Genomic DNA, 72,089 nt, shown 5'->3' on the forward strand with positions numbered 1-72,089 from the left:
CCCAAAAAATACATGGAACAGACTCACGGGCAGATGCGGAACATGGATCCACTCGTGCATCCATCCAAACCCTGAGATTTTCCTGAGAATGACCTGAGCTACGGGTGGATTCACCCAAGTGGGTCCGCTCGTGGCTCTGCCCAAAATAAATAGCCAGGTTAGGCTGAACGGACTAACGGGCGGATACACGACAGTGAGTGTAGTTGTTTGTCCGTCGCCATTCCTTTAAAAGCTACGAAGTTCATCACCTCCAGCCCTTCATTCGTGGACCCATAAAGGTCCCGGTGTTGGAGATGTGAGTCCAAACCTTCGTTGGAGGTCTAATATACATAGCCCTTTAATTAATTTAGGGGATGCAAGGGATTGGATCCATCTCCAAGGTTTTCCCCCAAACCTAAGCTAGGTTTCAAATGCTTGAATAACATTTAGGTTAATGAATCCATGGAGGCATTCAGGGAAGGGGATAAAGATCTCAAAGGGAGCATTCAATGAGGTTTAATGGGTTTCTAAGAGAACCCCCAAGCTTGGAATCGATCCCAAGGGATTCTCCAAACTCAAAAATGGAAAAGAGAGGGAGGAAGGTGAGGTCCCTTACCCCAAGGTTGGATTTATGGGTGATTCTCCACCTCCACAGTCCACTTCCACGCTCTCCTCCACAAGCCTTCAATGCTCCACTGCTCTCACGTTTTAGGTTGGTATAGAAAGTAATGAGGCTTGAAGACTAAGCCTTAGTCTTAAATCATATCCCACTTAGGGCCTGTTTGGCATGGGCATTATGAGTCAAAACTCATTTAAGAGGTCTATTAAGCAAATGGGTCCTCCTTTATAGCAACCCACAAGCCAAAGAGATCAAGGATGAGGCCAACCTCGTCCAAGTGTCCAAATAAGATGTCTGGGGCACGAGGTGTGGGTCCCACCCGAGAAAACACACAAAAGCCATAAACAGCACGGGTGGATTCAGTCTTGGTGAGTCCGCTCATGGGTTCGTTGCTACTATAAAGGCAGAAACTTAAGAAAATTGGTCGGGCTTTGGCCCACACTTCAAGGTTAACTAGGAGGAGAGTACAGTAACATCCAAAAGGTAGTATCTTATCCCTCAACCGTCATGACATGTCCTTTGTGAACCCGAAGAGTTTCCCGATCGTGATGCTAAGCTCATCATCGAAGGAGGTGTCTAGGTGTAGGGACACGGGAAACGCCTTTCGTTACTCTTTACTCCAAGGACTTGTGCTAGGAAGATGATCGACGAAGTCATCATCGATAAATCTTTCCCACTGTCAGTTAAGGAACCTCTCCTCCACAGGCAGGCCCATGAACTGGTCAATGATCTTGTGGTTAGGTTTGACCACAAGTGAAAATAGCTCACCAGCATACACGATAGCAGAATCTACATATCTTAGGAGAGAGAAATTATGCCTCTAAGTTAGTTAAAAGTTCATTTCAAGTTGTTGTCAAAATTGAATCCTTCTGTTTTGACAGATTGACCTTTGTTTTATAAAAATAACATAACTCCGTAATCCAGACCTCATTTTCTTTGATTCCAATTTTACTAGAAACTAGACTCATAGAGCTGCACTTTCTTAGAAGGAACCATAATCCAATTATGCCTCTAACTAAACTGAAATTTCATTTCAATCCAAGCAAATTCTACAAATGAAATCTCTGGGCGATGCACTGGGCGATATACCCAGACGCCCAGTGCAAGGCCCAGAGTTGCTGAAGCATGTGTTTTTCATTTCAAGACTTTGGGAACCAGTTCCTTGGTGTGTAACCATTTCATACATGTGCGTTGGGATTTTAGAAACCATTCCCTACCTTTGGAACCATTTGGACCCCACCTATGTAGATAAAATGGTGAAGAATCAAGTTAAAAATGCATTTTAGATATGGGATAGGTTGGGCCAAACAAACCCTAATACTTTAAAGTCTATAAATAGGAGAGCCCAGCCCTTATTTTTTTTTCCCTACTATTCCTAGCATTAGAGAATAAAAGAGAAAGAGAGGAAGAGAGGAAGAAGAAGGAGAAAGAAGAGAAGGAAGGAGAAGAGAAGAGGGATTGAGTTGGGAAGCTTGGCCAAATTCTTTATAGGCTGAAGGTATATCATCCAAACCCTGGGTTACCCATCCCTTCTATCCTCTATGTTTGAACCCAAAAACCACAGCCATATGGCCATGTCTTGGTATGCTTGACATAGAATCATCACTTAGAACACTAGGAAAGGCATGGATCATCCATGCATGTTCAATCCCATGTGTTTGTTTACTATTTACACTATTTGTAATCTGTTAACATCCAGACTTGAAGCTCCAACCATGTCTATAGCTTAATTATATGATAACATATGTGTATAGCCCACAAACATTAGATTAGAGCTAAGGATCTTGCATGCGTGCTATCTTCTTGACCTTAGAGCTTGGATTGGCTACTGATATGGGTGAATGCAACAAATATTCATGTTGTTATGTGGTTTAATGATGCCTAAAAGTCTGGTTTCAGCCTTGCAACCTTGATTCTTTGATACAAGAACCCAATCCAATACGTGTTAAGTCAGGAAATCGTTCAGCAGTCCTTCGAGTGTCGTAACCTGCAAAAGGACCTAGGTGGGGCCTAGGACTCTCCAATGCCTAATTTAGATCTCTTTGAGCAAACAGATGAATAATAGAATTCAAGATGAGTGTATGGGGTCGCATACCTTCCCTTTTATAGTAGCGCATGGCGGTGTGGAGAGTCCTAGTTCAATGGTGAGTGATCGTGTAGTTGACAGATTCCCTGGGTAGCAGGGCTCTTCCTTAGTTGGTGGCCTCCTCAAGGGAGGTAGTGCCCCAGTGGTGTTGGGGTCTTTAGTATATAGACATCTGCAGGTGGTGATAAGATCTTTGGTGTTTGAGTCCGCCAGGGTGACGTGACTCATGGGCGGTGGCCTGGAGTCCCTAAGACAGTGCATGTTTTGCCGATGGCAGCGATGGCTTGGTCCTAGATTAGGAGTTTGATGGCGTCCATAGGCCATGCCCGGTGAGGTCGCACCCGCCCTGAGGTCGTGCCTGGAGAGGTCGTGCCCATGAAGACGACCGAGCCCACGGGGGTCGATCTCATGGGAGGACGCACCCATGGGAGGCCGTGTTTGTGGGAGACCACGCCTGTGGGAGACTGTGCCTGTGTGAGGCCGTCCCCGTTAGTGAGGCCTCGCCCGTGGGGTGTCGCTCCTATGAGGAGGACACGCCCATAGAGCGGTCGTGCCTATGATTGTCCTTGAGGCTTATGTCTGAGTTGGTTCTCCTTTGGGTCTGGGACAGCTCACCTCTTGGACTGGGACACGTGGCAGCTTCTGATTGTTTCGTATAATCTTGGGTTTATCATTTGCCCCCCACTCTCTTGGAACGGAGTGTTCAAGAGAGTAATGTCTTCATACAGCGAGGGGCTTATCGTGAATGTACTTCTCATGGTGTACCTGTGAATCCTTGGTGAAGTGGGAAGGTCATGGGTTCAAACCCTTCTTTTTACACCTTTTTGTTTGTTTTTCTTTCTCTTTTTTTTTTTTTTTTTTTTTTTTTGTAGGTATATATCTTCTTTCCTCTCTCTTCCTTTTTTAATTTTCACTCTCACTTTTTCTCTCTTTCTTGCTTTTGCTCTTCACCTCTTTTGAAACCTTTTCTTCTCTTTGCATTGAGCACTTACTTTTTTGAGCCCCCCAAGTGTTTGCTTTTTGGTGGCTAAGGATAGTGTGCCTTCTTGTTGGCCTTCTTGTACTCTCTTGGCCATTCGGTCTTGCTTGGCTTGGTGGCTTGCCCACCGTTGCCCTTGGTACTTGTGTTCATTGCTTGTGTCTTGACGTAACACCCGTCGTGGTCATGCTCATAGGTCACGCTTGTTTGAGATTTCACTCGAGGCCGCGCCCCATCTGAGTCTGCGTCTACCCTACCCATCCAAGTCTGCGCTCGGGGTCAAACTCATCCGTGTCCGTGCCTGAGGCCGTGCCCGTGGTCACGCCCGAGGCCGCGCCAGTCTCTATGCTTGATTCCACCTGCTTGGGGCCGCGCCCGGGGTTGCGCCCATGGTGTGCTTGCCTACTTGAGGTCGAGCCTGCCTTCGGCTGATCCCGAGGTTGCTTGTTCGCCTGAGGTCTCGCCCGTCTGTACCTACGCTTTCAGCCGCGCCCGAGGTCACGCCCATCTGTGTTTGCGTGCTTGAGGTCGTGCCTGAGGCCGCGTTTGCTTTCGACCGCACCCGAGGTCATGCTAGTGGTCCGCGCTTGAGGTCGCACCCAAGGTCGCGCCCGTGATCTACTTGAGGCCATGCCCGACCAAGACCATGCCTTCTTGAGTGGAAGCCTTCTTCTCTGTCATGATTTTTTTTTTTTTTTTTTTTTGTTATGCTTCTCATGGACTTGTTGGTTGATCGTTGCAGCTAGTCTTCTCTCTTCCAGCGCTAGCCACTCATCTTTGGGAGATCACTCTTTGTAAGTAACCTATTCCATTGTTGTTCATGTCATCTTCTAGCGATTCTGATCCTGCCACGGTCGTGGTTGGGTCTTCTGAGGAGCCTTCCTCGAGGTCACCTTCCCCTGTGGGTACCCCGCTAATGAGGACATTTATGTGTGAAATCTTAGGGCATAAAGCATACATTTTACCACATTGGACAGAGTTACTTCGGTGCTTTCTTGTGCTTTTCAAGTTTTAGGTGAATTCTTGTGAAAATGGAGCAAAAGATGCTAAGAATAGCCAGAAGCGCCCAGGAGTCGAGAAAATAAAATTTGGATTGAGCACTGAAAGAATTACGCCAATCAATCAAATTTGAATGTGATTACAGTGGGTCCCTTAGCATAATTTTGAGGTGTTAATAGTATGGATGCGTAGCCCGTCGAGTCAGCTTCGTAATGGTTCAAACGGCACTTGATTCCGAGTTGAAACGAAGAAGTTACAGCTGTTTTCGTGGATAGGGGTTTATTTGTAATTATTGATAGGTTGCTGGGGACAAAGTAAAGCAGAAGTTCGAATTCCAGGCGCCTTAGCACAATTATCAGAAGTTATCTTTCTGTCAGCCGAAAGATTCCATTTGGAAGGCTCTGGAGCAGTCCAACTTCAACTTGAGATATCTTGGGCTCCCGAACTCCAAATTGGACGAAATTTGGGTCTATTTTGGGTGATTTTTCATAAGGAATACAACAGCAAGGCCCATATAAGCATCCCATGCTCCACTTTTTTTGAAGGACATATTTGACATTTCATTAATTGTGAGTGGAATCCTAGTCATCACCCTTGCTCTCTCTCTCCTCCAACTTTTCAAGGGCACTTTTAGAATTCTACTTGAGATAGATTTCTTTTGAAATATATTCTCTCATCTATGGAAGGTTGAAAAGTCAAAGATGCCTTGATCTCATTGCTTGGAGAAGATATCTACAAAGAAAAGGAAGCACAAGAATAGAATAGGAAAGTTACTTTTTAAAAAATAGAAGGTTTATGTAGCTAGGATTTTTATCTCTCTTAGTTTCTATTTTTCTCTTTTTTCTTGGGATTCAAGTAATGTAAAGGAGGAAGGAGAAGAGAATATTCTCTTTTCTTAGGGAATATTTCTCCTACCACTTCCCTCTTCTCTCTTCTCCCTTCTCCCTATTACCCCTTGCCCTTTGGGTTGTAACAAGTTAATTCTAGTTCAGTTTTTAAGTTAGTTTTATTTTAGTTTTAATTCAGTTTTTAGCTCATTAATTAGTGAAATATCTTCTCTTCTTTTCCTTCTAAATTGTGATTTTTGGCTTTCTAGTTTTTAGTTTTGATTTCATAGGATTAGTTCTTTCAAGTTCTTAGTTTTGATTTCAAGAGTTTGGATTTCATAAGTCTAGTTTAATGGTTGTAATAGTTTTAGTTTAAAGCTTCCAAGTCTAAGTTCCTATGTTGATGATGAGACTTGGAGATTTAGAAGAGGAAGCCATGGTAAGTTTATTCAAGCACATCAAGGTATCTCATTCTCCCTCTCCTCTATCTCTCTCTATCTTCTTCTTCTCCCTCTATTTCTTTTATTTTTTTTATATGGTTTTGGTTTGTGGATGCACTTTTATTCCCTTATTTCTTTTTATGTGGTTATTATGTATGGCTGTAATTTTATTCCTTTCAATTCGCTTTAGTTTGATAGGTTAGATGCTCATGTATTAGGACGCCAATTTAATCCCTTAATTTTGTTAGATACTTATGAGTTAGGATGCGTTAATTTTTATTAGTTTAATTTAACACTTTAACTTGGTTCACTTTGCATTACTTTTAAGTTAGTTAAATAGAGTGGCATATATCTCCTCGTGTTTGACCCGCAGCTACGATTAACCCTTATGCTTGCGATAATTTTTAAACTCAAACACCTGCCTTCACTGCCTTCCCCTGCTGCTAGTGATGGGGAAGTGGGACTTTCCAGTGACCCTGGCATTAGCAGAGGTCCTAGTACTTCTAGGGCGGCGCCTACTACCGCTGGTCCTACTAGTAAGTTGGGTCATATCACCAGTTTCATGACCCCTTCGGATTTGGTCTCCCTTCGTCAGGAGTTCCATATTCCTTCTGAGATCGTGCTTCGTGTTCCCGGGCCCGATGATCGTGCCTTCTCCCATCAGACGAACGAGATCTGTCTCTACCGCATTTTCTTCTCCCATGGCCTTCGCTTTTCTATTTCCCATTTTGTCGAGTTAGTGTTAGACCATTGGCATCTCACCCCCGGGCAGGTATTTCCCAACTCCTGGAGGGTTATTTTGGGCTTTTATGTATTCTTTGCCTGAATGGGACGTGCCGTCACCGTTCACCTGTTCTCGCATTTCTACTTGTTGAAGAAGGGGGATGGTGGATGTTATCACTTTGCTCGTCGCGTCCTCAAGGGACCCTATGTTGATTTGGAGCTCCTCAAGGGGATCACTAGTTCGGCGAAGTATTGGAGGGACCGCTTCTTTTTCACTACGGTCCCCTGATGTTCACTGCGGACTACCTGGGAGGTTATTGACCTCAAGAGGATCAATCGAGGTCTTGAGTTGAGTGATTTCGAGGGTGACTCCCTCAAGCGATGTCTGGGACATGATCCATTCAATGTCCAAGAGCTGAACTTGGAGGCCTTCCTGTATCTTTGGAAGCTGAGTCCTAGTAAAATTATTATCCTTTATACTTGGTCTTTATGCTTGTATCTTTCTTTTAGTGTGTTCACTGTTGACTTTGTCTGTTGTCTTCATTGGGTATTACTATGCAATGGACCTTCGACCGGATATCAATGTCTTCTGTGCCAACCTGCGGAAGAAGGCGGCTCAGGGTGGCTCATCTTCGGGTGGTGACATTCCCGCGGTCTCTAGACCTTCTTCTGCTGTAGCTGCTAGTGTCAAGCGAAAAGGCAATCCTGATCCACCCAGTACTACGAGGAGTGGTCTGCGAGTTATCCTTCCGAGACCAAGGTCTACTGCTGAGGCCTCGAGGCCTTCCATTCCCCCTTCTGCTGCAGCGCAGGGGGTAGCTTCTTCTTCTGCTGATACTTCTGCTGATCCACTGCCTCCATCTACTGTCGACCCGCCGACTCCTAAGTACTTCCTTAGGAGCTTCAGGAGGGTGCGGCCTTAACCTTTTATGGGTGTACCCCGGGAGTGGTTGGACTGGGGGAGGCTTCCAACTAAGCGTTTGGCCCTGCAGGGGATGAGTGACTCAGTTCTAATGCATGCTCTTTATCAGGACATGGCTTCGGTGAGTCATACCTCTTCCCTTTTTTATTTTCAATGTCATTATGTAATGGGTTTCTGATGCTCTTGGTGTTCACAGGTCCAGCATCGCACTTCTAAGGCGGTACTTCGTCTCGAGCAAAGGCGTTCCAAGAGATTCAGTAGACTCGCAGGTTGCGTAGCATGGAGAGGGAGCTCCAAGTGCATCGGGTCTCCCGAGAGGAGGCCATCGTTCGGGTGAGGAGGATGGCTGATGAGCTCAGGGTTGTCTTCCCGGAGCATGGCTAGGGTAGCTGAGAGTTAGATTAGGATCCGTACCTTGGAGGAGGAGCTCCGTGATTTGAGGTAGAGTCACGAGGCAGAGTTAACCGAGGCTGGCAGGCAAGCTGTAGCGGAGTACCAGCAGTCTTCGGAGCTCATGGATTGGTTCTACAAGGAGAACCAGGGGATATACGATGCAGGGATCCAGGACTTGGCCGCCTACGTTCTTGAGGAGACTCCCGATTATGACTTCTCGTGGTTCGCAGGTGTTGCAGCACTGACCTCAGTCGCTGCTGTGACCACTAATGCCCTTGCGGGGGAGAGCACTATGGTTCCCGAGGAGGGCATCACCCAGCCTGATGAGGGTAATGGTCCTATGGAGGAGGGAGTGGCGCCCCCTCCTTAGGTAGAGATGGCTTCTCCTCTAGAGGAGGATGTGACTCCCCCAGCGGAGGTTTCTTGACTTTTTGTGCATATGGCATGTTGAATTTGTGAATTCTGAACTATGTGATTACTGCGACCTTCTTCTCTTATTATGAGTAGTTAACTTCTTATCTTCTTCGCGTACTGTTCCTTATGGTTGATGTGTGTGGTCTATCGTCTTTAGTAGTTGTTTAATCTTGGTGACCTATTGCTTTAATGGTTCTCGAACCTCGGAGGTCTACAGACCTTGGTGGCATTACACCTTGGTGGTCTATCGACCTTGGTAGCATTATGCCTTGGTTGTCTATGGACCTTGGTGTAATTGCGCCTTGGTGGTCTACGGACCTTGATGGCCTTACACCTTGGTGGCATTACATCTTGGTGGTCTATGGACCTTGGTGGCATTGCACCTTGGTGGTGTACGGACCTTAGTGGCATTGCACCTTGGTGGTCTACAGACCATGGTAGCATTATGCCTTGGTGGTCTATGGACCTTGGTGGCATTGTGCCTTGGTGGTCTACGGACCTTGGTGGCCTTATGCCTTGGTGGCATTACGCCTTGGTGGTCTACGGACCTTGGTGTGGTGGAAGCGATTCGATTGATGAGCAGTAAGAGTAGACGACGAGTATATCTATAGTCAACTATATATTTTAAATAAAATTTCAAATTATCCTTGAAAATGGTAATGCAATCTACTATGTACCATGGTGACATTTGACTACGCTACATCGCTCTGGCATGCATTCTTGCTACTACTACTACTTGTTACTCTTGGTGACTTTGCAACTTCTTGGTAGTACTTCTTCAAGTGTTCGAGTTCAGTACGACCTACCTTCTTACCCCAGGAGTTTTCAAGCGTTATGTCCCACTGGGACGGATCTGCTTGGAAACTATGTAGGGTCCTTCCCGATTGGCGGACAACTTCCCTTCCTTTCGGGTCGCTGTGATGCACTCGCCCATAGTAGAACTAGGTCTCCCTATTGGAATAGCCTTTCTCTTACTCACGGCGTTATAGTAATTAGCCGGTTAAGCTCGATATGCCACGTTCCTTTGGAGTGCCTTCTCACTAACCTCATCTAAGAAATCCAGATTTGCTCGTATTCCATCGTCGTAGGTGCGTTCATTGAAGTGGGTACCCTTTGGGACATGGCGAGGACCTCTGCGGTGCCCGAGTGCCCTGTGCCGTATGCTAGGCGGATTAGGTTTTCTCTTGTGGGCGTCCTACGTGGGCTTACCGTGGTTCGGTATGCCCCAGAACACTTAGTAGTTCCTCGACCCACTTCCCTTTGGCTCCTTCTCGGCCTTTTCTTGATTCCATCAAGCAATGTTACATTTGTTACCTCCACGACCATTAGCTTTGTGGGTAGGCTACCGTACTGAGGGCCGATAGTCAATGTTGTAGCTCGATAGAAGGCTCTGAATTTGGGGTTGTTGAACGCACTCCCATTGTATCGACACTAGTATTCTTGGTACCTCGAAACTCTGTAGATGACATCGTCTCAAACAAACTTCTCCATTTCATTCTCTATTATTTTGGCCAATGGCTTTGCTTCAACCCATTTTGTGAAGTAGTCTATGAGGGCGACCACCAAGTACTTGCGGTTCCACTTGGATGCTTTGCTATGAAGTCGCTTTCTAAGATGTCCAGCCCCCACATGGCAAAGGAATGGGGTTCGGGGATCGATGTCGGCTTGGTGACGGGGTTGGACGGTACGTACACCTCCAGTTCGCCCGACTATTCCTCGAACACTTATTGACCATCCTTTGTAGGTGGCCCCCCTTCGACCAAAGCACAAAGAGTTCTCTTACCGTTTGAAATGCGAAGCCACCTCTTGCATAGGATCGGTTGTATCCGAGAGCACCCACCGCATCTCATGCCGGCTATATAGCGATCAACAAGTCGATCCTCGGGAGTGGGTGTACCATCCTTCGTGCATGCCTTGTTCAAGTTGGTGTAGTCAACGCACATTCTCCACTTCCCATTGGGCTTGGGTACCATGACCACGCTTACTTGAGCCAACTTCTCTTCTCCTCGATGAACCCCGGCCTACCAACTTGTCAACTTGTTCTTTGATAGCGTCTAACCAGGTCGAGGGTAAAATTTCACCACTTCGTTGGATGGGCTTCCGGTTGGGTCTATATGTAGCGGCTGCTTATGGATCCGGTATGCCATGCATGTCGGCAATGACTCATGTGAAGACGCCCATTGCTTTTGGAGGAGTGTGTCTCAATTTTTCTTTCTGTTCATTGTTCAAGAACGAGCCGATGTGTACAACCTTGGAGGACTTTGTAGGCTAGAGCTCTTCCTCCCATGTGGCTTCCGCATATCCCCTCATGGAGTGGTGATATGACTCCTCTAAGGGCTATCAAAGATGGTCGCCCTAAGAGGCCGTTGAAAGACACCATGGACCGACAACCATGAAGTTCACCATGATGGTCACTTGCCGAGGATGTTCTCCAAAGGTGACCGGGCAGCTCTATAGTGCCTCTAATGGAGGCAAGTGGCGCCGAGAACCCATGGAGGTAGGTGGGCTCTAGCTTGAGTTGGTCATCCCCAAACCCGAATTGGCGGTAGGCTTCCAATGAGAGCACATCCACCCGATGTCACAAGATCTATCAAGTACTCAATGCACTAGTTGATTGGCTATCTCTACCTGCACTACTAAGGCGTCCTCATGTGGAAAGCTCATGCCTTCCAGGTCTGCATCCGAGAAGGAGATCACCATCTCGGTCTTTGCTACCTTGCTTGGCTTCTCTGCTACTCCCACGAACCTGGCATGGGCTTTGGCCTTTCAGGTAGACTCTTGCCCTGGTCCTCCAAATATGGTGAGGATGGGGGCTCCCTTGGTGCGACTTGGCTCTGGTACATCTCTCCTTTCTTTCGTGCAGTCTCTTTCTCTATCTCAATCCACCCTCCTTTCTTCCCTTCTTGGTTCTTCTCTTTCTTGGTCACGACCTCGGTCTCCCTAGCCTTAACGGCTGTCACGCCTTCCTTTTATGTATTTATTCAAATTCCCTGCTCTTACAGGTTGCCCTATCTCCTTCTTTAGTTGATAACACTCTTCTGTGTCATGTCCGTTGTCCCTGTGGAAGAGATAGTACTTGTTGGGATTACGCTTCTCAAACCCTGATAGCATGGGTTGTGGCCATTGGAGTAGGTCACAATCTTGGATCTGCATAAGGATCTGGGACCTAGTGGTGTTTAGGGGTGTGAACTCCGGACTGCTTGCCCGTTCACTTCTCTCTGGGCGATGGTCTCTCCTTTCTGATGGGTGATTACCCTTCTCCTGTCGATGCTCGGTCCTTGACCTCTTACTTTCTTTATGGTCCTCCGACGCCGACCTCTTGTTATCTTGGGGCTTGGCTTTGATCACCTTTTTTCGAGCTTGTAGTACCTTGACCATGTTGGCGAACTCGTTACACCGCTCTAGGAGCTCCTTCATGGTCTTGGTCTCATGATGTGCCAGGTCTTTGATCAATTCAAGGTCCCTGATGCCCCCAGCCAAGGCTGCATGCTAGGTCTGGTCGTCTAAGTCTTTAACCTCCAGGGACTCCTTGGTAAACCTGCTGACATACTCCCTGAGGGACTCCCCAAGGTTTTGTACCACGTTCAATAGATTAACTGTGGTCTTCTTTTGTTTGACAATGCTCTGGAAGCGGGTGACTAACTGCTCGCACAGTTCTACGAACAAACCAATAGACCTCGGGCGTAGTCTGGAGAACCATGAGGTCACTGCACCCTTGAGGGATGCAGAGAACGCTCGACAGGAGACCACGTCCAATCCACCGTATAGGGTCATCATCCCGTTGAAGTAGTTGATGTGGTCATTAGGATCCGTGGTACCGCTGTAGAGTTCGAAGGTAGGTAACCTGAACCTGGAGGGGAGTGAGGCCAACATGATTTCTTCTGAGAATGGATGCTGTCCATGGATTGAGTGTGTCTCGCCCTTGGTCTACTTCTTCAATCCTTCCAGTTTCTCATCCAACTCTCGGAGTTTCTTGTCCAGTTCTTCATCCCGTGACTGTCCCTCACGTCTGGCTGGTTACTCACAGCGACCTCGTTCTCGCCTTCTCCATGATGTCTCCTCTCGTCTCATATGTTGGCATGATGGTGTAAGGTCACGTCGCGAGGAACCTTGATGTGAATGCGAGGGGCTTTCCTCTCTATAGGACTGAATCTGCCCTGGTACGTAGCTTCCCCCAAGTCGATCTTGGAACACCGATCTCCTTATTGAGCCTTTAGGACTGGGTACTATGGATCGGTGTGATGGTGTTCTCCCACGGTTCGACCGTACTGGGAGGTCCACTATTCTTCTATGTTGTTGGAAGGGGTCTCCCCACCTCTGGGAGGTAACCTCCTAGGGCTCTGCTCCTATCGGGGATCCGTCCTACGATGGTGGTATGTTGCACGCTGCCTCAGGTAGCCGCGGAAGAGTTGTTGGTCATGGAGGATCTGTTGCTGCAAGTCATTGATCTGACCTATAGTCGCTGGTGCATTCGGATCAGGCACTAGCTCCGCGATGGCTGCTTCGATGGCTACTTCAGGGTTGAGGTTGACTACCTCAACCTGTTGGTTCTCTGGGACCCCCCCTGTCACACCCCAAACCACCCCCTGGGAGGATTAGGTAGGTGACCCGAATTGCGTAACGGCAATCCGCCAAATCCCACGGATCTAAAAGCAGTTATTACATTCACGGATCCACATTCATCACTTTACCATAAGCAAGATCAGAGTGCGGCAGATAAACTACAATTACAATAATAAAGAGAAGCATAGCGATACGGGAAATGATGATAATATATACATACATATGTTTGTCCAGATACATTTCCCAAACTACTCACAAACTGAAAAGTAAAGCTAACAAGAACAAAAGCCAACGAAAATACATACATATATATATAGGGTGAGCTGGCTCAACCCCAAAAAGAAAGTGAGCTAAACCACAGGAAAGACAGGGATAAACTCCTAACAAAAACATAATGGAGTTCCCAAGATAAAAAGCATCAAGTGCACTCCTCAATGGTCGTCATCAATGACCACCAAGAATGCACGCATCATCGACATGACCTCCGTCGTGGTCCACACCAATACCATCATAATAACCAGGGCTCTCCTCCTCGTAATGAGCCTCCATGCCACAGTGGCATCAATCTACATAATCATCTAAAGAAAAACATATATAACAGAGTGTGAGCCCCACCGAGCTCGTGAGCAAAACATATCATCATGCATTCACGTGCAACCTCAATCCACATGATCCTGCATGATATGCAAGTCCAGATTAGTTATTAGCCACCTAGCAATACAACTAAGTCAGGTCAGTGCTACTACAATCCCCAATACATGTATCCCTGGTGCGGGCTTGGTTACCCCTTCCCGTGATACACCCATTGAGTTATCGGAGGGGACTAGTCAGCTCCCACATTCATTCACCAAGGTCAGCCCGATCAGCCCTCTATGATTAACCTGTAGGGCAATCCATCACTTTTCTCTTTTCTTTTCTTTCCTAGCTTATAGCCCATAATCACCATTCCGGTGCAAACACATTTCTTTCTTTTCATTTCATTTCTTTTCTCATATACACATATGGTCACCCTCATAGGCATCCAACACCTTAACCATTGTTGGCAAGGGGGTGCATAGCACGGTGATGAAACTCTAACTCCATGTCTATATGGCATCGTATGAGTCAGGTGGTGTCAACCGCATCCCATACTACGGGCTACCACAGGCCTCATTTCCAAGCCGACTACGGCATCTAGTCTAACATTCACAATCATCAGATAATATTCACAATGTTGATCAACAGACAATTATTGTGCAATAATTTGAGTAAATGAATAGAGTTAAATAACATAACATTTAAGATTTAAGAATTATTTGCCGGCATACCGTTACACATGCATATATGATAATACTTCACTCACCTGGGTCTATTTCTAAAAACTCGGTCACTATTTCAGTTCCAACAGCAGTCTGGTTGTAGGCCTCGAGCGTGGGATCAAATCCTAGATATAAATCAGAAACTGTTATTTTAATATTTCAATCTATCTCTGGTGATCCTAGGGTTAACCTAAGCTCACTGGGTTGACCCGGTGCTCAGTTAGTTTTCACTTGGAATTCTCTGGGCCTTGCACTGGGCCTTAGGCCTATGTCCTGGTGCATCATCCAGAGATGGTGGTCTAGGGGTAATATAGTCATTTACAGTATCAGTACCTGACCCTAGGTTAAAATAGGCTTACATTGTTGTCCTCAACTTGGCAGTGCTGCAGGGCTAAGCACAGGCAGGGTTTCCAAGTCTTGCGGGGTTCACTTGGGTTCCTAAGCCAATCCTTCATAAGGACAGATGTGGAGAGTGGCTTTTAGGTCATTTTCCATCTTCCCATACTGTACTATGGCCAATGGGTGAGGTCCCCTAAGTTAGAATGCCAAAACAGCAGTGTTTCACTCATTGGGCGATGGCTCTGGGCATTGGGTGCATTGCCCAGTGCATCGCCCAGAGTCTTCACATCGACATCTGGCTGAGATTCCTAGGTTGTTGATTATGGGTAGTGCCCAAATCATCTCCCCTTGCATGTTAGGGTACTAGGTGACCCCTGGGGTGATCCTCAATACGGTCCATGTGGATTTTCCACTGGGCCCACCACTTGGCTGTCAGAGGCTGCCCAGACAGCCTAGTGAATTGTGTCACAGGGTTTTTTTCAGGTATGAAACTCAGTTTTAGCTATATGTTAAGTTGGAAACAGGTGTAAAATTGTGATTCAAGGCTGCTACCATATAGGGCTTGGTCCCATGCAGCCAAGGCTTGCATCCAGGGTTCCAAACAGCTAGCCAACGATGAATCAGGGTAGTGCAGCCATGCACAGCCAGTATCGATTCCAGATTTGTGTTATAGATGTATAATACATCATAAAACACTCAAATCTTCCATGCATCAGGTTTGCATGGCAGATCTGAGGCCATCCATAGCATTTTCCAGCTATTCTGGGCTGCCAGAGGGCAAGAACACATCAACACAAGCATCAACAAAGAAACCAGTAGGTGTGAGCAGGGATTATATACCTGTGCAGATGTTTGGATGCTCGGTTCCAGCCTTGGATGGGTGGCAGCTCCTCCTTCCCTTCCTTCTTCTTCTTTCTTCTTCTTCCTCTTCTTTCTCTCTTTTCTCTCTTCTTTTCTCTCCCACGAAATGAATAGTAGCCAAGGGTTTAAAATGAACCCAAGGCACTGGTATTTATAGCCCAACCTTGACTAAGGTCTGTTTTCAAAATGCATTTTTAACTGCATTTACAGCCACTCTGGGCTCTCAGGTGGGGTCCACAGTGAACCATGGGTATGAGGTGGTCCCTCAGACTCCCCTCTATCTATGGAGGGTGCCCATGTCCATTATGGGTGGTCCCCATAATTTAAAATCAATTTAATATGCTATTTTGCACACTGGGCGATGTCTCTGGGCCTTGTCTGCATCACCCAGTGCCATCGCCCAGAGATTTCAGCAAGGCTAAATCTCAATGGGGCTTGTACAGGGGTTTGACCCTTGGTTAGGGCATTGTCCCCACATGCCATTTAGAGGTTTTTACACACTTTTCTAGAGGTGGGTCCCATAGTTATGGGGAGGAGAGAGATTACCTAGGGTCCAGGCCATACATAATGCTGTGAGCTGTGCAGCTGCAAGGGCCAGTGATCCATCTACTGACAGGCATGTAGGATGATCCACACAGGGTTTCTTCATCAATCCAAATCACTGGAGTAATACTCCACAGTGTTCTTGGTTGCCTGGTCAGGGGTTCCTGTTCTTCAATCAAAATTTCAGTCAGTCAGGAGCAGGGTTTGACATTTCTCCCCACCTTACAAAAATTTTGTCCTCAAAATTTGCTTAACTTGCAATTCAAAGAGTTGAGGGTATTTCTCCTTCATTTCTTCTTCACGTTCCCATGAAGCTTCTTCCATCGGGTTGTTTCCCCATCAAACCTTTACAAAGACAACTGTGCGGTTACGGAGGTTATGCTCCTTTCTGTCCAATATTTTCGTAGGTTGCTCTTCGTAAGTCATATCCACATCCAACTGTTCAAGTTCAGTTGATAGTACATATGTCGGGTTGTTAATGTACTTCCTCAGCATTGACACATAGAAAACATCGTGGACGCCTGACAAAGATGGTGGTAGTGCCAGTCGGTATGCTATAAGTCCCACTTTATTAAGAATTTCCTAAGGACCAATAAATCTTGGGCTCAACTTGCGTTCTTGCTGAAACGTAGCAATCCTTTAGTTGGAGACACTCGAAGAAATACTTTTTCTCTGATTTCAAATTCAATGTCCTTCCTTCGATTATCCGCATAACTTTTCTGTCTTGACTGGGCTGCCCTGATCATTTTCTCTTATAACATCCACCTTGTCGCAGGTCGCTTGTATCATCTCAGGTCCGAGATATTTTCGTTCACCAACTTCATCCCAATATAGCGGAGTTCAACATTGCCGTCCATAAAGAGCTTCAAATAGTGCCATTCCAATGGTGGAGTGATAGCTATTATTGTATGCAAATTCCACCAGAGGAATGTGAGCATCCCAACTATTGTTCATTTCCAAATCGCAGGCCCAGAGCATATCCTCCAGAGTTTGAATAGTCCTTTTCGACTATCCGTCTGTCTGCGGATGGAAAGCTGTACTAAAATTCAGTTGAGATCCCAATGCCTTTTGTAAACTCCTCCAAAACCTTAAGGTAAACCGAGGATCTCTGTCAGACACAATACTAACAGGCACGTCGTGTAAGCGGACTATATTTTCTATATATAATTGGCCAGCTTCTACATTGAATAACTTATCTTGATTGGTACGCAGTGAGCTGCCTTTATCAGTCTGTCTACGATCACCCAAATCGCATTCATGCCCTTCTTAGTGTTGGGCAGATTTGTCACGAAATCTATAGTGATCCTTTCCCACTTCCATTCAAGTATAGGAAGTGGCTACAATAATCCATACGGTCAGTGTCTCTCTGCTTTTATCTATTGATAGGTGAGGCACTTGGACACGTATATAGCTATGGTCTCTTTCATTCCCATCCACCAGTAATACTTCTTTAAAGCCTTGTACATCTTCGTACTTCCTGGGTAGATTGTATAGGGTGAGTTGTACGCCTCTTTAAGGATTTGGTCTTGGACATCAAAATCATCAGGCACGCACAATCTGTCTTGAAACTTCAATGCGCCGTCTAGGGCCAAAGAAAAATATGGGTCCTTATGGACACCTTGTTGTACTTCCCAAATGATCTTGGCTAACTTGGGGTCTAATGGTTGCTTCACAATTACCTTTTCTCGTATCGACGACTGTAGATCCATGGCTGCTAACTGTATAGCCATTCCTTCGATCACGAGTTCTAGATCAAACTTCTGAGTTTCTTCTACCAGCTGTTCGCTTACAACTAAGGAAGCAAGCAATGCAGTCTGAGATTTTCTGCTTAATGCATCAGCAACAACGTTGGCTTTACCAGGGTGGTACTGGATTTCACAATCATAATCTTTTACCAGTTCTAACCACCACCTCTGCCTCATGTTCAGCTCTTTCTGGGTGAAGAAATACTTTAGACTTTTATGATCGCTGAAAATCTCACTCTTTTCACCATATAGGTAATGACGCTATATCTTCAGCGCGAAAACTACCGCTGCCAACTCTAAGTCATGAGTGGGGTAGTTCTTTTCGTGTTCCTTTAATTGTCTGGAGGCATAGGCGACTACTTTACCCTTCTGCATTAGGACGCCACCCAATCCTGTCCTAGATGCGTCAGTATATACTACCATTCCTTCGGTGCCATCCGAAATGGTCAAGACTGGAGCTGTCACCAATCGGTTTCTCAATTCCTGAAAACTTTTCTCGCAGGCTTCGTTCCATTCAAATTTGGCTCCCTTCTTGGTAAGTTTGTCATGGGTGCTGAAATGCGCGAGAAATTCTTGATAAACCATCGGTAGTCTCCAGCCAATCCTAAGAAACTTTGGATCTCAGTGGCACTCTTCGGAGTCTCCCACTTGAGAACTGCTTTCACCTTGCCTGGGTCTACTTTAATGCCATCCTCAGTGATGTGTCCCAGGAATTCAATTTGGTGAAGCCAGAATTCACATTTACTAAACTTGACATAAAGTTGGTGCTCTCTCAACCGCAGCAACATGAAAGTAAGGTGTCGAGCGTGTTCTTCCTCATTCTTGGAGTACACCAGAATGTCGTCAATAAACACAATGATGAATTTATCCAACACGTCATGGAAGACTCTATTCATCATGTCCATGAACGCTGCCAGGGTATTGATTAATCCGAATGATAAAACCAGGAATTCATAATGTTCGTATCAAGTTTGGAATGCCATTTTGAGAATATCACCGCTCTTGATCTTCAATTGATGATATCCCAACCTAAGATCGATTTTGGAGAAAACTCTTGCTCCTTGTAACTAATCAAATAGGTCGTCGATGCGTGGCAACGGATATCGATTCTTGATAGTCAGCTTATTCAACTCGCGGCAGTCGATACACAGTCGCATACTACCATCCTTCTTCTTAACAAATAGCACGGGTGCTCCCCAGGGTGATACGCTGGGTCGTATGAATCCCTTCTTCAGCAGGTCTTGAAGTTGAACCTGCAACTCCTTTAGTTCGATTGGCGCCATCCGATATAGTGCCTTGGATACCGGTGCTGTACTAGGAATTAGATCAATCGCAAACTCTATATCGCGGTCAGGCGGTAGCTACGTCAGATCTTCTGGAAAAACATCAGGAAATTCTCTGACAACTTCAAGTTCCTCTAAGGGTTTTATCTTTGCCTCCGTGTCTATCACAGTGGCCAAAAAGCCTTAACATCCTTCATCTAACAATCTTCGCGCCTGGAGGGCTGATAAGGTTATCCTCTTGGGTTTCCTTCTTTGTTCACTTTGATAGGTGAGGATTTGCCCATCATCCATTTTAAACACTATCTTCTTCTCTGCACACAAGACGTTTGCACCATAGGCAGATAACCAATCCATGCCTAGTATCACGTCAAAATCCTTTATATTCATCTTTATCAACCGTGCGGTTAGATTCTTCCCACAGATCTCAATCTGGCAAGGGTCGTAGACCTCCTTCAAACTTACGACACTACTCGTCGGTGTGCTGACTACTAGCTCATGCTTGATGTCTCTCGATTGATCTTTCATCCTCTTCGTAAAAGTGGTAGAAACGAAAAAGTAGGTTGTGCCCAAGTCGAATAATACTCGTGCAGGCATGGTTGAGACATTCAGAGTACCTAGGGTTTGTAGGTAATTTAGGTTACTTGAAGTAAGCCAATTATTCCCCAAAATTTAGTAGTGTTCAGCAAACTTACCTATCAATACATCGGGGTTCGCCTGAGCTTCTTCATTTGTCATCGCAAACACCTTTCCTTGCGTCCAATTGTCCCATGGCTGGAAAGGTCTAGCATAGGGCTGATTCGGCGAGTTGTTGCCATACCCACGCGATTTGCAATCTCTAGCCATGTGTCCTTTCTTATTGCACACATAGCACTTATAGGGTGGAACAGCAGATGTTGAGGCTTGGCTTACTTGACTTGTTGCTGGTCGGGCTGACAAAGCGGCTATTGTCGCTTGACTCGTAGTCGATTGAAAGCGGGGCGAAAAGGGTTCTGACCCATGTTCGGCCTATGATACAGAGTCAGATTAGGATTTGAACTTGTTCCTCAATAAATCTTATTTGGCCACCCAAAAGTCTAAAAATTATTTGGCCTTTTGTTCAATCCTGGCGACGTCGTGGCCTTCTCTTTCTCTTTTTCTCTAAATCTATCTTCCATCGTCTTCGCCTTGTCAACCATCTGAGCATAATCCCGGATGTCCATGATTGGCAATACTGATCCGATCACGGTTTTGAGTCCTTTCTCGAATTTCTTTGCCTTACTAACTTCCCCTTTCAGGTGCTCTGGAGCAAAATGGAACAGGTCTTCAAATCGTAGTTGGTAATCCAACACTGACTTGGTCCCTTGCACTTGTACAATGAACTCAGCTTCTTTCCTATCCCTGAAACTCTCTGGGAAGTAGTTCTTGAAGAAAACTTCTTTAAATTGCTCCCACGTGGGATTTGGGGGAGTAGCTTCCAAGTTAGGCTTAGTAGCTTTCCACCAAGCTTCGGCTTCATTCTGCAACTAATAACCCGCACATATCAGCTTATGTGTGTCTGTGTACTCAAGTACTTCAAATGCCTTCTCTAGAGCACTGATCCACTATTCCAGCTGCATTGCCTCAGAAGTTATTTTGGAAAATGCAGGCGGTTGGAGTTTCTTGAATCTCTCTATAACCTTGGCGGTAGAGTTCTCCACTAAGTGGTGAGGCACAGGTGTTGGAAATAGTATCAGCCGGTTGGGTGGTGGTGGTGGTGTCGCACGTTCATGCATCATGGTTGCAAACTATGTAGACATCTGAGCAAGCAATTCTTGTTGTTGTTGCATGGTCCGCATTATAGTGGTCATGAATGCAGTTACATTGCCAACTGCCACATTTGGCTGAGGTGCTGCAGCAATGGCTTGTGCAGCCGTTGGTACCTCTAACGAAGCAGCGATGCTTCAAAATTTTGAGCCTCAGTCCCATTTAGCAATTCAACCTCTGGTATAACACGAGGTTGTTTCCCTTTGTGACCACCACGTGAACTTCTTCTGGTGTTGACCATTGTTGCCTCTCTGAAAAGAGGAGCATGTTCAATATTCCAATATCGCTCATCGAGGTCAACAATTATTTCCTAGCTAGTGCAGGTACAAACCTAGTCCATAGTTTTAGTGAATTTCATGAGTCGCACTAGTAAGGTGGATTGTTAGATATTTTATCTTTGTTTATTGTGAGGTGTTTCTTTCACTTTGTATCTTATTTCTCTTTCTTAAACATTTTATGTGATAATATGCTATGCATGACACTATATGAGTGACTTCAAATTTTTAAATAGAAGACTTTTAATTATTTACCTGGTCTAACAGGCAAGCCTCTGCAATTGCCAACTAGTAATGACGTTCTGCACGTAAAGGTAAGCTATATCACCTCTAATCTCGTCTGCTAAAGATAGGTAAATGGCTCAACCCACAGGTTCACTGACGTCCGCAAGAGCTAAATAAACTACTAGTTGGTTCTTGGCACGGGCTCGTATCTCGCGTAATCTGATCAGTTTCCTCCTCAGTTGTCTAATGTATCGCATGATGCTGGGGTCTCCAGCCTTCGCTAAGGTAATGGATCCTGTCATGGAAAATGGTTCTAAGCATCAGGTTATACTTCATTGAAAGAATTAAGTACATGTCTACTGGAATTTACATAACTAAGAATCAATGAAATATTCTTGGGTTAGCTCGAGGTACCTTAGCGTCTAAAGTGTTTTGATTGGCTAGACAACCTATTAGATCCTATTCTTGGCTGACATATTCTTTGGATAGGGTAAGATCTACGCTCCCTACACGTAGTAAATATGTATTACAACATACCTACATATCTATGTTCGGTTTTACATAGCAGCACTCCACTCAATTCGTACATCACAATATCAAGCACATAATAACTAGATATTTTACACACACACCAATTCTCTTAAGTATATATATATATGTATATATTTTAGGTACGTATATTAAACATATAAACAAGGAATTTCAATTTCCTATGTGTTTTACTAAGATCTCCAAGTAGAAGTTGTATGAAATTTGTGTTTGTTTAATTTATTAGTTTAATTAATTAATTTTTTTTTTTTCCATAAAACATTAGTAAAAATCTTTATTTTTATGTCTAACAAAGCTATTATAGGTGAAATCCAAGTCCCCATGTGCTAAAACTTCAAAATCAGCAAATTGCATTCACTAGGCGATGTCTCTAGGCGTTGGATGCATCGCCCAGAGAATCAGGGCGCAGGTATATGAGTCCAAGAGGGGCCCATTTCACTTCTATCTTTTTCTAAACTTCCCCAAACACTTGGAGAAACTCTTTGGAGGGTAGTGTGACTATTCCCACACCAAACCCTCCCTTTTCCTTGGGTCCTTTGCGAATCCACATGTGCCTAGGCAAGATTCCTTGGTTACATTCTCCTATTAGGTTTTCTTTTCTTCCATCTTGTTTTAGCTAGGGTTTTTTTGGTTGATTTCCTTACCCTAACTACTCCTTTTTCCTTCTCTTTTTGCAGCAAAATGTCTACTAGTCACCATACGGCTAGGAAATCGGTAGCCCAGAAGAGGCTACGAGTTGAGAGTGACCATTCTACATCATCATCTTTTACGGTGCCTCCCTCTTCACCTAGGGACGATTCATCTTTGACCGGTTCCTCTGCTCTAGGTATGAGCATTTTAAAGATTGGGACAAGTTTAGGTCCCTTAAGATAGTAATTGGTCGAGTGGTCCAGGTGGATGACTTTCACCAATACAGTCTCTTTACTAGGTTCAACATCTTGGGTTGGGCCTCTATGTTGACACGTACCAAGCCTTGTTATCCTAACTTGGTTCGGTATTTCTACTATAATTTGGTGCCATCTGGGGCACAAGAATTTGGGTTGGTGAGTAGAGTGAAGGGAATGGATATCAGATTGACCACTACCTCACTAGCAGGGATATTGGGGCTGCCCAATACTGGAGAGAGGTGCTACTATAAGCCTAGGATGGATATTTCTGAGATGTTTTCTTTGGAGACTAGGAGGATGGTCTTCAAAGCACTGACAGGGTCTAAGAGCACACCCAAGTCTGAGGCTTCCTATAACCCTAGTGCTCGAGTGATTAGTAGGTGTGTTACTTACAACATTTACCCCAAGGGCGGCAATAGGGGTAGCATTTCTATGATGAGGGCTTATATCACATACTGTTTACTGGGAGCTGGCAGAGGGGGTCTAATCATAAACCTCCCATACCTATTACCTCAGGTTATGCTATATCATGCATAGAACCCATCTGATGGGAACCTTCCATATGGGAAGTTCCTTACCTTAGTCTTCTGGCATTTTGAGGTTCCTTTAGCGGGTGAGTATATGGAGAAGGATAGATCCAGGCCTATTGATAAAACCTCGATACTGAAGATGAAGGTGCCAGGGGGTGATCCACCAGAGGATGAGGAGCAGATAGGGATGCAGCAGAGGGATGAGGAGATGAAGGAGGTGCAGGGTGGTGATGAACATGATGTGGAGCTGGGAGATATTGAGGGCGAGCGTGGAGAGGAGCAGGGTGTTGATGAGCAGGATGTGGGTCAGAGTGACTTCGAGGGTGTTGGTACTCAGTTCATAGACTTACCTGCCTATGAGGTGACGGGTGCCACCAGTTCTCAGGTTCCAGGGCCTTCTAATTAGGCGCAGATGATGTCACATTTTCAGGGCCTCAGTACCCAGCTTTCTGACATGGCGACTAGGATGGATCGGGGCTTCACATCATTGGAGAGCAGGTTAGGATCTGTCGAGCAGCGCTTGGACTTTTGGGACAGATTCTATCGTGTAGATTCACGCTAGACACAGCCTCCTACGAGCGACTTGACTCCACCGGAGTAGTTCTTCAGACCAGCACTGGTGTCTAGGTTACGTGGTTCCGACTTATCTCTTTTTTTAGCTTATGTACTTTTCTTTGTTCAGGATGTATTTAGTTTTAGTTTTTTTTTTCCCAGCTTATGTAAATATCTAAAAGAGGTACTATAAGTCAAACTTATGTAGTGGCTCGGCCACAGTAGTCTTTAAATTTAATGGAAATTATGCATCTTTTATTTAATTGCATCTACCTCCCCTGTAGCTTTTAGTTCTTACATGTTTTAGTATTGGTAGCTTATTAACCCTAATCTGCACTCCATGAATGTAAGAAGAGCCTCACGCTCTGATACCAAGCTCTGTCACACCCCAAACCACCCCCTAGGAGGATTAGGTAGGTGACCCGAATTGCGTAACGGTAATCCACCAAATCCCACGGATCTAGAAGCGGTTATTACATTCACGGATCCACATTCATCACTTTACCATAAGCAAGATCAGAGTGCTGCAGATAAACTACAATTACAATAACAAAGAGAAGCATAGCGATACGGGAAATGATGATAATATATACATACATATGTTTGTCCAGATACATTTTCCAAACTACCCACAAACTGAAAAGTAAAGCTGACAAGACCAAAAACCAACGAAAATACATACATATATATACAGGGTGAGCTGGCTCAACCCCAAAAAGAAAGTAAGAAAAACTACATCTAAACCACAGGCAAGACGGGGATAAACTCCTAACAAAAACAAAAAGGAGTTCCCAAGACAAAAAGCATTAAGTGCACTCCTCAACGGTCTTCATCAATGACCACCGAGAATGCATGCATCATTGACACGACCTCCATCGGGGTCCACACCAATATCATCATAATAATTAGGGCTCACCTCCTCATAATGAGCCTCCATGCCACAGCGGCATCGATATGCAAAATCATCTAAGAAAAATAATTTATAATAGAGTGTGAGCCCCCACTGAGCTCGTGAGCAAAACATATCATCATGCATGCACGTGCAACCTCAATCCACATGATCCTACATGATATGCATGTCCAGATTAGTTATTGGCCACCTAGAAATACAACTAAGTCAGGTTAGTGCTACTACAATCCCCAATACATGTATCTCTGGTGCGGGCTTGGTTACCCCTTCCCACGATACACCTATTGAGTTGTCGGAGAGGACCAGTCAGCTCCCGTATTTGTTCACCAAGGTCAGCCCGACCAGCCCTCTGTGATTAACCTGTAGGGCAATCCATCGCTTTTCTCTTTTCTTTTCTTTCCTGGCTTATAGCCCATAATCACCATTCCGGTGCAAACACATTTCTTTCTTTTCATTTCATTTCTTTTCTCATATACACATATGGTCACCCTCATAGGCATCCAACACCTTAACCACTGTTGGCAAGGGGGTGCATAGCACGGGTGATGAAACTCTAACTCCATGTCTATATGGCATCGTATGAGTCAGGTGGTGTCAACCGCATCCCATACTACGGGCTACCACAGGCCTCATTTCCAAGCCGAATACGGCATCTAGTCTAACATTCACAATCATCTGATAATATTCATAGTGTTGATCAACATACAATCATTGTGTAGTAATTTGAGTAAATGAACAGAATTAAATAACACAACATTTAAGCTTTAAGAATTATTTGCCGGCATACAGTTACACATGCATATATGATAATACTTCACTCACCTGGGTCTGTTTCTAAAAACTCGATTGCAATTTCAGTTCCAACAGCAGTCTGGTTGTAGGCCTCGAGCGTGGGATCAAATCCTAGATATAAATCAAAAACTGTTATTTTAATATTTCAATCTATCTCTAGTGATCCTAGGATTAACCTAAGCTCACTGGGTTGACCCGGTGTTCAGTTGGTTTTCACTTGGAATTCTCTGGGCCTTGCACTGGGCCTTAGGCCAAAATCCCAGTGCATCATCCAGAGATGGTGGTCTAGGGGTAAAATGGCCATTTATAGTATCATTACCTAACCATAGGTCAAAATAGGCTTACACTGTTGTCCTCAAATTGGTAGTGTTGCAGGGCTAAGCACAGGCAGGGTTTCCAAGTCCTGCGGGGCTCACTTAGGTTCCTAAGCCAATCCTTCATAAGGACAGATGTGGAGAGGGGCTTTTAGGTCATTTTCCACCTTCCCATATAGTGCCATGGCCAATGGGTGAGGTCCCCCAAGTCAGAATGCCAAAACAACAGTGTTTCACTGACTGGGCGATGGCTCTGGGCGTTGGGTGCATCGCCCAATGCATCACCCAGAGTCTTCAAATCGACATCTGGCTGAGATTCCTAGGTTGTTGATTATGGGCAGTGCCCAAATCATCTTCCCTTGCCATGTTAGGGTGCTAGGTGACCCCTGGGGTGATCCTCAATACGGTCCATATGGATTTTCCACTAGGCCCACCACTTGGCTGTCAGAGGCTGCCCAGACAGCCCAGTGAATAGTATCACAGGGTTTTCTTCAGGTATGAAACTCAGTTTTAGCTATATGTGAAGCTGGAAACAGATGTAAAATGGTGATTCAAGGCTGCTACCACCTAGGGCTTGGTCCCATGCAGCCAGGGCTTGCATCCAGGGTTCCAAATAGCCAGCCAACAGTGAATCAGGGTAGTGCAACCATGCACAGCCAGTATCGGTTCCAAATATGTGTTACAGATGTATAATACATCATAAAACACTCAGATCTTCCATGCATCAGGTTTGCATGGTAGATCTGAGGCCATCCATAGCATTTCCCAGCTATTCTGGGCTGCCAGAGGGCAAGAACACATCAACACAAGCATCAACAAAGAAACCAGCAGGTGTGAGCAGGGATTATATACCTGTACAGATGTTTGGATGCTCGGTTCCAGCCTTGGGTGGGTGGCAGCCCCTCCTTCCCTTCCTTCTTCTTCTTCTTCCTCTTCTTTCTCTCTTTTCTCTCTTCTTTTTCTCTCCCACGAAATGAATAGTAGCCAAGGGTTTAAAATGAACCCAAGGCACTGGTATTTATAGCCCAACCTTGACTAAGGTCTTTTTGGCTGTTCAAGGTCTATTTTCAAAATGCATTTTTAATTGCATTTACAGCCACTTTGGGCTCTCAGGTGGGGTTCACAGTGAACCAAGGGTATGAGGTGATCCCTCAGACTCCCCTCTATCTATGGAGGGTGCCCATGTCCATTATGGGTGGTCCCCATAATTTAAAATCAATTTAATATGCTGTTTTGCACACTGGGCAATGTCTCTTGGCCTTGTCTGCATCGCCCAGTGCCATCACCCAGAGATTTCAGCAAGGCTGAATCTCAGTGGGGCTTGCACAAGGGTTTGACCCTTGGTTAGGGCATTGTCCCCACATGCCATTTAGAGGTTTTTACACACTTTTTCAAAGGTGGGCCCCGCAGTTATGGGGAGGAGAGAGATTACTTGGGGTCTAGGCCATACATAATGCTGTGAGCTGTACAGCTGCAAGGGCCAGTGATCCATCTACTAACAGGCATGTAGGATGATCCACACAGGGTTTCTTCATCAATCCAAATCACTGGAGTAATACTCCACAGTGTTCTTGTTTGCCTGGTCTGGGATTCCTGTTCTTCAATCAAAATTCTAGTCAGTCAGGAGCAGGGTTTGACACCCCTTTCTTGAGAGACACAGTCAATGGCTCTGTGACGTGAGCTCTCTAGAGGAGGTGATCCGTTCCCCTCCCTCACAACATTGTTGGTAGAGGGAACGGTCTTCTTGCCTCGCGGTGCCATTGAGTGTTTGAAGAAAACGAGCTAGTAGGTACGATGGCTAGCGTCGTTCCCACATACGGCGCCAATCTGTTGTGTCAGGAAATCGTTCAGCAGTCCTTCGAGTGCCATAACCTGCAAAAGGACCTAGGTGACAAAGGAGAACCAATGTGGTTCCGGCCTAGGACTCTCCGATGTCTAAGTTAGATCTCTCTGAGCAAACAGATGAATAATAGAATTCAAGATGAGTGTATGGGGTCGAATACCTTCCCTTTTATAGTAGCGCATGGCGGTGTGGAGAGTCCCAGTTCAATGGTGAGTGATCGTGTAGTTGATAGAGTCCCTGGGTAGCAGGGCTCTTCTTTAGTTGGTGGCCTCCTCAAGGGAGGTAGTGCCCCAATGGTGTTGGGGTCTTTAGTAGATAGACATCTGCATGTGATGATAAGATCTTTGGTGTTTGAATCCGCCAGGGTGACATGACTTATTGGCGGTGGCCTGGAGTCCCTAAGACGGTGCATGTCTTGTCGATGGCAGCGATGGCTTGGTCCTAGATCAGGAGTCTGATGGCGTCTGTAGACCACACCTAGTGAGGTCGCGCCCACCCTGAGGCTGTGCCTGGAGAGGCCACGCCCGTGAAGAGGCCACGCCTATGTGAGGTCGTGCTCTCGAGTGAGGCCGCGCCTGTGGGGGTCGATCTCGTGGCAGGCTGCGCCTGTGTGAGGTCGCGCCCGCGAGTGAGGCCGCGCCTGTGGGGGGGTCGCGCCTGTGAGGAGGCCGCGCCCATGGAGGGGTTGTATCTGTGATCATCCTTGAGGTTTATGTCTGAGCTGATTCTCCTATGGGTCTGGGATGGCTCACCTCTTGGACGGGGACAAGTGGTAGCTTCTGATTGGTCCGTATAATCTTGGGTTTATCAATACCCAACATAGCAAACCATGATTAGGAAATTATAAATTCATTGCATCCACTTGATTTTATGTATTATATACCACTGGGGGTCATCCCTGGTCGAAATAGGAGTGAAACTAGCAGCCAAGACCAGTTTTAGACCCAAAATCCTGTGTTCAACAGGGACTTGGCGATGCACTGGGCAATGGACCCAAGCGCCCAGAGTTGCACCCAAAGGCCCAGTGAAAGGCCTAGTGGTTGATTTGTGACCAAACCTAATCCAAACCTTATGGGACTTCACCCATAGCCCCAAAATAGTATTTATAATATAAAAACCATCATGAACCCCTACCCCATGCAACCTTGTTGTCCTCACTTTGGGTGCACCGATGAGCCCTATTGGCCATGATCCAAAGAGGGGCCATGAGCCCAAAACATAAGCCAACCATGGGGAGGACCTTTGCCTTCACTCCCCAAGGTTGATGAGACTTACAACAGGTGAAACGCATAAGGAAACCCCCTCTGTTCCTGTATTTTATTCTCTGGGTGATGCACTGGGCGTTTCACCCTAAGGCCCAGTGCAAGTCCTAGAGGATTACAGCTTAGTGATTATGAACTCAAACCTCAATCAAACCGAACCTAGACCAACCCTAGGACCTTAATCTGATCTGAACCATGTTTGACACATCTTAATGGTCCAGTTAACTTAGGTTATAACCCCGAGCACGAGGCGCAGTGTCAGATACCGATTGGGACCGAACTGAGTAAAGGACAAGCAGGAGTTGCACAAGGTGAGTGGAATTACACCATGGGTGTAAGTGTAACATGACTGGTGAGTCATGACAACAACAACAATAAAAACAGCAATATTTACTGTTTTATTTATTAAATTGCTTTATATTGTTATTGACTCTAATGCATATCTGATGGTTATTGGAAATGAATGTTAATGTTATACTTATGCAATTGCTAGACTAGATGCCGTAGTCGGCTTGAAAATGGGGTTTGTGGTAGTCTGTAGAATGGGATGCGGTTGACACCACCCGACTCATACTATGCCATATAGAATGCATTAGGCTAGAGTATCATCCCCCGTGCTACGAACCCTTGCCAACAGGGGTTTAGGTGTTGGATACCACAAAAGTGTGAGGCTAATGTCTCAAGCAGGCATTGCTCGATCAGTAGACCCATCATGATCATTAGGACGTGGTGGTAACACAGAAATGTATGAGGCCAATGTCTCAAGGAGACATTGCTCGATCTGTAGGCCCATCAGTTAATAGGACTAGTGGTAGCATAGTGGTTACCTAGAGGGCCGGTCAGGCTAATCTTGGGAAGGGATACTGGAGCCGACTGGTCTTCTCCAACAATTCAATGGGTGTATCACAGGAAGGGGTTAGAGGCCCGCACCAGGGATACATGTATTGGAGATTGTAGTAGCACTTTTATTTGCCTTAGTTTTGATGCTAGGTGGCTTAATAATAATAAAGAACCTTATTTCATATAGGATTCATTTGGTTGTGCTTGCATGTGCATACATGATACATATTTCATTTACGGGCTCAGTGAATCTCACACTCTTGTATATTTCCTTTTAGATAATACTGTAGGTGGACATCTCGATAACTAGGAGACTCATTTCATTGAGGAGGATGATGGTGATTACGACCTTTTGGGTTTGGATCCTGAGGGAGGTTATCCCTCTTGTGCGGGTCACCAAGGTGGCCCTTGAGGACGATCCTTACAGGATGAACAGCATACTAATCTAACCTTTTGGGAACTCTCTTTGAATAGATAAGATATACTAACCCCCCCTCATCCTGTATAGCTTACTTGGGCTCTTGATGTTGTAGCCCTCTTTAGTATTTTGTAAAGCTATTAGTTAGAAAAGTATTGACTGCATAATCAAGTGGTGAAATAGAGCAATGAACAATGTACTGTTTATTTTTGAATGTTTAATGATAAATTTTAGCTTTCGCAACACTCTGTATCTCTTTTTTCTATTGTTATGGATGTGTGTATTTGTGAGTTATATTAACTGCTTCTGGATCCTGGGAATTTGGCGGATGTTGTTATACATTTCGGGTCACTTGCCCAATCCTCCCAGGAGGTGGTTTGAGGCGTGACAGCTATTATATGATAAACACTACCCATGAACATTTTTTGATTTAAACCAAATGGTCAATTAAAGATTTATTAGAACAATATTTGACTTTTAAAGTTAAAGACCACAGACTATCTTTCTCAATCAAAAGCCTCCATGCTAATTTGACCAACAAAGCTTTATTATGGGTTTCAAAATCTCGAAGCCCTAATTCTCCAAGAGTTTTCAGTTCACACACTGTAGACCAAGCAATATAATGGACATGAGATTTGGTTGCACCACCACCCAAAAATAAAAAATAAAAACGAGCACAAATTGAGTTCTACTTACCTAGAATAGTCATTGGGAACTGGAAACAACCCATCCAGTAGATAGGAATGCAAACCAACACTGATTAAATCAAGACAGATAGTCCATCATAAGTCAAGAAATTGGCTTTCCATGTATCCAATCTCTTTCTCAACTTTATCCACAATCGATTTTAAACCTTTATCTTTGGATCAGGAAAAGAAAAGCTTGGTACCTAGGTGCACAGCCTTAGATGCCATTATTTTTTATTCTTTATTCCTACCAGATTACTTAAATATAATACACTAGTTTCTACTGGCACATTCTTGCTAAATTGGATTTCCCTCTACCAAAATTAATATGCTTCCAAGAGAGATCAGAGAATAACTCTAAAATGGCTTTAATTGTCATAATATCTTATTTCAAAGTTTTACAAAAGATAAAAGTATCATCCGCAAAAAACAAATGAGATATTCAAGAGCATTTCTTGCAATTATCACCCCTCAAACAATTTCAGATCAGCACCAACAAACAAAACTTCAGATCACTTTAAACACCCAACAGTCTTGATAAACCACCATAACTATAGTAAACAGGAATGGGCTTAACAAAACAGCTTCCTTACAGTTTGATTGAATAAGACGGACGCAGAGGACAAGCAGTACATCCAATTAAGTCACACAATTTAGAATCATACCAAAAATCTCAAACCACACTAATCAAACCCCATTCAACTCTAGCATAGACTTTTGACATAACCTTTCCCTCTCCTACACTCACAGTGATGAAAAATTTCTTGGGCAACGATTATTATATACTTTATCTGTCATCTAAGAGCTGCATGTTCTTTGCGTTTGGGGGAAAAAGCTCCCACAGTTCAACCGGTAAAAAGCAGAACCAGGCATCTTTTATGTTTGATACCTGGTCCAGTTCTAAAATTATGATCTCCACTATGCAAGTCTCATTTAATAAAAATACACTTAAAGATCCCAGAGGATTCAAAGATGTAATACAATAGCAGCAAGGCCAGAAACATGTTCCGCACTATCACATCTTCCAGATCAAGAACATCATCTCATACTGTTGAATTTGAGGGAGCAGGACCACATTTGTGTTGCACTATACTGTATCTGAAGTTGATCATCCTAAACCACACAAGCTGTTGTAGCCAAACGCTTAGAACATTCCCTGCATAGCCCACACCTTAGAAGGAATCCAGAATATATTCTCAGAAGAATAATCACTAAAATTGAAGATGAGGGGCTGAAACATACTTATATAATAAAGCTCACGAAAATAATGAATCCCTCTTGCAGACTGCAAAATCATTTTTAGTTTTCAGAGGTGGCTTAGGACAATAAAGAATCCCTCTTGCAGACTTCAAAATTTTTTTCAGCTTTCAGAGGTGGCAACTTTGGAAGTACCCAAGCTGGTGACCTGTCAACCCATAATCCTTCACCAGTGAATTTATGTTTAAAGTCAGGAGCCTTTTTATTTTTCTGCCAATAGAAAACCATACATATCAAATATAATGTATCAAGGCCTAATACTATGCAATTCACAGTCAATTTGGATACCTTGTCTAATCTATTGTCCCACCATTTTTCTGGATTTTCCACCAAGTTCTTCCAGGACTCTTCGTCTGAGTTTAGGTAGAGCAACACACATTAGCAAAAAGACTAAATCAGCAGCAGATCCAACCCATTTGGTAGTTTATTTAACCAAATTGTTGACTGGGAGAAGAATTATTATATTACTGAAACTACTAGCAATCTTCTTGACCTAGACAGTGAGACACTTTGCCCCCAAGTCAGAGAAGCAAAGGGAAAAGGAATCTTAGAAATCTTGGTTAAAATACTTATTTGAAATATATCTTTGCTAAAATAGTCATTTTCAGAAAATAAAAAAAGGAAAAAAATAATGAAAATTTGTTGGTGTAAAATTTTCAATTGAAATGGGAGTCTTGATTTTCTCCACACATTAAAACCGTAAGATTGTGAGATTACTTCCCCTAAGAAAACGAGGAGGAATTTAAAAGGAGAAAACATAAAATACTGTTAGAACTATAGCTGTTGGTGTTGCCAATGTTGTCAACACTCAAATAGCCAACAAACTTACACAGTGGTTATTGTGTTGCTGCGGAAGGTCATTGGTAGATGACATGTGTAGAAGGGCAGAGAGTTTATTGCATGGGCTGGCATGGTGAGTGACAGATGCAGCATATGAACTGAATGAGCATGGGCTGGGAAGCTATGGGTTTGCATGGTTGAGCTTGACATCCATATGCAATGCACAGTTGTGGTTCTTGTTGTTTCATTTGTGCACTTACAGTGTCTTCACAGTTTTTTTGAGATGCCTTCCAGTTGGTATTTACAGAAGCTCAAACCATAAGTAATGAAGACATGTGAATTAGCTTTCTAGCATAAATCCAATAGTGGAGTGGAGAGTTATGGCGTATTCTTCAGGTACTCTGTTTAAGCTGAAAGTAGTAGTGTTTGAGCTTCCGTCAAGTTCAAGCCTAAACCGTGCATGCACCTGGGTTGTTGGTGTCTTCATGAAAGATGTAGCCCTTTGAGTCCTCTGTACATAGGGAAAAGAATGGGGTCATTCAGAGTTTGAAAGTTATGGCCATTTTCGTGGAGACATGCAGTTCTGCCCAGTTTATTACTAGACGAACTTCTGTGAGTCATATGAAACAGTGGAAGTAGCTCCAGGTGCAGACACTGGATCGCCAGGACGGATCTTCTCCGGGGTGTGTTCGGTAATAACAGTGTTGGCCAACTCATTGGCCCACTCAGGCTTTCCATGCTTAGCCCAACACGTATTAACTGTATGATGCTGTCTTCCACAATGGGTGCAGAAGCGGTTAGACTTATCAATCTGCTGTCCACCATGTCCACCAGTTCCACAGTTATGACCCCTTCCTTGGCCTCGACCACGACCAGAAAACGAAGAACCACGGCTTTTACCAGCAATAAAGGCAGAATTTTCCTTTGTACAGGGAGTGGATTTAGTCTTAGTAGATGTAGAGATGCGCTGAAGTCGAGAAAAAGTTCCATTCAAAGATTGTACTTTCTCACCAGCAAAAAGTTTGCTCTTAAAAGACTGAAAATCAGGATGAAGGCCGGCAAGAAATTTGACAACATGAAATTCTGCCCATTGGAGTTTCAGCTGCTCCAAATCAGCAGTGAGAGGTTGGTGGATTTGAAGCTCCTCAATAACCCCCTTGTAACTGCTGAAATACTCATTCAGAGATTTATCACCTTGGGAAAAGCTGAATAGCTTTTCATGTAACTCATAAATACAAGAAATATTCTTCTCCTGGGAGAAACTTTCCTTTACATCATTCCATACACCGTTTACGGTTTGATGAAACATAACATTGGCAGCGATGGAGGAATAAATATTATTCTACAACCAGATTTTGAGTATAGAATTCTCACGCATCCATTCTTCATGTGTAGTAAAGGAAATAGGATCTTTATGATTAACAATGAGGGGGATCATCCGTAAGATATTTCATTTTCCCCTTGGCATGGTTATAAGCAAAAGAACAGCTTGCGACCACAACATATAGTTAGAGACACCATTCAGCTTAATACTAGTGATTGGAACATGAACATTGTCTACTAAACTCTTTTGATCAGTCATCATAGAGGCAGGCAACAGTAGAAAATTGTAGAAGCAGAGAAACACAACCTGTTGCGTCAAGAAATCGCTCAGTGGTCCTTCGAGTGCCGTAACCTGCAAAAGACCCTGGGGTGACAAAGGAGAACCGGTGTGGTTCCGGCCTAGGACTCTCCGATACCTAAGTTAGATCTCTCTGAGCAAACAGATGAATAGTAGTATTCAATATGAGTTAAGATGTCCCCGATGGGGTTTGTGTACCTTGCCTTTTATAGTAGTGTGTGGTGGGTGTGGAGAGTCCCGAGTTGATGTAGAGTGTTTGCCGTAGGTGATAAGAGTCCCCTGGGTAGCGAGGGCTTGTTCTTGATTGGTTGCCTTCCGTGAGACGTGGTGTCATGGTAGACCTGGTAGTTGTTTTTCGGAGAGACGTGGTGTCCGTATAGACTTGGCGTCCTTGGTGGATAGACCTCATCTACGTGGTAGATGGGGTTTACAGTGCATGAGTCCATCCGGACTACGTGACTCGATAGGCGGTGACCTAGAGTCCTTGGTGATGCGATCTATGCCTTGTTGATGGCGGTGGGTTTGCGGTGTTCGAGTGTTGGAGATCCTTGCCCGGGGATGAGCGTGTTCGGAGAAGGGGTCCGCGCCCCAAGGGGTTGGCGCCCAGGGAGGTCCACGCCCCCAAGGGGGTTGGCGCCCAAGGGTGGCCGCGCCCATGGGTGTTGGTGGATGGTGCTTCACTGACTCTGTCTTGGCCCACTCTTCTGGGTCGCGCCACGTGGCGATCTTCGATTGGTTGGTGTGAATTTGGGTTCATCACAACCCCATTTTCTTGGTGATTTTAGTGACTGGGAGATGTGCAGGGCAGAATACCTTGAAACTAGGATTGAAGGTACTATAATTGCAGTAGAAAAAAAAATCCCAAAACCTTATTCTGATCAGCAGGCTTTATCAGTTTCAATTGCAAATAGAAGACATCATAAAAATCACCAAAAAAACAGAGTATCCGCAACTATATGGAGAAAATTGATGGAGGAATATCAAGCCAAAGAAATCCTGACAAATGGGTCGAATGCAATAATGGTAGTAGAGAATATCCGCTGAAAAAATTATTCCCATCAGATGATGGATCAGTGAATAGTATAGATAGCTTGTCCTTGAAGAAAAATCCAGAACAGAGAAACCGCAAACACCATATCAATAAAAAAATTGATCTCTTGATCAATATAACTTCACGGATTGGAGATAGTAGATAGCAGCAGTAAAAAAAGAACCCTAGTTTATTTCATATCACCAACTAGGGTTGAAAGTTTGCAGCATAGGCTGCTGCCGCCAGAGATGACAACTTGAAGAAGAACACCAATGAACCAGAATCGTGGAATGAAGAAACTATTGTTTTTATAGCTCTGATACCATGTTGCAATACCAAAATATAAAAACAGTAGAAGAGAGAAAGAAGAGACGAAGAAGGAGACAAGGGAGGCTACTGAGAGAACTCATAGCCGATGCTCACTCCACCCTCATTGATGTTATTTACAACTTAGAAGAAGAGAAGAATACAATAACTTCCCTAATTAGAATAGGAAAGAAAAATAGAAAGACAATATCGCCTTGAAAATAGAAACTAATCTGTAGGAACTAAAAAGGAAACATATCCACGATAGAGGGACTCCCTCTATCGTGGTTTATATAAGGACCTCGATAACTTTAACAAATCTTAATATGGTAAAACATTGCTAAAAACCCGAAGTGCGGTAAAATATTCAGTTGTTTTGATATTTAAAAAAATATTTTCATTCAGAGCGATTTTGAAAGCATTCACACACTCCAAATAAGGTTTGACTGGAACATAACTCCTTCAATATAAATCAGATTTAAACAATTTTGGATTTGTTGGAAAGCTGGTTTCGTGTTCTACATAATACAAAAAGTCTAATGTAAAAATAAAATCATTTGATCAATCAAACTTCTTAGAGAACAAGAACATTTCTCTAAATCCAGAGCAGTATAATTACTTATTGATAAGATCATATTTTCTAAGAACAGTATAAACCAAATGTATGTTTTGATTGTTTCAAACTTCCAATAGCTTGCCTCTTCAATTCTACTGTCTTCTAGTTCTATGATGATTTTTTATGACTTTATGTGGCTTATTATTGATTTTTGATTACTTAATGCTGATTTTTGATGACTTGATGTTGCTTAATATTTATTTTTTATGGCTTGATGTGGCTTAATGTTGATTTTTGATGATATAAGGTACATATTGTAGCATACCAAATAATGTTAGAAAATAGGGGAAATAAAAAATAACAATTAGGCGCCTAGACAACACCTAGGCAGGCGCCTTGTCGCCTAAGCGCTTAGGCAACCCTCCACCCACCTTAGACTGCCTTGACAACTATGCGCTAGATACGTATGGAAATGCTCAAGAAACATCTGGAAATGCTCAGGATGTATGCAAAATACAGTTTTGAAGCATAAAACACTATAAATGTAATATGTAAAATATGTATTGTATAAAAAGGAGACCAAAACAAAACGAAACAAACGCATTCAAATGATTATATATAAAAAAATGTGGTTTCTTACATGTACTAATACCAATTTGTTTGGGTATCATAATCATATCAGTACCTTAAAAATAAGATGTGTATCAGTTAGTATCGGGAGATACAGAAGGATACTTTAAACCTTGGTTGAGATGGATGAATGGTAAAATTAGAAAAGATAATTTAAAAAAAAAAAATTTAGGAGTAGCTCTAATACATGATAAGTTAAAAAAATGTGATTTTAAGGTGACACATGAATGTACAACAAAGGCCTTTGAATGCTCTGATAAGGAGCAGTGACATGATCCAAATTAGAGCTAAAAGAGCCAGGGGCAAACCTAAAATAGCCCTAGGAGAAGTGGTGAGGAAAGACATGCATCGCTGAGGACTAATAATAAGTATGTCTTTGAATAGAGCTGATTGGAGAAAGAAGATCCATGTAACTGACTACATTTAGTAAGGATAAGGTTGAGTTGAGTTGAGAATCCAATTGAGAAATAGTATGAGGAAAGAAATGGAAAGGTGTAGCCATCATCACTTTTTTGTTGGGACCTGAAGTTCTGGACAATGCTTGTGGGCTGTAAGGAGATAAGACAGTGCTGATTGGAGGATCTTGGACAACATAGAACTCAAAGTTTAGGACAAGATAGGTATTATAAACCTAAGTAAATGTAAGGTGTATGAGACACTATACCTGTATGGCATAGTTATTGTTGACATTATTGTCTAGTCAACCAGAATGGTCCGACCATTCAACTGGGTTGAGTCAATCAACCTTGCCTTGAGTTAGTAATGGGTCGGCTTCTTTTTTTTTCAGGTGGGGATGTTAAAAGAGTGGGTTGGAAAACACTGATTAGTACGATCTTGTAATGTGTGAAACACATCCAAGAAATACTTACATGACTTCAGAGAGTGCGCATGTTCCTCTTTTGGGTGGGTTGGGGGCTGGGAAATGGGGCAGACAAAATAACACGAAAAGTGATTTGATGGGTTTGAGGCAGAAAATTTTTTCCCTTGTATGAGATAGTAGGAAAAGATAAAAAGAATAAAAAATAAAAAAATAAAATAAAAGAAGATGAGGGGAGGTTAGAGAGAGGAGCCATCCAGAAGAAGATACAACTCCCAAGTCTCCATCAAACTAGGGCATTAAAAGGATAACTAACCTTTCTTAAAGTTCATTAGTGGATTGTCAGCATTCAACATCATTTATAAAATTTGATTAGTCCAAATTCTTTAACACAACCTATACAACTTATACAAGAAGCAACCTGATCATATATACTCACTCTTATTATCTTTTCTTAGGCTCGACTCAGAACATTCAACGTCAAACTCCAATCCCTCAAGTTTTGGTAGAACAGAGATTGGTGCTGTGTTAAGCCAAAGTGAATGACCATCTTCCTTGCATTTAAAATCAGGATGCCTTGGTTTTACCTGCAAAACAAAAGATTAAAAATAGAAAGGAAAATATGGAATAATAATCTGTTAACAAAGATGTTGACCTTTCCATTCATCTTATGCTCCCTGTAGTCTCTCCATCGTTCTGGATTGTTAACAAGCTCTGTCCAATAACTGTCAGTAGACTTCTCACCTTCCAACATAGCAACTAAAAATTAGAAGAAAAATTACACTAGATGATATAAAAATATAAACAGTAAATAAATCCAAAAATTAGGGCTATGGCTTCCATGGTAAATATCTATAATAAAGAAACATGAAATAAAAGCTTAATAAGCCAATGCATGTTGTTACCACTTTTCTGACTCTTCTCACTTCCATGAGCAAAGGTCATGGACTCTAACTTCGACAATATCCATTCTGGAGTAGACTCATCAATCCAGAGTAGTTTTCCACTCCCCTTGTGTTCAAAATCTGCACCTGTTTGAATATTCTGGGAATAGGTTTTTGGAAGGGGGAAAAAAATAGATCAGAGATGATGATCAGTGACTGCTAAAAACAGAACTAAGTCTGATAAACGTTAGGTCAACAGGGTATGAGAAATCGGGATCGCCGAATCAATCCAAAACGGTACTATTCTAGAATGACCTATGGCTTTCCTCTGGCTGATCCTGGACGGAACCAGATCATAATCGGTGGTGACCAATTTTGGTCCTGATTCCGAACTCTTGAACCCTAAAGTTAGCTAACCTTGTTCAATCTTTTGTCCAACCACTCATGCGGTTTAGCAAGAAGTTGATTCCAATATTGTTTAACGGAAATGTTATCCTTCATAATACCTACACAGCAAGGCATCAAATCAGTAACAGCATAGTAAGTGTATAGTTGTATACAGATAATGCCTAGGTGATTTAGCCTTATCAGGAAAGGCAGAGACTATGTGATGACAAGTGGAGCCTGCAACCATGTGATGTGTCTGGATGGAATGCAAACAATGAGCACTTGAATTTAGGAATCCATCTACAAATTAGCCGACAAGGCTAAAGATCTAACATGTTTTGGGCCATGAATTCTAGACAATTCTTGGTGCAAGGCTCGATGTATAGCTTTCTTTTTCCATATAGTGGAGTTGGCTCTATAGCTCTAGTTGGTTGGCCTTGAATAATATGGCAAGGTACTAATTGCTTTGGGTTTTGTCCTGTTAAAGTTAAATCATTTTACAAATAAAATAGAAAAAGAAAGAAGTAAAAGACAACAATTCCACCAAATCAACTAACAGTCAATCAAATACGAAAGTTCCACTCTGGTGAATATATAGAAGTCCACAATTTTATCATTATAATAAGTTACTCAGGTTTGAATATGAAAATAGGGTATTTTTTTTCTCCATAGGCTACACATGCACTTATGTAATTGAGTAAGAAACAATGATTTACCATGACTTGAGCCCCCTACATAATGCTTGTGAGGAGCATATCTTTTCTCCTTTTTATAGGTGGAATCTTGAACAAAACTCACACTTTGCACCATCACCTAAGGTCACAATTCTGATATTAGATACATAACAATATCATATTAATTTCCATTTAAAACTTCTATTACAAGCATTCAAGCTGTTCAATTATATCCTCAAGTAAGAAATATTTAAATAAACCCTGCCATTAATATGTTAGAGAAAGGCCAAAAAAAAAAAAAAAAAAAAAAAAAAAAAAACTGAAAGGAAATAAACGACAGGATACTAATCGATCAACTAATACGCTATATGAAGAATGGAGTGTAATCAGGACGCAAAAAAAAAAAAAAAAAGTGTACTGACATTGTCTCAAAATTAAGCATGAAAATGAAATCCACGCCAATAACATTCTATGCAAGGGCTACTACATCTGCTTCAGAATCCAAGCAACCACTAGGATGATGCTGCCAAGTAAAAAATTTAGCATGTCCTTAGGCTCGCAGTATACATTTAAAAATTATTTTTAACAATCAGGCGCATTATCTTTGTTTCAGATGATTTTGGTTGAACACAGGATGTATGCTAACTTTAAGGAACATGGCCTTACCCATTATGAACCCAGTAGAAAAGGGGATCTTCCAATGGATAGAAGCACAAAACACTCTTAGATAACCCACTAGAATAGCAATTCAAAGATTCAAATTTTAGTCATCAACAGTACCTTTCAGATGTTCCAGTTACAGAAAAATATCCAGACTTGCAAAACTAGGTCTGAGCTTTTGGCATTAAAATGGGTCGGCGGTTTTCTGTGACAAAAGGTTTTTTCAATTTTTGCTGATTATAGGAGATTCAGTCAGTCATTACTTGGATGGGATCTGATCACGAATCCCCCCGGAGGTTTGCTCATATCATCACGTCCGTTAGATCTTTATTCAACTGGAAGTCACTATCGACCAATGAGGTGGCAGACCAATTATCAAAAGAGGGTGCCCATAGAAGTTCTTTGTGTTATGGGAGCTCTATCCAGCTAGAGGAATATGAAAAGAGGCCATTGTTTCTTCGTCTTTCGGGCTTTTAGTGTGGGATTCTGTACTTGATTTTCATCAATCAATAAAATGTCTTCCACAGTTATCTATCAAGAAATTTTTTTTTTAAAAAAAAATCCCAAGCAGAAACATCAATCAAAGCACCTCTAATGCAGTGAACCTTCCATGGTGGCATAAGTTAGACCCCATTAGGAGGCCCAGGTGTGGTTCCAAGTCTGTCGGTTTGCTTTTAGTCCCTTTTAAGAGGCAACATGAGGAGGGGCTTGTGTCTTCTCTGTTTTAAGTAAACAGGGCAAATATTTTAATTCTTTTTCTTTATAAAAGAGGTCCAGTCATAGGCTAATAGGTCTTGCAACTAGGAAGTTTCTAGTTTTGATTAAGTTAGTTGAGTTAGTTACTACTTTGGTTTCTCATTAGCTTTTAAGTTCGAATAGCAATAGGAAACAAGAGTCTTTATAATTATAAGTGTTGGAACTGCTTCCTCTAAAAGGCCGACCTTGTAGGAGAGGGAGGAAACAATATGTATATCATACAGGAGCCCTAACACGGCGGACTATCCAAAGGGGGACACTGGTGGATAAATAATTCAACACTTGCCCGCTCCTAGGGGGACTCGATACAGTGACCCTTGCTGACTCTAATACCATGTTGGAACTGCTTCCTCTAAAAGGCCGACCTTGTAGGAAAGGGAGGAAACAATATGTATATCATATAGGAGCTCTAACACGGCAGACTATCCAAAGGGGGACACGGGTGGATAAATAATTCAACAATAAGAAAGTACCCTACATTTACTAGAGACTGCAGAAATAAGATTTCAATTTTGTTTAGTAGTTTATTGCTTCCACAACTGAAAAGTCCCTTCTAGTTTCTTTTTTTCTCTTCCCTATTCCTCACATCAAATAGTTCGATAATATAGAAGAGTTGGGAGAGGCTGTATGATACCTCTCCCCTATATTCACAAACATTAGATAAAAAGGGAACTTGCATGAATCCCCCCTCTACTAACATAACATACACATGTATTTATTCCCATTCTACTTACTATTCTACCCGCATAATATGTACTACTAACACTCCCCCTCAAGCTGGAGAATAAATTTCATACATGCCTAGCTTGCTCAAAGAGGGTATGTGGTACACCCGTGCCCAAATTAGGTCTATTGAACTTGGTATGTAGGTGTTGCTCCGGTGACGGTCAACACCAGTGACTTTTGGGCTTAGCAGTCAAAGGACCAGGTAGATATTTGGACTGTGGTAGAATGGTAGACTATCCCCAATGCACATGTTCATGGTGTGAAGGAAGTAGGTGGAGATATCTGGATCCACTTTCGGATGTATGGTCGTAAGTAACCTAACCATGTTTTTTTTTCGATAGGTAAGTTATGAGTGTATAGAAGCAGAAAAGAAGGATGCAAAAGAAGGCAGCCTGCTACCACCCCTTAGACAGACCTAAGGAGGAGGAAGAGGCCCCACACCCCCGAGGACAAACCCCTCAGAACTACAAGGAATACCACCCAACCCAATTACGAAGGCCTAAATTGGGCCTTGCCAATAGAATCATCATGAATAAGCCGCAACAGGTCATCATGAAACTCCAGAGGATACATAATAATTTCTCCATCCCCACTATTTATGGAAGCAATAAAGTCTGCTGGTTTATTCAATTCTCTCCAAACATGCCTCACTTCATGTCGAGCCAACTGGTTCAAACTAGATATAGTCTGGTTCTTCAAAGCATAAACATTCCAAGGGCAGCTGACCACACCTGTAAGAATGTCCACCGCCAACTTCGAATCAGATCTGATTGAAACATGACGAATATTCCTCTCTAAGCACAAAGCCACTCCTCTTTGGATAGCTAACAGTTCCATGCTAAGAACCGAAGCTTCCCACCCTTTACCAACATAAGCCAGAATCTGTTGCCCTAAGGAATCACAAATGAGACCCCCATAAGCAGCTGTATCTCCACTCAAGGACCCATCACAATGGAGAGTTACCAAGTGAGCAGGGGGCTTCGGCCAAGAGCAGATTTTGGGAGCCGAAGAGGCCCACTGCACCTAGATCCCCCACTTGTCAACCAAACATTGATTTCTAGGGGTATGAGGAGCCAAAATCGAACCTTGAGAGCTTTTAGTAATCACATCAAATTTAACATCTTGAAGGATTTTCTCATAAGACCGTGATTGATTACTAAAGAGGCGTTGATTTCTCTCCCACCAAACATGATAAATCGTCGCACAAAAAGCAAGCTTGGGAATAATATCTAACTTGTCATTAGCACAAACCACATGAGAGAGCCATTTCACCACGTCAGACAGGCCAGCTGGTCCTTTACCATTTGGAGTGCACATAGAACTAACCCTATCCCATATGGTTTTAGAGAAAGGACAGTCAAAGATGAGGTGGGAATGGCTCTCCAAACCCCCCCAACACAAGATGCAATTCTGTCCTACTACAATGTTCCTTCTAAGAAGTTGGTCTTTAGTTGGGAGCCCTCCCATAAGACACCTCAGGTAGTGCAGGAATGCCTAGGGAAAAAACTAGGAAACCAAACAAGCTTATACCAATCCACCTCAGTAGCACTACTTCTAACAAGAGCCCAAGCCGATTTGGTAGTAAAGAGACCATTAGGGGTTTCCTTCCAAACAATAAGATCCTCCCCACCACTCACAATGGGAATACTAGGGAGATCTCTCGAAATAGTAATCAGATCAAAGGAGCCCTGAGGGGGAAAATGCCAACAGCCATCTCTAATAAGGTCCGAAACCAAGGCAAGCCGGTGAGACCCAGCATCATAGCGAATCCGATCCCCAAATCTCTTAATCAAAACCCCTTTGGGATGCCAATTATCTAACCAAAGTCTAGTAGTTTGGCCATTCCCAATAATATAATGGATGTGAGGCTCAACCAGATCTCTAAATTTGAGAACCTTCCGCCAAACCCACGAACAATTTTGGGGGACCTTTGCAGTCCAAATAGAGTCAGTTTTTAGATAGAGGGTATTGACCCACCTAACCCAAAGACTGTCCTTCTTAGAGGCAATCCACCAAATTTGTTTAAAAATACCCACAGCATTCATATCTGAAATTCTTCTAATACCAAGGCCCCCTTCAGCCTTAGGTTTGCAAATCTTTTCCCAAGAAATGTAATGTACCTTACGATCAAGAGACGGGCCCGACCAAAGGAAGTTGGAGAAGATGGATTCCAGCTTTTCCTTGAGAGCACCAGGCAACCCAAAAATCCCTGACCAATAAATGTAGCAGCCTTGAAGAACAGAGCTTAAAAGTTGTAACCGCCCTGCAAAAGATAAGAGACGAGCTTTCCAGCCATCAAGCCTACTCTGCAGTCGATCCAAAATGGACGAGCAATCTGCAAAAGCCAGCTTACGAGAAATGAGAGGAACACCTAGATACCGGATAGGTAACTTGGTATCCACAAAATTCGCTAGCCGTGTGGGTGAGGCCCCCTAAAATAATAGAGGACTTAGCCCTGTTGAGTTTTAACCCAGAGTAGGTATGAAAATCATCCAAGGCCCCCAGGCAGGCCAAAACAGAATCTGCGGTGGCCTTCACAAAGATCATCAAATCATTTGCAAAGATAAGGTGGGAGAGGTGGTAGCTCTTGCTCTGGGGAGAAGGCTACCCTCAACCTCCAACTTCCTCATCAAGGCTGAAAAACCCTCCATGGCAATAGTGAACAAATAGGGAGAAATGGGGTCCCCCTGCCTAATCCCCCTTCCCTCTTTGAAAAAGCCAGCAGGACTCCCATTCAATAAGATGGAGAAACAGGGCGTGTCAACACAAGCCTTCACCCAACCAATGAGCTTCTGAGGGAAACCCATTCTTTCCATTATTTCAAACAAAAACTTCCTACTCAGAGAATCATAAGCTTTATGAAGGTCAATCTTCAAAACTGCTGTTGAGCAAGTACCCTTCTGCTCAATCCCTCGAACCACATCATGACAAACAAGGATGTTGTCCACAATAGACCTCCCCTTGATGAAAGCAGACTGGGAATCACTCACCACCTGCCTAACCATGTTGCTTTAACCTTCTCATGCATGGTACAATAATCCCATGTTATTGTGCACAAATCCTACTAAAACACCCTTGAGAGTGGGTAAGAACATTAGAGAAAATTCAGTTTAAACCATAGTTGTCATGGCGTTGCCATGGCGTCCTGACACTGGAGAAGCATGCATGGCGACCTACGCCATGGCGTCCCTCTTCGATTTCTTCTTCCTGTCTCTCTTTCCCTCTTCAATTTCTTCTTTATTTCTTCTTTCCCTCTTCGATTGCTTCTTCCTGTCTCTCTTTCCCTCTTCGATTTCTTCTTCCTGTCTCTCTGTCTCTGTTTTGCAACTAAGAAGTCACCAGATCTGATTCCAGGAATTAAATACTCCTTGTTTAGTTGATTTCTGTGATGAGTTCTTGCTGGAATTGATAGAACATGATGTGGCGATGCTTCGCCTAAAGGTTTAGACTGGACCGAGAAGAGTTGAAGGAGTTATCTCCTTCGTACTGTGCTGTTTTCCGTCCCAGGCTGAAGTCGTAAGGTCAGAAGTCAAAGTAAAATTTTGGCTTTGAATTTGTTAAAACTAATATTTCCATTGTATTAAGAAGGCCTAAAATAGTGTGGATGTCAAGTTGCAGAACCTATCTTGGCCATATGGCCACCGACACCCACCACCGAGTCAAGATGGGAAAAAAACACCCCTGTCTCTTTCAAAAGATCCAACACAAACATTCTCTAACATATATTTATGCCCTTTTTAGATTTTGACACTTTAATTCCCAAAAAGTATTTCAAGGGACCAAGATGTTTAGTCTTAAACTGCTGTGCTAAGTAGGATTTGAGTCTCTTTATTTCCTATTGGTCATTCCCAGCTACTACAATATCATCCACATAGATAATTAAGGCTGTGATATTACCACTACCTTGATGAATGAACAATGTGTGAACAACTGGAATTTGGTTGTATCCATTCTTTGGAATAGCCTGTCCAAACCTCTCAAACCAAGCCTTGTCCTAGATTGGTAGAAGTCCAACTAGGAGCCAATAACCAGGATCTGCTATGAACTAGGTAATTCCGCTAAGTCAAAATAGGTGAAAATTGTGAAATTAGGCCTAGGATTTGATGGGACCTAAGGTTTGATGGTAGGATTAGGTCAAGTTGATGTAGGGGAGTCTAGCAGTGAAGGTCCTGAGATGTTTTGGTGGAGGGAAGTATGTAAACTTGAATGGACAACAGGTTAGGGTTAGGGTTTTGGGGTTTTGAAAAGAGGAAAAGATAGATTTTTAGGGTTTATGATGGTCAGATGAGGGAGCAATTTGGATCGAGTTTTCCTTATGGTGAGAGGAGAGTTCGATCCAAAAAAGGAGGGATTTTGCTGGCTGGTTTGGTCTGTGCAGAGTTTAGGTATTGGGAAAAGTGAAAATAAAAAGGGGGAATGTTAGGGTTTGGGCTGTGAGAGGATTAGAAGAATAATTGTTGGGGATGGAATGATTCAAACTCACTGTTGTTGCAGAATTTCCTTGGCAGCAGCTTGTTTGATTGAAGATCTTGAATAAAAATTGAATCTTTAACTAGAACTTGAAGGAGATCTTCAAAGAACTTAAAGGAGAGCTTCAAAAGAACCACCCGGGGTTCACATCGCAAGGTGTTGATTGGATGAAACACCAATCCCACCAGCCTTTATCACACACAAGACAAAAATCTTCAATGGAGAAGAAGAGCATTAAAAATTTTTCCATTAATGTCAAAATTCGTGTTCAATACTTGAACCCCCTTACAACCTTATATAAAAGACTTAAAAATAGACTCCTACACTAAAAAGGAAAGGCCTAACCCAATCCTTAACCTATTAGGTAACTTAAACTAACCAGGAAACTGAAATAGACTCAAACAGAGTCCTAATCCAGCCTCACTAAACACTTAAATCACTTAAATTGAACCGGTTCACTTTATGAACAAAAACACCAAAATAAAATTAAGTACGGAACTAAAACAACTAATCTCGTATGCAACCTAATTACCTATATTTTAGGCCCACAAAAGTGGCTTCTTACATAGAAAACCCATGGAATCAAAGACCCAACACGTATATAACCCAACCCTAGACTTAATCTTAATAAAACATGACCTTATTTTAATGATGAATCTGCATCACTTTGGAGACCGTTGTAGAGAGCTTTCTTAAGGCGGCATACTTTACCTTCAGTTGTAGGAAACTTCAGACCAGGTGGAACTTGCATATACACTTCCTCAACGAAGTCACAATAGACAAACGCATTCTTCACAACTAACTGATATAGTGGCCAGCCTCAGTTGACAGCCATTGATAAAAGGATTCTTATCAAGTTGTGCTTAGCCACTAGAGAAAATGTCTCCTGCTAGACTTTTTTTGTTTTTTTTAACCCGAATATTAGCTGGGACCCGGGCCAGCCCCTAGAATTTTATTAATAATAAAGAATACACATGGGGGGGGGGGACATAGCACCTTACCCCAACCCAAGGAACAACAACATTCTTGGCCTCACCACAACTCTTAACCCATACAAAGAGAACAAAAACACAAGTACTATTTTCTGATAATTGGCAGAATAACCTGAAAAACCCCCGAAGGGAGAAAGCCCTGCTACAAAGTGTTTGACGACCCAGAGTCCCAAGCAAGATTAGGCAACCAATTAGCTACACTGTTACTTTCACGAAAAGCAAACATCACGAAAGCCTGGGCAGAAGAAACTAAATCCAACACTTCCTGGAACCAATACCAACCCTTCCACAAGCTACACCTATTTTGGTTAACCATTCTAACAGTGGACTCGGAGTCCGAATTAACCACAAAGTCAAAAAGACCTAAATCCTAGCAAAGGGCCAAACCATCCCTCAAGGCTCTTAGTTCAGCAATCGAATTAGTGCAGGCACCATAAAAATTAGAGAAGGCTGCTAGGACTACACCATTCGAGCCCCTGATGACCCCTCTACGCCCTCCATAGCCCAGATTGCCCCGACAAGCACCATCCGCATTAAGCTTTACTGAAGCAAAGGGAGGACACCAATAAACTGGTAAAGGGCATGTTAGCTTGGGTATTGGAGCCAAGAGCCCAAAACACTGTAGAATCAAGCCGTCCCTTACCAACCCCAACCGGCCAACCTTGGAGGGTAGCTAAACCTCCTTTACCCAGGCTTTAATATACTCAACTATTGAACCAGCAGTGCGGCACCTTTCCCCGTACCTTCTATAGTTTCTCTCCTTCCTTAGCTCCCAAATGATCAAAGAAGGCAAGATTCCTGTGATATAAGCACTAAGGCTTTTACAACTTGCTGAACACTGCCAACAAGAGATTCTACCTCTGACATCCTGAGAGGGAACGGAAGCGATGTCAAAAATACGAGAGAAGTAACTCTACACCTAGGAAGCCGTACCACCAGACACCAGACAGTGATCAATAGTCTCCCTCCGTGGACTCCCACAACAGTTGCATTTCGAAGCCAGGGGAATGCCCAACAACATTAAAGAATCATCTGTGGGAATCCTTCCAATAAGGAGCTGCCAAGAAAAAAATGCCACCATCAAGGGTATAGATTGGTTCCATATCCACTAAGCATATGGGATCACGGGTGAAGCACTCCTCACTTCGTTCCAAGCCGACCTAGTTGTGAAACAACCATCACTAGAGGGGAGTCTATGCTAAGACATCACATCTATTAGAGAGAAAAATTAGCAAGAGTAATGCTTTCCGTGACAACAGCCGAATCAATGTGAGCTAGAATGTCCTGTCTCCAAGCTCCATCCTCCCCCAAGGCATCCTTGACCCACAAATCCAAGTCCAATAGCAGACCATTGTCAACATGGTCAATCAGAGGGCCAGTGCTAGTCCAGTTATCCAACTAGAAGGAAATATTGCCAGATCCAAGCAACCACCTTGACTTATCCATTAAGGAACCCTTAAAGGCCAGAGTACTACGCCAAGACTTTGAACCAACACCATGCGACCCTGCTAGAGCAATATGGAAGTTTCTAAAGAACTTAGCCCTGAAAAAATCACTCCACAGAGAGCGCTCAGAAAGGACCCTTCAAAGGCCCTTAAGCCTGAGTAAAAGGCCAACATCCTCCAGACGCCTAACCCCCAGCCCCCCCCTTCATCAAATGGCCTACAGATCTTCCTCTAACACACCCAGTGCCTGCGCTTTCCCTACTCCCAGCTGCCCCAAAGAAAATCAGCAAAGATCCCATGTAATTTCCGAATGACTGCCTTAGAAGGAACCAACGTTGCGAGAATGTGGATGGGGATAGAAGCGAGGACATGTTTCAATAACGTAACACGTCCCCCAGAAGATAAGAGCCTTCCCTTCCAGCCTGCCACCTTGTTTCTTATTTTTTCAACAAGACCGTAAAAAAAACAAATCTTCAGCCTTCTAGAGTGGAGTGGGGCCCCCAAATAGGTAATTGGGAGGCATGGGAGCATCTTCCTAGTGAACCCAGTCACCGCCCCTACCATCTGGGCTCTCGCCAAAGAGACCTTGTCTCCCAACACAAAGCAGCTTTTTTGTATATTTACCAGCTGGCCCAAAAATCTTTCATATCTGCCAATAAACCCCATAACTTGCTTGAGAGATCTCTTCAAGCCCCTGGTGAAGATAATGGTGTCGTCAGCAAAAAGGTAATGCAAAATTCCAGGGCACCCCCTCGATAGCCGGAAGTAAGACGCATGCCCCTCCACAAAAAGATTTTTGATACCCTGCTCAGCACCTCCTCTGCCAAAATAAAAAGTACAGGTGATGAGGGATCCCCCTGCCTCACCCCACTGGAAGACTTGAAAAAACCGGATTGGCTGCCACCCAACACAATCGAGAACCAACAATTCTCTATGGTCTTCCTGATTAAGGCAATCCAAACCTCACTAAAGCTAAATTTGGACAGTACAAGCCATAGGAACTTCCACTCTAACCGGTCATAGGCTTTCATCATGTCTAGCTTGAAGATCACATTACCCCCTCAAGCTTTCCTATTCAAATCTTAAGCAACCTCTTGGACAATAGAGATATTATCATGGATACACCTGCCCTGCACAAAAGCTGTTCAGTTTTAGAGAGGAAGGAGAAGAAGGAAAAGAGAGGGAAAGAGAAGAGCACATACGGTCGTGTTTAATCTCTTCTATCTCAAACTAGAGACAAACTTCCTTATATTGAAAAAGAATAACTAATTACACAGGGCCCCCGGCCTTATACAAATAATGTAAGAAATATAAAATACATGTGGTTATATACTAGAATACCCTTAAACTCCTATTCTTAACACTTCCCCTCAAGTGGGTGGTATATGTCATACATACCCACTTGTTCAATAAACAACAAAGCGATGAGTGCTAAGTCCTTTCGTGAAGATGTCGGCCACTTGCTCATTCGCCTTCACAAAAGGGGCACAGATGGTCTCGACTCAATCTTTCCTCGATAAAATGTCTATCAACCTCAACATGCTCGGGTCCTATCATGTTGCACCGGGTCAGGCAATACTTATGGCGCTTGTTGTCACAATATAAACTCATAGGTTTGATATCTCGAATCCCAAATCCCACCTCGAACAAGTCTCTTCACCCACAAGACTTCACACACTCGTGAGCCATAGCTCTAAATCCCGCTCAAGACTCGACCTAGCCACCACAGTGCTTCTTACTTCTCAAGTAACCAAATTCCCACCAACAAAAGTACAAGATCCCGGTGGATCTTCGATCAAATAGATCAGCCGATTCAACAAGATGTATGCTTCGATCCTCGCGTACCATTTCTAGAGAAGAGAAGACCTTTTCCAGGGCATGACTTTAAGTATCCGAGATCCTATACACCGCATCAAGATGTCCCATTTTGGGTGCATGCATAAACCGACTTACCACGCCAACAAAGATAGGCTATGTCCGGTCGGGTAAAGGAAAGATAGATTAGCTTGCCTACTAATCTCTCGATATTTTTCAAGCATCTACAAGGGGCTCACCACAATCTTCTCCTAGTTTGTGATTCCGATCAATAGGAGAGAAGGTTGGTTTACACCCTAAGTACCCTGTCTCGTAAGTAGATCAAGGACAAACTTCCTCCGACAAACATCGATCCTCGCTGGATCTTCAAACTTCAATCCCCAGTAAAATACTTCAATGGACCAAGATCTTTGATCTCAAACGCCGAGCCAAGTAAAGTTTAAGCTTTGGATTTCAGCCATTGCTCCCCGTGACCACAATGTCATCAACATATACAATAAGAGTCAGTAATAGTGTTGCCCTTCCTTCAGATAAACAAAGTGTGATCAGCTTGACTTTGATGTATCCATTCTCAGAGAATAGCTTGCCTAAACCTCTCAAACCAAGCCTTAGGAGATTGTTTAAGGCCATAAAGCGCTTTCCCGAGACGACACACTTTTCCATCGCCACTAGGATGCTTGAACCCGTGGGGAGAGCGATGTAGACTTCTTCTTCTAAGTCACCACGTAAGAAAGCATTCTTTACATCAAGTCTGGTATAATGGCCAATCAAGGTTTGCGTACCATTGAGAGGAGTACCCGAATGGAGTTATGCTTGGCCACCGGAGCAAAGGTTTCTCGATAATCGTGCCATACACCGGGTATAGCCCTTAGCAACCGGGCCTCGCTTTATATCTCTACAGCACTCACCGGACTTGAACTTGACCGTGAATACCCATCCGCATCCAACAGAACTCTCCCTTTGGGAGTTCAACAAGATCCCAAGTGTGGTTCTTCTCAAGGGCCACCATCTCGGTATTCATCGCTTCTCTCCATTTTGGATCAGCCATGGCCTCTACTACATTCTTAGGAATAGAGATGGAGGAGATAGCCACCGTGGAAAGCAATACCGTAGGGGAGACAATCATAGGAGACAAACTTGGCAATGGGATTAGTACAAGCTCGAGTTCCTTTCATGTGAGCAATAGAAGATCTAAGTCCGAGGGGAGTAGAGGAAGGTATACCTGCCTCGGGATGAGGAGACGAAGGAGGATTTTGGCAGGTCTTCTCGATAGGAGCCATGAAGGAGGATTTCTCTTGTCCTTTGTGTACACAAGTAGCTCCCCCCTCTCGCTTCTCTCTCACCGCACTCGGAGACTCCCCACAACAAGATCCTCGGACCTTTTCTTTCCTCACAATTTGAAATGGGAAATAGTGGACGAGAGAGGGGAAGGAAATGATAGAAACTCAGAGCCTCTTCAACCTCACTACTACCTACACTCCGAAGAGGCGATCGAAAATACGGGAGATGTTCAAAGAAAGAAACATCTTTCGAGAGAAGCCACCGACGGGTAGGAGGGGCGATAACATGTGTAGCCTTTAGAGGTAGAGGAATACCCAAGAAAGATGCACTTCGAGGACTTAGGATCCAATTTAGTGTGGGCAGATTTGCTAAGATGGACATAGCAGATGCAACCAAAGACCCGTGGGGGAAGTGAAAAAGAAGAAGAAAGGGTAAGACCGCAAGAGGTACTTTGAAGTTCAAGACATCGGAGGGCATATGATTGATAAGAAAGACTCGCAGTGAGTAAGGCATCGGACCAAAAGGTTTTGGAACATGCATTGTAAACCAAAGAGACCGGCTACTTCCAAAGAAGGCGGTTTTTTCTTTCAAGAACCCCATTTTGTTGAGGGGTATCAACACAAGCCACCTGGTGGATAATGCCACTAGTCGAAAAAAGGACTCCAAACCACCATACATATACTTCCACCTTTATCGTAACGGACAATCGAATACGAGTTTGAAACTGAGGTAAACCAACTCATAAAAGTTTTTAATGCAACATAGACATCACTCTTTTGTTTCAAGAGATAAACCCAAGTAACTCGAGAGAAGTCATCAATAAAGGAGACAAAGTAGCGGAAGCCACGTAAAGAAGTAACAGGGGAAGGGCCCCAAACATCAGGATGAACAATGTGAAAAGGTGAAATAGATCTATTGCTAGCAGATGGATAAACTGCCTTACAACTTTTTGCAAAAAGACAAGGTTCACAATGAAAAACATGATTGACAGAAAAGAGGTAAATAAATGTGGCAACATTTTTCTCATAATGTAAAAGGAAGGATGTCCCAAACGCCGGTGCCAGCAAAATGTCCTCCGTACGTCCGCCATGTTGCCCACACACATAAGATTGAGCTATCGTCACAGGGGAAGCACAAGTGTCCGTAACATATAATCCATCGGGCCTCACGCTCCATCGCCAATCACTCTCTTCGCCACCAAATCCTCGAAAAAGACAATGGGTAGGAAAAAATGTGACAAAGCAGATTCAAAGATTTAGTCAATCGCTAATGGAAAGAAGATTAGTGGCAAGTTGGGAACATGAAAAGACAGACTTCAAAGGGATAAGTGGAGTAACTTGGACATCTCCCTTTACCCGAGATGGAAGAAAGGGAACCATCAGCAATTTTTACCTTATCTTTTCCGTAACAAACCGAGTAGGAGTTAAAAAGTGAGACCTACCAAACATGTGATCCGTGGCCCCGAGTCAATTACCAGGTATAGTGGCAGATGAAGTAGAGACTAGAGGAAGCGATGGAAGTAGTGGGTGCAGTAGAGGAGGATCCATCCAAGTGTGCACAATCCGACTAAAAGCTGCTATGTCTTCTTTGGAGAGGGAGGATGAATCGACTCATGAACCCCAACACGGGCTTTAGGCCCATTCTTCTTCGGTCCTTCTGTCCTCCGGATGCAAGAGAGGTGGTTTCCCACGAAGATCCCAATGTAACTCCTTTTTATGCCCAGACTTGCCACAATAGTCACAGAGAATCGGCCTCTACCAGCCCCCTTAGCGAAGGGAGGACGGTCCTGTGGATGGATGAATCAAGAGCAGAGCGCCAACAGCTGGGAGTGGTCTCCATAAAGCACTTCTACGCGTCTCCTCACTCAGAATAACTACACACCTCCTCCAGGGAGGGAAGACTTGGTCGGCTAAGCATCCGCACTCGTATGGGTTCAAACTCGTAGTTAAGACCTCCAAGAAGGAACAGGACCCTCTCCTTCTCAAATAACTCGATGCACTTTAGGCTCATCAACAGACACACCGAGATCTCTGAGATGATCATACTCCTCCCAAAGTCCCACAACAAGGCTATAGTACTCGAGAGATACTTTGTCACCCCGACGCAGCTAACAATCATTCAAGAAGTTGATAAACCTTTCAGTAGAGTCCCCACTCTATCAAAAATACGAGCAACACTATCCCAAATATCTTCGTCGTCTCCTTGCTCATAAACCTTCTTCCAATCTCGGCTCATTGAAAAAATGAGCCAAGTCATCACAAGGAGTTCTCGGTTTCCCATTTAGAGTAACCCGGATCATCAATGGAAGGGGCCTTAAAGCTCCCAGATATATATCCCAACTTCCCCTACTTAAGGATAAGCTTCATCGACCGTGACCAATCCAAGTAATTGTTACTATCAAGCTTAACAACGGGAGTCGAACATTCGATTCTCATATGACAGAGGGATTGGCAAGGCTGTCAGAATAATGGGAAGTTCAGATGTCTCAACAGCTTTTTCACCCATTGTGGTTTTAAAACAAACACTTGAGAGGAGCAATCAACAAGACTTCAAGCAAGAACAATAGATTCCCAAGTAACAAGCAGAAAGCAAAAACAGAGGTAACCTAGACCACAAAGCTTCAAAACTTGCAGAGCCTCACACAAAGAAAACAGCAAATGAGTAGAAAAGAAAAGTCTTCCTTACCAAGAAACGACATGATAGTCCAAAACAGCTCCCAAACAAAGCTCTAGCAAGAGCTATCGCCAATCCCACACTGGCGGAAAACAAAGGCGAACGCCTGGCCGAGATTCACTCTCGCCCTTGGATGCTCCCAATCGGCTCGAGATGACACAATGGGAAGAAAGGTAACCTCCAAACGGCTAGAGCACTTGGTCGCTCTCCATTCGATGAGAACCGAGAGAGAAAACAGATCTCGTGAAGAACCGCAGGTTGGAGCTCAAACTCCAAAGAACAACCAAGAGAGGAAACCACCTCGTCCACTAAACACCCTTCTAACACCTTCAAACTCCAGGAAGAGTACGCTCCGATACCATGTTCAGTTTTAGAGAGGAAGGAGAAGAAGGAAAAGAGAGGGAAAGAGAAGAGCACATACGGTTGTGTTTAATCTCTTCTATCTCAAACTAGAGACAAACTTCCTTATATTGAAAAAGAATAACTAATTACACAGGGGCCCCTGGCCTTATACAAATAACAGAAGAAATATAAAATACATGTGGTTATATACTAGAATACCCTTAAACTCCTATTCTTAACAAAAGCACCCTGCTCCTCCTCTACTAAGGATGGGAGCAACCCCGCCAACCTGGAAACAAAGATCTTCGCAATAATTTATAAGAAAAGTTACAAAGGCTAATAGGATAGAAATCAGCCATTACCTCAGGGTTATCCTTCTTGGGAATGAGCAACAGCTTGGCCGAAGTGAAGCTTCTAGGGAGCGCCCCACCCTCGAAAAAATCCACAACAGCCCAAACATCATGGCCCACCACCTCCTAGCAAGCCATGAAAAAGTACCCTGAAAAGCCATCTAGGCCCTGCGTACTATCACTCAACAAGGAGAATACAGCCCCATTCACCTCCTCCAAAGAGGGGGTAAGTAGAAGAGTAGCATTCTCAGCCTTCGTCTCCACCGTGGGTGTCAACGACAGCAAACTTTCATCAACCAAACATCCCTGAGAAGCAAAGATTCCTGAGAAGTGACGCACCACCTCAGCCTGCACCCATCAAGGTTGGAGATCCACTCACCATCTTCTCCTTTGATTTTATTCACTCTGGCCTGTCTTCTCCTGACATTAACCATGGAATGGAATAACTTCGTATTTTGATCCCCCTCTTTTAACCAAGTACCTCTGGACTTTTGTTTCCAAAAGATTTCCTTATAAAGCAATACCCCTGTAGGACAATCCTGGCCTCCACTAGCGCCTCCCTAGCCTCATCACGGGCTCTCAGATCAAAGGCCGCCTCTGCCCTGCTCATCGAGTCCTCGGCATCCCTAACCTTCTGATGCACATTTCTAAAGACCTTCTTCTTTCACTTACGGAGAGCACCACGAAGCCTCTTGAGCTTCAAGAACATAACAAAAAGGGCGGAACCAGCCACCGGTTCAGCCCATTGACCCTTGACAAAGTCAAGAAACCTCAGGTGCAACAACCACATCTGCTGGAATTTAAAGGCTGAAAATGCACGGCTGCAAGTAGCACAAAAGGAGAGCCAAATAGGAGCATGATCAGAACACGTACTATTAAGGTGGTTCACCTCACACCGGGAGAAAGCCCCAACCCACGCAGCGTTCACCAAAAACTGATCCAATCTGGCCATGACCCTTCCTACTCCTGAACGATTATTCGATCAGGTGAAGATATTACCAATATACCCTGCATTAATAAGGCTAACACCACTCACAAAACTCCCAAACTCATCCAGAGACATCGAACAAGCAGAGCTGCCACCTACTTTCTCCAAAGGGGACACCACAGCGTTGAAATCCCCACCCACCGACCATGGGAGAGGGGTAGAACTGGAAAAGAGTTCAAGCCTCCCCCACATCTCCCTCCTCTCTACCACCGAGCAAAGCCCATGGACAAAAAGGTGACAACAAAAGTTCCTGCATTGGCATCCACACACTCCAGCGTCACAAATTGACGATGTTCCTCCAGCACAGTAATTTGCAGTGTAGCTCTCCAGATACCCAAATCCTCTCCGAGTATGCATGGAATCCAAACCCACCTGCCTCATCACCAAGAGCACCTTTGAAACATGTGCTTTGGGGTCCGCAACAGCAACAATGTCAACCTTAAGCAGATTTCTTAAAGTTTTCAACCGCCTAGTGGTTGGCTTATTCCCAATGGCCCAAGCGCTCCAAAATAAGCAACTCATTTAGAACCACTCGGAGTGGAATCCAACGATTTCATTGATCTCGTAACACGTCGCAGGAGCCCCTCCTTTGCTGGTCGCACCTTCTTAGTCTTCTTAATTTTCTTTCTCTTGTACACGTGGGCAGCACTGAGAAAAAGAGACCGAGAGGACTGCCGCTTTCCAGCGCGAGGGCCAACTGGCACAGAGACAGTACTTTCCTCACTAAGTCTGTTCAAAGTTTTGCGAATCTGCCCTTCAATAGCAGCATTAAACACTTTGAAGCTATCCAGTAAAGCCTCGCGGCTTAAGGCAGGCGTGTCAGCCAGGCAGCGTCTTCAAAAAAAGGCAAAGGAGCATCGCCCTCTGACTGCGCACAATTTTCAACCAAGGCACAACCAGCTACATCATCAACAACTTCTTCCGCAATCGATTCCAGCCCCAAACCACCAGGCGCAATTAGCGCTACGACCCTGTCCTCGATGACTCCATCCTTCTCAGCAAAAAAGCCCTCTGACCTCACAAGCAGAAGCTCTCCCTCTTCCAATGGCTGAGGTGCAACCTCGCCACCAGATCTATCCATGCAAGCTACTCCATTAGACTCATCACCCCCGAGCAAGGCAGCATCAGAACCACCGTCGCTAGGGGCCTTCCCCACAGCCTACACATTTTGAGGAATCACGGCCTGCTGCCCAGCAGGTTTCCAGCGTCCACCTCTTCTTGCCAAAAGCCGACGAGTAGTAGGTTTCGCCGAGCAGGCGCACCACCATTTCCCCCAACAGCGCCACAAGAGGACCTCTCTCCCCTAGGAATAAAAACCCCGTCGCTAGTTCTGACCCCAACTTCAATTCCCACCCCCGCAGCAACTGGGCAACCAAGTTGACGATCACCAATCACTCCAGCAGAGTCTGGGGGCACAACAGCTCCCTTTCCCCTTTGTGGTTTTCTACAAGCCTCTTTCGAGTGGCCAAACTTCGAGTAGGATTCACAGTAAGAGGGGAGTCTCTCAAAGACAACCTTCTGAACCACACCATATCCACACCTTTGACGGAAGCGCAGCTCTCAGATCCACCTCAATACAAAACCTCACCTCAACAGTGCGAGTGCAATTGGCCGTTGCCCCATCAACCTTCAAAAGCTTTCCTATCGTACCTACACTGGACACCAGAAAGTTTCCTTGACAAAAGTTAAGAAGTAGCCCTGGCAAGGAGACCCAATTTGGTGCGAAAGGGGATTCCCAGCCCGAGACAAATTCAGAAGTCCATTTTATAAAGCGCAGGAGGAAACCCCAGACATGAACTTGATCTTTCAACCACACCTTCACAAAGTTTGACAGAGCAGAGAAACGAAGGAGTATATGTCTCGGATCCAAAGTCGAAACCAAAACGTCCCCTTGAAGGAACAAATTCTTCTGAAGGAATTCCTTGATCACAAATAGAGAGGGCCTACTGTAACTGCACTTGGCAATCAACGTAGTGGAAAAAGCTTTCTCAGACAACTCCACTTCCTCCTTGGTGAAGAAGATCGCAGGCTCACCAAACAAGGACTAAGGCTTCTTCACTTCAACCGCAACACGTGGGATAGCCAACGACCTAGACACCACAGCAGCAAAGGAGGTAGACGAGGCCCTACCAACGTCAGCCTCGAGATGACGATCAGGGGGGGCCCTCCTCCCGAGAATGAGGACCCACCATGGCCAAAACCCCACGAGAGAAAAACCTTATTGTCCGCACCCTCAGAATTACTTATGCTGCAAATTACTGCTAGTCAAGTTCATATACTAGACTATATTCCTTAGTTACCAACCTAGCCGCATATCTTTTAATGGTGCCATCTGACAGGTATTTGATTGAGTAGATCCATCAGCAACCTACTGACACTCTTCATTCTAGAAGGTCGACAAGATCCCAAGTACAATTCTTCTCAAGAACCCTCATCTCCTCACTCATAGATTCTTTCCATTTGGAACTAGTCATGGCCTCACTGACATTCTTGGGAATAGGAGTTAACGAAAGGGAAGCTGAATAAGCAAGACCTGTAGGAGAGATTGCATCATAGGAAACAAACTTGGTTATTCGAAACAGCAATGGGGAGATCTAACTCAAAAGGAAGAGGAGTGTTACATGGTTCAGAAACTGTAGGTAGAAGAAGTGGATTTGGATCTAAAGAAGATTGTTGGCAGGTCCATAGTTATCAAGGCATTGCCTAGGCAACACCTAGACGGATTTCTAGGTGCCTAGGCGGCTGCCGCCGTATTGTAGGGCGCCTTGCACTGGTTTAATTGGTATTGAACCATTTTCTGGCACCTTATTTATGCCATAAGTAAATGTTTTTATATTTGTTATTTCATTTACTTAAGATATTATTCATAAATAAGCAAATACCCCCCTTATTTGAATCCAATAAAAATAGTTAAAATATCAAATTCCAAAAAGATAAAAGCCAACCCCCCAGTTCAAGAACAAAATCGATTTTTGGTAGTATGAAAAAAATTTTCAACTTTCTAATGTTGGAGTTTTTCTCAAATCTAAAAATTTCATAAATCTTAATATGGTAAAACATTGCTAAAAACCAAAAGTGCGGTAAAATATTCATTTGTTTTGACATTTAAAAAATATTTTCATTTAGCGCAATTTTGACAGCATTCGTGCATATCAAATAAGGTTTGACCGGACCATAAGTCCTTTAATATAAATCAGATTTAAGCAATCTTGGATTTGTTGGAAAGCTGGTTTTGTGCTCTACCTAATACAAAAAATCCCATGTAAAACACAATCATTTGATCAATCAAAACTCTTAGAAAACAAAAACATTTCTCAAATCGAAAGCAAGTTAATTACTTATTGATAAGATCATATTTTCTAAGAACAGTATAAACCAAATGTGAGACTAGGTATGCCTAAAAATGGCCAATTCCAAGAACATATAAACCAAATGTATGTTTTGATTGTTTCAAACTTCTAATAGCTTGCTTCTTCAGTACTTTTGTCTTCTATTTCTACGTTAATTTTTTATGATATGATGTAGCTTAATATTGATTTTTGATGACGTGATGTGACTTAATGTTGATTTTTGATGACTTGATGTGGCTAAACGTTGATTTTTGATGATATAAGGTACATACCATAGCATATGAAATAATGTTAGAAAAGAGGGGAAATAAAAAATAACACTTGGTTGCCTTGTCGCCTAAGCGCTTAGACACCCCTCCACCACCTTGCGTCGCCTTGCCGCCTTGACAACTATAGGCAGGTCTTCCTTTCTCTTATTTTGTAAACCAGTACCTCCTTCTGCTTGTCACTTCCCTCAAGGCTAAGTTACCCTTCTATACCAACTCCCCCTAGTTTTGATTTGGGCACATCATCAACATCCACATCCCTAGGTTCCCCAACATCACAGAGAAAGGGAGGAATAGGCGACTGGTGATGATCAACTACCTCCACACTGTCACACCCACTCTCCCCCTAAAGAGGTGTCTAGAGGGAGAGAAAAAAGGAACCAACTCATAGAAAGGGTGTAACATATAAAAATTGAATGGTGTTGAAAAGTGTACCACGATAAGGGTAGTGTCCCTATTGTGGTTGAGTCCATTATGGTTTCCTTTATTGTTTTATGTCTTTAATTGTTAGGAGTTAGGAGTCTGTTTCCTAGTCAAAGTTAGTTTCCTATTTTAGACTAGGTTTAGTTTCCTTTTCCTTTTATGGTTGTAATGGTTTTATTATAAATAAAATACTTAAGGGAGGAAGCAAAGTAACACCAACGGATCCTCCCTTGCAGCCACTCTTCTCTTTCTCGTTTGATTCTGGTTTCTTAGTTTCTAACATGGAATCAGAGCCACTAAATCTGATCTAGGTTTCAGCTTCTCCTCTCTTCCATCAAAATCCCTCCTCTCCCTTCTCCTATCGACCTAGCTCTCTCTTTTGTTTGCAGTTTTGAGAGTCACCTTAAGGTTCTGGTTTGAAGAAGGAAACCCTAGTTCATAGAATAAGAGGAACTAGGGTTTCGTACGGTTTCGATGAAGGTTTAAGTAGATGTATCTACTACTTATGAACATTGATGAATCATAACTGAATCAATTCATCTTTTTCGTATCCTGACTGTTGTTTATCTACTTCAGCCATGTCTTTGATGCGCCATTGTGTTCTCTCCTGCGGACTGCTCTACTTGAGTGATTAAATTGGGTTTTTGACATGTGCTGAAGATTTATTTGACTCGACACGGCTTTCTCTTGGGTTTTAAAGATCTGTTCTGCCTACGGTAACTTCTGTTCGATTAGTTTCTGGGTAAACCCTAGTTGCTTGTTCTGAGTTCTTCGATTGGATACCTGGTGTCTATAGGAAACCAGATTGCTATCCTGTTGTTATCGGAGGAGATTGGAAGGCCTTCTTTGCTAAAGTTCGCAGTTACTTGGTACTCTGCTGCAAGTTCCGTCTGGCACTCTCTTATCATCTTCTCCCATGGGTTTTCCGCTGGTTTGTGAGGAAGAAAGAAATTTCTTCCCTGTTCTTGTAAGGAATTCTACTGGTTGCGCGACTCTCAAGAGGAAGACGGTCACATTCTTCGCCGGTTGCACTTTTTGAGGGATAAAGACGTGTGATGCCTCTTAACTCTCTGTTTTTATTATTATTATTTTTCTCAACTCTCTGTTTTAACGACATTACTTTCTTCTTTTACATTGGATTCCCATAATGCCCCTCTTTTATCTATTCTTCCTTCATTTCATATTATTTTCAGATTTACCCTCACTTTTTACCCTTATTTACTTCATCCCTTTTACTTAATATCAAGGTATTAAATTTCACGACATATCGGTATCTTGGGCCTACCGAGATATCCGAAATATGGCGAAATTTTGCCGAAATATTGCATTTTTTCTGCAATATTTCGGGAGTCCATCTCGGTGGGTTTTTTGCCATATCTGGGCCTAATACTTCATGGACACCCTTATTTAAGCTAAATAAACACATCTAAACTTTCATATTGCAAAAAAATGAACCCAAAGTGGTGTTTTGGGTCTTGCACCCTTGATTGACAGTATACGGTTGCCGACCCTAATGTATATAAATAGTTAAATACACATTGATTAGGCAGTTAAAGACAAAAGAAATTTAAACAAACTAATTAAAGCTCATAAGACATAATTCATAAATCATATTCTCATAAACTCCATAATAGTCAATGACTCAATAGTCAATACTCAATAGCTCAATAGTCAATACTTTAATAGGCAATACACAAAGCCACAACTCACAACTCACAAGTTCACAAATCAGTGAAATCACAACTTACAACTTACAACTTACAACTTACAAGAGACAAGACTCACAAGACTCACAACTCACAACTCACAAGTGCTAATAATAGTTGTTGTGCCTTCCTGGCTCAACCCCACTCATGGCCCGCTGGAGTCGACGTCCATTGCTCTCTATTTCAAGGACATATGTGGAACACAGTATAGTTTCGGAGAAGAAACGAGTGTAACTGGCCAAAAACAGCTTCTGCCCAGCTCGCGGCCGATATTTCGACTGTTAGCTGGCGAAATATGGTATTTATAACCATGGTTTAATGAGTCACATGAGGTCTTTTGCAACATTTCGGCGATATTTCGGTATATCGCCGCCATGTCCCGAAATGTTACGAAATATCATCGAAATTTTGTCTTTTTTGGTTTCGCCTTCACATCTCGTCTCGGCCCTACCGAAATTACCGAAGTTTTGTACCATGCTTAATATCTATTCCCTGTTTGCCCTTATTACATAATCCTAATTCCTCTCTTGGTCATTTTCTTATTTAACTCCCAAATTGCCCTTTAAAAAGTCTGGTTTATTACCAGATTGCCACTCCTCCCTTAAATTTGGCCTTGCTTATGCATATATATGGATTTCACTTAAATTACGGTTCTGCCATTACCTCTTGTTGTTGCCTATTGTATACTTGGATGGGTCCATCTTGAACGAAATTGGGTATTTTGACCCGGGTTCCACATCAGTTGGAGATTGCATGATGTAATTACAGAATTGTCATTGGGTATACATATATGCCATATTATTGCTTTGGTGGGCCCCAGATCACATCAATTTGTTTTTTGGCAAATTGGTACTAGAATGATATTGAGGTTGGAGTTTGTTTTGAGGGGGAGATTGGAAATTATTGAGATGTTGGGCATATACCAAACAGCCATTGCCCTTTTAATTCCGACATTTCTTCAAAATTCTTAAAGTATAGTTGCCCAGGTGGGCCCCGAACACGTGGGATTTGTTGAAGGTTGGACCTTGCATGGTGGTTGTCGGCTCCAGTGAGGGGAGGTTAGAAACTAATATTGGGATTCTTTTATCTACTGTTGTTATGTGTTGTGCTCTTGTTTATGGGATTTTTTGTGATGCCCGTGCTTTGAGATGTTGATTATTGGCCGTTATTTGTTCACGTGTATTGCTACATGTGAGGGGGAGATTGGAATTGGATATTACTATTTGCATATCTGCTCTACACAAGTCATCAATTGGAGAACCTTTCTCAAGAATATTTCGGTAAAGATTTCTCAAGATTTATTTCAGTGAAAATTTTACTTTTGAAGGGAAACTCCAAAGTTGCTGCCCTCCATCTTTACTTTTTTTAAGCATGATATGGTGTTTTTGACGATCGACAGGAAAATTCCACTTTGTGCAATTGAATTGATTCTTCCTTTGATTGAAGATTGAGTCTTCCCTTATTAGAATTCAAGTTCTGCAATTATTGGAGAACATTTGTCATCGATACCTATCTGCTGTGTTTGGATTGCGGTTGATGTTATCTATCGTCTAGTGCTTGGGCTGATATTTCTACTGGAATTATGATGGATGATTGGAGTTTCCTCTGTGCTCACTGAAGTCTACAACTACTATTCAAGACTGGTGTTGAATTAGATTTTCTATTCTTTTTGGTCCAAGCTGGAGCCTTTCTTTTGATATCTGTATACTCCAGCTTGAGGGGGAGTGTTGAGAAGTGTACTACGATAGGGGTAGTGTCCCTATTGTGGTTGAGTACATTGTGGTTTCCTTTATTGATTTATGTCTTTAATTGTTAGGAGTTAGGAGTCAGTTTCCTAGTCTAAGTTAGTTTCATATTTTAGACTATGTTTAGTTTCCTTTTCCTTTTATGGTTGTAATGGTTTTATTTTAAATAAGATACTTCAGGGAGGAAGCAAAGTAACACCAACGGCTCCTCCCTTGCAGCCACTCTTCTCCTCTTCTTACTTCTCCTTCTCGTTAGATTCTGGTTTCTTAGTTTCTAACAAATGGCAACCACCAAGTATTGTTGGTGGTTGCTAATTGTTTTTGGAGTTTGAAATGATGTAGACTAATAGCTAATAATGTATGCATTTTTTAATGTAATAGTGTAAAAGGTAAGAAGATTGCACAATGGCTGAGGGCGAATCTGGAGATATAGCATGGAAGCACAGCGTGCCTATAGGAAATGACAAGAAGAAGTCTCAGTATAATTATTGTCATCAGATACTATATTCAAGAGGGTCCACTAGACTGAAGTGGTATCTGACTGGTGGCTACATGAACGTGGCAAAATGCACCCAGGTTCCTTATGAAGTACAGCGAGCCATGGCTAAGTTCTTAGAGGGAGGAAGACAGAAAAAGGCCGAAATGCAGAAGGCTAGAGATGAGTTTGTTGAGGCAGTGCTAGAGAGACACCCACAAGCTGCCTCTAATGACTCTGACAGCAATCACAAAGGTCTGATGATTTCGAGACAGAGGCAAAGTAGAGACAGTTTTAGCAGGCTAAGGTAGAGAGCCGAGTCTCACATTAGATGGAGAGGGTTAGTGCTGCAAAGATGGGGGAAAGAGCGGGTGCCTCTGGCTCTAGAGCAGCTGCACAAGAAGCAGGGCCCACAGGGGAAAAGGAGGAGGAGAGACACCACCATGAGTACCAGCACCAGATGATGATCGCATTGAGGTTCTTCAATAGGAACAGGATACCAGACAGAGAACTATAAAGCAAGCTTAGGGAGATTGGAAAGGGAAACCTGGTGGTGGCGTTTTAAAATTTTTTCTATAATAATAACATCTCAGCTAATGTTGCTCAGATAACATACTACCAGGCCATGCTTGACACTATAGGGAAGGCTGGCCCAAGAGTAAAGGGGCCCACTCCATGGGAATTGATGAATCTTCATTTGCCCCAGCAAAAGTAGGAGTTGGACGAGTATATTGACACATTGAAGGGGACATGGGAGAAATATTGAGTGACTGATGTGTGATCCATCAACAAATTTATAGTCTACTGGATGGTAAGACCATCTTCTTAAAGTTTGTGGATGCTTCCAAGGAGAAAAAGAATGCAAAGTGTATCTACAAGTTGCTGAATAATGTTTTGGATGAGGTAGGGCCCTAGAACATTGTCCAAGTGGTGACGTACAACAAGAGCAACTTTAAGAAGGCAGATGAGAAATTGATGAATAGACATAGCAGCAGAATCCCACTGCATAGACCTCATGCTTAAGAACATGGAGAAGAGACCCTTGGTAGCGGATGTGGTCAAGCGAGCAAGATAAATGACCATATTTATCTACAACCATGGATACGCTTCACAGATGTTGTGGGAGAAGTGCAAGAGAGATTTGGTGAGGCCTGGCATTACTCGATTTGCCACCAACTATATTACATAGAAGAGTTTTGAGGGGAAGATGGTTGGTCTGAGGTCCATTTGTTAGAGTTTATTAGGGGTACTTTAGTCCACGTCTTTATTATAGGTTACTAGAGTTGTAATTTTATCTTTTATTTCTTTTTATCTTTTACCTCCCTAGGGAGGCCTTTGTAATTCCCTGAAGTGGTTAGTAATGAAGTAAATAGGTGTTGGGAGAAATCTCTGCTAACACATACGATTCTCTCAACCTCTCTTCTTCTTCCTCTCTTCACTTCTCTCCTCGCTGCAAATCTCTTCTCTTACCTAGAATCAATCCACCTTAGAGTTCTAACTTGGTATCAGAGCTGAGTCCTTTGGTTTGAGAGTCGACTAAGCTTAGTTGTCTCCTCTTTCACCGCTCTTTGGAACCCTAAGAGGATAAAGGTTTCCACTAGAGGCTGTACTATGTAAAGCATACTCATAATACATTCTTTGGAGTTCTATTCCTCACACCAATCTGCAATGGAGGAGTCTAGAAGCTGTTGAAGGAGATTAAAGCCCTAGAAGCTACCCAGAAATTTCTGCCAGCCCTTTTCTTCTCAGTTCTGCTTCTGCCTTCATTTCTGCTTGGTTTGCTATGACACCAAGCATATTTGGATCGCCCAAGGGTCTCTTTTAAGTCCCCAAAAGCTCGGTTGCTAAAGGAGAATGGTTAGGGAATTTGCTATCTTCTATGCTGCTGCACAGGTATCGTTGTGATCTTTTCTTCTCGGTTTGAAGTTTTTTGGATGATGTGTGATGAATGGCTGTTGTGGGTTGTGGAGTTACATCACTTAGGTGACTTTGGTTGTTACGGAATGAAATTGGGATGCACATGAAGTGTTTGGTGTAGTTTTTATTAAGGATTTATCACCGTTTTTTGCTGCTGTGACTGCTTAGACAGTGTTTTTGCTCTTTGTTTGCTGGACTTCTTATTTGTTTGTGGGTAGAGTTATCCCCATTTGTGCAACACACTATCCTGAGTTGTTGGATATTGTGGTACCATGTCTACTATGTCTAGGAATGATTCTGAGGTCAGTGGACCAATTTCAGCTAGTGGTTTCCCAACTATGGGTTCCTTTGATAACCCCAACACCCAAATCTCTGTTGTGAAGTTGGACAATACCAACTATTTGGACTAGTCTTATTCTGTGAAGATGTCCCTGAGAAGTAGGGAAAGTTGGGGTATATTACTGGCTCTATTAAGGATCCTGCTACTACTGATCCAGGATATCTGAAGTGGGAGACTAAGAACTCCACAGTTATGACTTGATTGGTTTTCTCCATGAAACCTGAGATTAGTAGGAGATTTATGGACAAGGAGACTGCAAAGGATATGTGGGACAGTGTTGCCTGGACCTTTGATTGAGTTGGTGACTATGCAAAGGTGTACCAAATCCACCAAAAGGTCACCAATATGAAGCAAGGTGATAGGAGCATCTCTGACTACTACAACATTGTTATCAGCCTGTGGCAAGAATATGATCACTACAGGTACCTTCGACTGTCCAACTCTGAAGTTAAGGTCTACAAGAACCAAGAAGTCAAAGGATCTTCTCTCTACATAGTGGGCTCAATCCAGAGGCTGAGCCCATTCGTCTGCAGATCTTAAGGTAGGTCTTCCATTCCATCCTTGGATGAAGTGTGTAGTTATTTGCAAAGTGAGGAAACCAGGAGAGCAACCATGGAACTGCACCTTCAATGGAGCGATCTGCTCTTGTTTCTAGCTCCCACCGAGACTGGAAATGTGAGGGGAAAGGCCAAGGGCCAACTCATGGAGATCACCGAGAGAGATTTAAATGTGATCACTGTGGAAAATTGAGGTATACTAAGGACAGGTGTTGGGATCTTCATGGGCAGCCCACTGGTATGCATGTTGGATCATCAGGTGCCCGTGGTGGTAGGAGAGGGGGAGCTAGGGCCCACTCTGCGACATCTGAGGCTGAGACATTGGGACCTCAGCCTACTCCTGATTCTCTTTCCTGGGATGATGTTGTAGGTTTCCGCCGTTTGATGTCACACCTTGGTCATTCCTCTACTAGTTCTACCCCTGGAGGGTCAGCTGCTTCCTCTACTAGTTCTACCCCTGGAGGGTCAGCCTACTCATGATTCTCTTTCCTGGGATGATGTTGTAGGTTTCCGCCGTTTGATGTCACAATAGGGGGTATTTGCTTATTTATGAATAATATCTTAAGTAAACGAACATTTACTTGAATTATATTAGGCATAAATAAATGTCTGTCCTGCATATAAGTGTTTGTCCTGTGTCCAAGGTTTGCATAGATAAGTGTTTGTAATGGGAATAGGGTTAAAATTTCTGAATCGGGACGTGGGGGCTGACGGCAACTTTAGGAAGTCTGAAGACTTCTGTGGGGTCCTCAGGAAGAGTTATCTTTTCTGTTTAACAGCCTGCCCACCGTGGAAACGACTCAGCCAGAGGTAGGGTCCAGCGGCTGGAAGAGCACCGCACGTCGTGTGGTGTCCAGTGCAACCCCGACGGCCCTTGAAAATCCAGAGGACTGAGTACTGACCACGCCCGGTCATACTCATTATCGCATCAGTTCTCCAAGGTGAACAGCCACTGGTCGATGGAACAATGTAGGCAAGGGAAGTCGGCAAAATGGATCCGTAACCTCGGGAAAAGGATTGGCTCTGAGGGCTAGGCATGGGGGTCCCAATCCTGAACTCAAAGGCTGTCGACGGACTACTCAAGCTGCTTTTATGGCGAGAACGGGTCGCCGCATGCTGGCCGGGGGATGGATTGGGAACGAGCCCCTCGGGGGCCTTCCTCAGGCGTCAAACAGTCGACTCGAAACTGGTACGGACAAGGGGAATCCAACTATTTAATTAAAACAAAGCATTGCGATGGTCCCAACGGATGCTCACGCAATGTGATTTATGCCCAGTGCTATGAATGTCAAAGTGAAGAAATTCAACCAAGCATGGGTAAACGGCGGGAGTAGCTATGACTCTCTTAAGGTAGCCAAATGTCTCATCATCTAATTAGTGACGCGCATGAATGGATTAACGAGATTCCCACTATTCCTGTCTACTATCTAGCGAAACCACAGCCAAGGGAAAGGGCTTGGCAGAATCAGCGGGGAAAGAAGACCCTGTTGAGCTTGACTCTAGTCCGACTTTGTGAAATGACTTGAGAGGTGTAGGATAAGTGGGAGCCTTTGAGCAAAAGTGAAATACCACTACTTTTAACATTATTTTACTTACTCCGCGAGTTGGAGGCGGGGCTATTCCCCTCCTTTTGGACCTAAGGCCTGCCTCGGCAGGCTAATTTAGGCAGAGGACATTGTCAGGTGGGGAGTTTGGCTGGGGTGGCACATCTATTAAAAGATAACGCAGGTGTCCTAAGATAAGCTCAACGAGAACAGAAATCTCGTGTGGAACAAAAGGGTAAAGCTCGTTTGATTCTAATTTCCAGTACGTATACGAACAGTGAAAGCGTGGCCTATCAATCCTTTAGACCTTCAAAATTTGAAGCTAGAGGTGTCAAAAAAGTTACCATAGGGATAACTGGCTTGTGACAGCCAAGCGTTCATAGCGACGTTGCTTTTTGATCCTTCGATGTTGGCTCTTCCTATCATTGCGAAGCAGAATTAGTCAAGTGTTGGATTGTTCACCCACCAATAGGGAACATGAGCTGGGTTTAGACTATCGTGAGATAGGTTAGTTTTACCCTATTGATGATAGTGTCACGATAGTAACTCAACCTAGTACAAGAGGAACCATTGATTTACACAATTGGTCATCGCGCTTGGTTGAAAAGCTAGTGACGCGAAGCTACCGTGTGTCGGATTATGACTGAACGCCTCTAAGTCAGAATCCAGGCTAAAGAAGTGACGCATGCGCCTATCGCACGTTTGTCGACTTGTAGTAGGGGCATCCCGGCTCCCAGAGGAACGTGTCATTGAACAAGCCCCCGAGACGGACATGTTGCGTGGGGCCGCCTTGAAGCGTAATTCCTGTAGGCCGATGGGTAGAATCCTTTGCAGACGACTTAAATAAGCGACAGAGTATTCTAAGTGGCAGAGTGGCCTTGCTGCCACGTTCCACTAAGATTCAGCCCCGTGTCACATCGATTCGCCCCTCCCCCTTTCTCTCCCCAACCTTTTTACAACTCAATCCCGTACCTACCTGAGGCTGTACTACTGCACTAGCCATGCACACACACAAACGACGTGATACTATGTGCCCCAAAGGGCCGACCACCCAGTTGCGGGCAAGATAAAAAAAATTGCATGCTGCAGCGCCTTTATGTGTGCTGATGTGCCCAGGTGGATTCCCCAAGTTGTACCTACGTCCCATAGTATGGTACCTATATGCCCAGGTTGTGATCAAGGTGTGGCACCACAGAGTTGTAGACCAAGCGCGTGCGCCCCCAAGTGTGGTGCAAAAATTAAATGCCCAAGCTGTGGTGCCCTACTACTGTGTTCCTATCTGTGGCCATGGGTGCTGCACGAGGCTGCCCAACAAGGCAGGCACATCGCGCACAAGGCTGCCCAGCTTGGCTGACATGCTGCATTGCCTCACATAAGACCGCCCATCATGGATGCACTGCCTCGCACAAGGCCTCCCACCATGACTGCACAACCTCGTACAAGGCCGCCCACCATGGCTACATTGCATCGCAGAAGGCTGCCCAACACTACTGCGGCACTACCTCGTACATCATTGCCCAGCATGGCTGACTGCCTTGCACATCATTGCCTAGCATGGCTGACAGCCTCGCACATCGTTGCCCAGCATGGCTGACTGCCTAGCACATCGTTCCCTAGCATGGTTGATTGCCTCGCACAAGGCAGCCCAACATGGCTGACTGCTAGGCAGAGACTATTGCCCAGCATGGCAGCTTCGCACAAGGCTACCCAGCATGGCTACACTGCCACGCACATCGTTGCCCAGCATGGCGGACTGCCTCGCCCAAGGCTTCCCAGCATGGCTGCACAGCACAGCTGGCACTGCCTCGCTCAAGGCTGCCAAGCACGCCTGGCACTGCCTCACACAAGGCTGCCCAGCACACCAGGCACGCCACGCACAAGGCTGCCCAGCACTCCAGGCACGCCACGCACAAGGCTTCCCAGCATGGCAAGCACGCCGCCCACAAGGCTGCCCAGCATGGCTAACTGCCTCACACATCGTTGCCCAGCATGGCTGATTGCCTCGCACAAGGTTGCCTAGCATGGCTGACTGCCTCGCACAAGGCTGTCCAACACGATAGGCACGCCACGTACACGGCTACCCAGTATGGATGGCATGCCACACACAAGGTTGCCCAACATGGCTGACTACCTCACACATCGTTGTCCAGAATGGCTAATTACCTCGCACAAGGCTGCCCAGCATGCCCGCATTGCCTTGCACATCGTTGCCCAGCATGGCTGACAGTCTCGCACATCATTTCCTAGTATGGCTGACTGCCTCGCATAAGGCTGCCCAGCATGGCTGCACTGCCTCTAGCAAGGCTGCCCAGTATGGCTGGCATAAGTCGCACAAGGCTGCCCAGCATAGCTGACTACCTCACACAAGGCTGCCCAACATGGCAGGCACTACCGCGCACAAGGCTGCACAATATGGTAGGCACTCCGCGCACAAGGCTGCCCAGCATGGCAGGCACGCCGAGCACAAGACTGACCAGCTTGGCAGGCACGCCGCGCACAAGGCTGCCCAGCATGGCTGGCACTGCCTCGCACAAGGTTGCCCAGAATGGCTGGCACTGCCTCGCAAAAGGCTGCCCAGCATGCCTGGCTGCCTCGCACAAAGCTGCCCAACATGGCTTGCACTAGCGCACAGGCATGGGTGCCCAGCCGCATGTGCGCAAGGCTGCTGGCTGGCATAGGTTGGCAGGTACGCCGCGCACATGGCTTCTCAGCATGGTTGGCACTGCGGCCACACAATTTGCAATGCTTCATATGCAAAAGTGGTTATGTTATTGCCCACCCATGCCTTTCATGAGCCTTTGGGCTGGCTCATGATGCACACATGTGCGTGCTGGCCGTTGCACATCGTGGCCATGCCTGCACAACGTAATATGGATCCTATATTCCCTTCGTGCAAAACATCCCTTTGGTTAGGAAAATGCTTGTAATCATTTATTTGATGGACACAAATGTATTTTTGTAAATTTTAGGCACTTAAAAGGTGCATTATTAGTATCGATGAATTTTTTATGATCTTTTCAATAAATAATTATAAAAAATAGTAAACGAAGTTGAAGTGATCCAATCTCTTGCGAAGACATTCTATGCATTTATCTAAGCCATCTGAAGTTGATTTTGTGAAAAATTCAACAAAATGGATTTTTCATGATTTTTAAAATTTTTTCATACAAAATAATTAATAAAAAAATAAATATAAATGATAAATTAAAGATTTTTTTAAAAAATGTTCCTTTGAATTTTCTCTAATTTCCTACCAATTTTCATAACCATGTGATATTTGTAGGTTAAGAAATAGACCAATATGACTTATCGATGAATTTTTTATGATCTTTTAAAAAAAATTATAAAAAATAGTAAACAAAGTTGAAGTGATCCAATTTCTTACCAAGACATTCTATGCATTTAGCTAAGCCATCTGAAAATGGTTTTGTGAAAAAATTCAACATAA

The 72,089-nt window shown here is 43.8% G+C and overlaps 1 protein-coding gene across 2 annotated transcripts; it reads right to left on the bottom strand.

Moving 5' to 3' along the window:
- Positions 1–31,863: 31,863 nt before the first annotated feature.
- LOC122657603 (protein OSB2, chloroplastic-like) lies at positions 31,864–39,991 on the bottom strand. 2 transcript variants are annotated; one of them, XM_043852355.1, is made up of 9 exons: positions 39,863–39,991; positions 39,177–39,265; positions 38,781–38,919; positions 38,531–38,619; positions 38,311–38,462; positions 38,192–38,205; positions 32,424–32,488; positions 32,243–32,345; positions 31,864–32,181 (listed from the first exon to the last, which is right to left on the bottom strand). In XM_043852355.1, the coding sequence occupies exons 1-9, from the start codon at positions 39,954–39,956 to the stop codon at positions 32,135–32,137; spliced, it is 792 nt and encodes a 263-aa protein (XP_043708290.1). In that variant the 5' UTR covers positions 39,957–39,991; the 3' UTR covers positions 31,864–32,134. The 2 variants fall into 2 exon arrangements, with proteins under 2 accessions (XP_043708290.1, XP_043708291.1); XM_043852356.1 differs by lacking the exon at positions 38,192–38,205 and having other exon boundaries at positions 31,864–32,345; positions 38,315–38,462; positions 39,863–39,990.
- Positions 39,992–72,089: the final 32,098 nt, after the last annotated feature.

This window comes from Telopea speciosissima, chromosome 4 (assembly GCF_018873765.1).
Source record: "Telopea speciosissima isolate NSW1024214 ecotype Mountain lineage chromosome 4, Tspe_v1, whole genome shotgun sequence".
NCBI classification, from domain to species: domain Eukaryota; kingdom Viridiplantae; phylum Streptophyta; class Magnoliopsida; order Proteales; family Proteaceae; genus Telopea; species Telopea speciosissima.

Excerpts from the sequence above, each read along its gene's own strand:
- LOC122657603 (XM_043852355.1), bottom strand. The coding sequence starts at position 39,956 with ATGGTGCAAAGTGTGAGTTTTGTTCAAGATTCCACCTATAAAAAGGAG. Across the intron at positions 39,266-39,862 it reads TGTAGGGGGCTCAAGTCATG|GTATTATGAAGGATAACATT; the intron begins GTAAATCATTGT and ends CTTGCTGTGTAG. Across the intron at positions 38,620-38,780 it reads TGAGAAGAGTCAGAAAAGTG|GTGAGAAGTCTACTGACAGT; the intron begins GTAACAACATGC and ends CTATGTTGGAAG.